Source organism: Malania oleifera, chromosome 1 (genome assembly GCF_029873635.1).
Source record: "Malania oleifera isolate guangnan ecotype guangnan chromosome 1, ASM2987363v1, whole genome shotgun sequence".
Taxonomy (NCBI): domain Eukaryota; kingdom Viridiplantae; phylum Streptophyta; class Magnoliopsida; order Santalales; family Ximeniaceae; genus Malania; species Malania oleifera.
In genome coordinates, this window is record NC_080417.1 from 31,326,253 (window position 1) to 31,398,341 (window position 72,089).

Sequence of the window (72,089 nt, forward strand, 5' to 3'; positions counted from 1 at the left end):
GAGAGTTGTCATTTTCAGGGTGCAGAACAAGCGTATTTAGGGGGGTTTCTTTTCAGTATCAGGTAAGGAAATAAACAAAAGTAGTTATTTTACATGCAAACTATTATTATTTATCAACAATTAATTTTCAAGAAATCATGTATTACGAATATTATTGAGAAAAAATTCATATTTGGGAAAATAATGTTGTTATACAGAAAATATGATTTTAGAATGAAATGAACGAATTTACTCAATTTTGTGTGGCATGAATATTATTTTTCATGAAAAGTATTATGATATGACAATTTTATGAGTAAAGCATGTTTTCAGGGATTATGAAATAACACAGTACATTATGATTTTGAAAATACATGATAATTTATTTATTTATTCAGAATGATATGTATGAAATATTTGGCGCAAGGTCGTATTTATGAAATGTTCGGCTCAAGGTCATATTTATGAAATGTTCGGTACAAGGCCGTATTTATGAAATATTCAGCACAAGACCGTATTTATGAAATTATAGATAATGCTATCAATCCATTTATGTTAAACGCTATATTATCATGTATTATACGTTATCATAACCCGGATGTTAGTTTAGTTCAAATTCAGGAGCACGGTACCGTAGCTATATAAATCAGATATCTATGTTCTGATTGGTGCTAACCACCCCACGAGGGGATAGGAGATGGATAGTCGATATGACTTTCAGTGTAGAATTGTAGACATCCAGTTGACAATCCGGACCAAGGTGTGGCAGGCCCATCGTACTTACAAAAATTTTTAACACGGCAGTGGTCAACCAACCATTATCGGGTCTCGCCTTCGGGCTGCACAACCCATCATAGGGGGTAATACATGACATCAGCTAGCTATTCATCCTAAGTATGTTTTTAGTATTATTAGCTATACCAGACAGTTATGATTAGTATGATTTATTAAAAATATGAAGGTATACGTTTATGCAGTTATTAAATGATTAATGTTTTCTGGTATGGAAAATGTACTGTATATTTATATTTTTAAATATTCATGTTGCCACACATCTGTATTTAGTTCATTTTCCCTTACTGAGAAGTGTCTCACTCCCAAACATTAAATGATTTTCAGGAAACCAAGAAAGATCGGCGGAGCGTGACCGCCGTTAAGTTGGTTGTACTACCCTACTAGGAGGGTAAGTTTGGGCTAGGATCAGGAGATTTTTTTTGTGGGATCCTAGTTGTATTTTTGATATTTTGAGGTTGTATATAAATATAGTATTACTATGGATTGTAGTTAGCTCTGGTATTTTATATTTTATGATTAAGAGAATGTGATCTACATTTATTGTTGCCTAGGTTTCTGCTGTGTATGACAGGTGTAACGACCCAAATAATAATATTATGTAAATAATAAAGAGGGAGAGAAATGGAAATAGTAACAGAAGGAGGTAGTTGATGACATCGCACTTTGGGAAAAATACCCCAATAAATTATCATGGCCTCGTCAACGAATATAGGGGATTCATCGACGAGGATACAATAGGACCTTGTCAATGAGGGCGAGCTTCATCGACGAGAAAATGCCAAGAGAAGAATTTGGGCTATTCTAAATTTCATCAAAAAAGGGTAAGGTTCGTCATCAAAATTACTTAAGGACTAGTCGATGAGATGACGTGGCTTGTCGACGAAGCCTGCAATATAAATAGCCCTAAACTCATTTTAATCATAGAAATTCAGCGCCGCTCTCTTCTCTCTCTCTCTCTCTCCTACGGCCTCTCCCTCTTCTCTCTCCGATTCTGGCCTCGTCAGTCTCTGGATCTACGATTTGAGGCCACTACGACGTTCCTGGCAGAGTTCTCTTCAAGTCTACTGGAGTGGATCGTTGGTGATTCGAAGTTGGAATTCATTCCAAATCTAGGGTAAGGTCTTTCATTCGGAATTTGACTTTCTAGTAGTTGTAGAAAATGTTGTAGACGTAGAAATAGTGATATTTTGTTTTGGCGAAAATTATTTGCAAGGTGTCGAGTAGGAAACCCTGCAGGTGTAGGACCAGTCTCAGTAGGGGATTTTAGTGGGAGTCAGGTAAAGGAAATATGTTATGCTAGGTGATTTTACTATGTTTTAGTATAAACCATACGCTTTTATCAGATGATTATTCACGATATAAATTTATATAATTTATCATTTATATATAATATGTTTAAAATTACTGGCTTGAGAATATGGGTATAGTAAAGAAACATGTTTTACAGTATTTTCAGGATATGTTTTACAGAATATACAGCCAATGGTTATGTTTTATAGTAATTATAGAATACCATGATTATACAGTTTTTAGTACCATGATTATACAGTTTTCAGTACCATGATTATATAGTTTTCAGTACCATGACTTACAGATTACAGTTCAGTTAAAAAATACAGATGATACAATTACAGTTTATTACAGTGTCATGGTTAATACAGTCATTAAAGAATCATGGTAAAATAGTTAGTTGTATATAGAAATATATTATATAGTATCATACCTTGTTGGACTATACAGCAGAGCATGGTACCGTAGCTACAGATATTCAGTTCAGAGTGCAACCACCTATTTAGATAATACGTGGTAGTAGGTTGATCGTATAGTGCCCTGATGTGGACAGGCTCCCCATCAGATAGGGGTTGAGGAGGGCAGATTAGACCAAGGGAATATAGTGGTTTACCCTGGTCAGCCAGTCAGGTTAGATCCCACCTACGGGTCGCACAACCCTATCAAGAGGGGTTAAATCATGACACACAATTATCCACAGGGAAGTTTTCAGTTATTATTATGTATATAAAGATTTGTAGAGACAGAGAATATACTTATGTACATTAGAAGTATTTTGACTAGTAACCTAAAACTACAGATATGTTAAGCAATATGGAATTGGTGGTAGTTTCTGTTATTTGTATATTATTCATAGATCTAGTTATACATGATTATATAGAAACAGATTTTCATAGTATTGTAACTCATTTGCCACGCACTAGCAATAGCATATTTCGTCTTAATAAGCGTTGGCTCATCCCAATTACTTTAACATTTTTCAGGTGATCCAAGTAAGCGAGCAGATTAGGCTCGCAGATAGAGGGGCCTCAGTATTGCCCTAATATTAGAGTGTGTATTTTGGGAGTATTTTTGTATAGCCGTAGCCAGTTGAAGATATTTCTGGGGAACAACTATATATGTATATTTTGTGAAACAATTTAGCACTCTGGTATTGTATATAATTATATATGGTTATGTTCATTTGATTTCCGCTTCTCGCTGCTTAGCTTGATGGTTGGGTTTAATCCAGTATGGTATCAGAGCATGTTAAATGTTATAGTTTAAAAAAAAAAAAAACCTCCCATTTAAATAGCGGGTCATTACAATTTGGTATCAAAGTCTAGGTTGTTAGGTTTTGTAGACTTTAGAGTGCAGCGGAAGCAATACCAGAGTATAGGAAAAGGACTTGAGGTCTGTTCAGTTGTCTGGATACGGGATTTCATGGTGGTTTCTATGTTTTTCCTAGGGTGACGATTTTAGGAAAACCATAGTAAACTATTGTCGAGTCGTGTGTCTAGGTGACAGAAATGGATATTGAGTTAAGGTCAGGGAAGGTAATTAATTTTGAATTGATATAGGATAGGTCAGTGTAGGAGATGAGGTACTTAAGTGTGACTCAGGAATCAGTGGCACAAATACTGGGGAGGATAGGCCAGGACCTTCCAGCATAGGTGGAGGAGATACAAATGTTGTACTACGTAGCGTCACTCAGCAGGTGATGGCTGAGATGGCTAGGAGCTTTGGGGAGCGTAGCTGTTCAATCGAGCAGTTTATACGGATGAAGCCCCCATCCTTTGTTGGAGGAGATGACCCAATTGTAGCTGAAAATTGGGTCCAAGATATCAAAGAGATATTAGCAGTGCTTCCATGTACGGATGAGCAGAAGGTAGTATTTGCAGCATTTAAGTTAACGAGGGAGGCGAAACATTGGTGGAGATCTGGCGAAACATTGTTCTTTGAGCGATATTTCCCTATGATCGTTCGAAGTGCGAAGGCAGCAGAGTTTATGCATCTGGTGCAAAGGCAGATGACTGTATCTCAGTACACGACTTGGTTTATCGAGTTGTCAGGTTTTGCTCCACATCTGGCACCTGATGAAAAGAAAAAGGCAAAGAAGTTTGAAGAGGGACTGAGGCAAAACCTGTTTAGGCAGGTGATTGGTTTCAAGGCTCAAACATTCACAGAGGTTGTAGATAGAGCTGCGATTATTAAGAGTGGTATTCAAAGGGGTTTAGCAGCTCAGAGTCAGAGGAAGAGGCCTACACCTCAGAGTTTTTAGGCTGGCTTTAGTAGGGCTCCATGGAGAGGAGGTCAAGATAGGAGAGATCAGCGGCTGATGACAGGACCCCGTGGGAATCATGGTATGCCGACTTACCCAGTATGTCAGACATGTGGGAGACGTCATTTAGGGGAGTTCTGGGTAGGCAGAGGGGTATGTTATCGCTATAGAAGACCCAGTCACGTGATACGCGAATGCCCAGGTCAGCCAAATCAGGTCCCAACTCCCAGGCCCTATCGAGGAGGACATCAGGCACCTCGTGAAGGTCAGCAGAGGAATGTAGCCCCGGCAAGGGTTTACTCACTAACACCGGGTGATGCAAAGGCTGTTACGGATGCAGTGACAGGTACATTTACTGTTTTATCGCATTCTGTTATTGTCTTATTTGATTCAGATGTCACTCATTCTTTTGTCTCTGCATCCTATGTTAAATTATCTGAAAGTGAGACCCAGTTATTAGATATAGAATTGTCGGTAGCTACACCATCAGAGTCAGTGTTGCGATGTAAAAAGGTGCTCAGGGGCTATCCTATAGAAATTTAGGGGAGAGTACTACCAGCAGATCTGATTGTGTTTGATATGTGTGGGTTCGATATAATACTGGATATGGATTGGTTGGCTGTTAATCACGCTAACATTGATTATTTTCAAAAGGAAGTAGTCTTCAGACCCCCTGGTAAGTAAGAATTCAGATTCGTTGGTTCACGGGTACGTGCTCCAACGCAATTAGTGTCAGTTGTGCAAGCGGGCAGATTACTCCTGGACGGAGGTCATGGGTTTATAGCGGTTGTGAAAGAAGTATCTAAAAATGAAGTGAAGCTTGACAATACCCCAGTGATATGAGAATTTCCAGATGTTTTTCCAAAGAAGCTACCAAGGCTGCCTCCTGTACAAGAGGTGGATTTTCCTATAGATTTACCTCCAGGGACCACGCCAATTTCTAAGGTTTCCTTATCGTATGGCTCCAGCTGAGTTGGGAGAATTGAAGAATCAGTTGCAAGACCTGTTGAACAGGGGATTTATATGACCTAGTGTATCACCATAGGGAGCTCTAGTGTTATTCGTAAAGAAAAAAGATGGGTCTATGAGGATGCGTATTTATTACAGAGAAATCAACAAAGTTACTATTAAGAATAAATATCCTCTACCCCATATAGACTATTTGTTTGATCAGCTCCAGGGTACACGGGTGTATTCCAAGATCGACCTCAGATCAGGGTATCATCAAGTAAGAGTGAAAGCAAAGGACGTCACGAAGACAACCTTCAGGACCAAGTACGGGCACTATGAATTCCTCGTTATGTCATTTGGTCTGACGAATGCCCCAACCGTGTTCACGGATTTGATGAACAGAATTTTCCACCAGTATCTTAATCAGTTTGTAGTAGTTTTCGTTAATGATATACTGGTGTACTCAAGAAGTTTTGAGGATCATGAGGTGCATTTGAGACAGGTGCTGCAAACACTCAGGGAGGAGAAGCTTTACGTCAAGTTTAGTAAGTGTGAGTTCTGGCTTAAGGAGGTTGCATATTTAGGCCATGTGATCTCAGGAGATGGTATAGCAGTGGATCCCAGCAAGATTGACGCGGTGGTAAATTGGGCCAGGCCGAGGAATGTGCAGGAAGTCAGGAGTTTCTTGGGGTTGGCAGGTTATTACCACCGATTTGTGGAGGGATTTTCAATTTTGTTAGGACCTCTCATGCAGTTGACTAGGAAAAATGCCAAATTTATGTGGGATGAAGAGTGCGAGCAGAGCTTCTAGGAATTAAAGCAGCGGCTCGTCACTGCACCAGTACTGACGATTCCATTGGGAGGTGATGGTTATGTTATTTACAGTGATGCATCTTTGAAAGGGTTTGGTTGTGTACTGATGCAGCATGGTAGGGTGGTCACGTATGCATCTAAACAATTGAAAGAGTATGAAAAGAACTATCCTACTTATGATCTGGAATTGGATGCGATTGTACATGCACTGAAGATCTGGAGACATTACTTATATGGCGAGAAATGTGAAATATTTTTGGATCACAGGAGCCTAAAGTACTTCTTTATGCAGAAAGATTTGAATATGCGTCAAAGGAGATGGTTAGAACTCATTAAGGATTACAACTGCACCATCAGTTACCACCCAGGTAAAGCAAATGTGGTAGCTGATGCTGTAGTTAGGAGTGAGCAAACGGTCGGTTCGGCCATATTCGGTTAATTAACCAAAAATTTCAGTTAAAGAATACTGTTAACCAAACCGACCAAACCGTTTGGCCTCACCGAATCGAACCCGAGCGAATTTCTTTTTTGGGTAATTCGGTTAACCGAATTTAACCGAGAAGTGAGGGAAGTGGGGAATCCGTGAGGCGTGAAGGTGTATCCGAGAAGTAAGGGAAGGAGGGAAGCTTCCTGAGAAGTGAGGGAAGGGGGGAAGCCGGGAAGGTGTATCCACTATCCAGATTCTGAACTGATGCGGAGGAGAGGTGGTTAGGGAGATGATTGGGCTTGGGCGAGCTTGATGCCGATGAGGAGGAGTCGGGGTGGTTCTCACTTCTCAGTGAACTGGTATGTGCACGAGAGAAGAGAAATGAGAATGAGAGGGTGCTTATGCGCTGGTGACAATGGACAGCGACAGCGATGGCGATAGCGGTGCAGAGTAGTGAGTTCGGATGAGCGAGAGAGAGGCAGTGACTCAGTGATGGCCTTCCGATTTCAAAGAGCAGTGACTGTGTAGTCTGTGTTGGTGATGATGGCCGGTGATGGTGACAGCGATGGACACAAACGAATAGACGATGGCATCGCGTGAAGATGGAGTCTAGTGGTGTGGACTGTGGAGGACCGAGCTCATGTGAGCGAGAGAGAGGCAGATTGGCAGTGACTCACTGCCAGTGAGGGAGGGCCTTCTGCGTTCTAGCTTCGGAGAGCAGTGAGAGTGTCTAAGTGTGAGACTGAGTCTGAGAGTCTGAGAGAATACCAGAATAATAATAACCAGATTTTAATTTACTAATTTATATTTAAAATTTAATTAATTATTAATTCGGTTAATCGGTTAACTGAATTAACATTCTCCATTCACCGAACTGAAACCCGATTCACCGAAATGTTGGAAAGCATAACCGAACTGACCGAACAGAAATTTTTTAACTGAACCGAACAGACCAATTTCGGTCAGTTAATTCGGTTTTCCCTGAATTATGCTCACCCCTAGTTGTAGTGACCCAAAGAATAATAGTATTTAATTAATAATGAGGGAGAGAAATGGAAACAGAAACAGAAGGAGGCAATAGGCTTCATCGACGAATATAGGGATTCGTCAACGAAGGTCTTCAGGACCTCGTCGACGAGGTCCCGTCTTGTCAACAAGAAAATACCGAGAGAAGGATTTGGGCTACTCTAAATTTCATCGACAAAGGGTAAGGTTCGTCGACGAATTTACTGAAGGACTCGTCGACAAATCTGGCCCTATAAATAGTGAAAAATCATATTTTTATTCAATTGCAGCGCTTCTCTCTCTCTCTCTCTCTCTCTCTCTCTCTCTCTCTCTCTCTCTCTCTCTCTCTCTCCTATAGTCTCTCCCATTTCTCTCTTCGATTTCGGCCCCGCCAATCGCCGGATCAATACTCTGAAGCCACCACGACGCTCCTGGCGAAATTCTCTGCAAGTCTACCAGAGCAGATCGTTGGTGAAACAAAGTTGGATTTCATCCCAAATTCAGGGTAAGGTCTTTTAGTCAATTTTTGGCCTTCTGACAGTTATAGGAAATGATGTAGGCAAAGAAATACTAATATTCTGTTCTGAAAAATGTCATTTTCAGGATGTTGTGTAGGAAGCCCTACGGGTGTTAGACCAGTATACCATAGGGGCTTTCCAGTAGTCAGGTAAGGGAAATATGTTATGCTAGGTAATTTTAAAATATTATACAGTTTATTAAATTATGAATATTATGTATTAAAGTATGGTGTGGCTTGAGAATATGAATATAGTATGAAGATATGTTTTACGAATTTCAGTATCATGATTTTACGAATTTCAGTATCATGAATTTTACGAATTTTAGTATCATGATTATACGAATTTTAGTACCATGATTATACGAATCTCAGTACCATGATTATACGAATTTCAGTACTATGATTATGTAGTTTTCAGTATTATGATTATACAGTTCTCAAAACTATGACGTATGGATTATAGTTACAGTTCATTCAATATCATGGTTATTACGGTTATTTCAGAATCATGGTAAAGTAGATAGTTGCATATATAGATGTATTATATAGTATCAGACCCTGTTGGACCATACAATTACAGAGTACGGTACCGTTGGTACAGATATTTATGTTATGAGTGCAACCACCTATTTAGATAATACGTGATAGTAGGTCGATCACCTAGGCCCTTGACGTGGACGGGCTGCTCCCCATTATATATGGGTTGAGGTGGACAGATCAGACCAATGGAGTATAATGATTTACCCTGGTCGGCCAGCCAGTGTAGATCCCACCTATGAGCCGCACAACCCTCTCATGAGGGGTTAAATCATGACACACAATTATCCACAAGGAAAGTTTTCAGTTACTATTACGTATATACAGATTTACAGAAACAGGGAATATACTTATGTACATTAGAAGTAATTTGAATAGTAATCTACAATATTGTTATGTTAAGCAACATGGAAAGAGTGGTGGATTTTATTACTTGTACTGTATTTACATACTCAGTTATACATGATTATATAGAAACAAATTTTCATAATATTGTAGCTCATTTGCCACACACTAGTAATAACATATTTCGCCTTATTGAGCGTTGGCTCATCCCAATGTGGAATCATTTTTCAGGTGATTCAGGCATGCGAGCAGACCAAGCTCGCAGATAGAGGGGCCACAGTTCTACCCTATCAGTAGATAGTGAGTATGTTTTGGAGTATTTTTGTATAGCCCCAGCCTAGTTGAGGGTATCTTGGGGAACAGTTGTACATGTATATTCTAGGAAACAATTTAGCACTCTAGTATTGTATATAATTATATGTGGTTATGTTTATTTGATTTCTGCTTCTCGCTGCTTAGGTTGATGATTGGGTTTAATACAATTTGGTATTAGAGCATGTTAAATGTCATAGTATAAAAAAAAATAAAAAAAAAAACCCAATTAAATAGTAGGTCTCTACAAATGCACTGAGCCGTAAATTAGAAAATACAGCACAGCTAATCGTAGTTATTCAGCACCCGATTCAGATGGACTTAGAAAGACTCGGTGTAGAATTAGTGGAGGATGATCCTCAGGGGCTTATTACCAGTCTGGTTGTACAACCCACATTATATGAAAATATTAAAGCTGCTTAGTGGGATGATCCAGAATTGGCAGAAGTGATTGCCAGAATACAGGATGGTTAGGGAGAAGAATTCAGCATTTCTGACGATGGGGCTCTGAGATTTCGCACCATTGTGTGTGCCTGCAGATGACAGTATCAGGAGGATGATTTTAGAGGAAGCACACAGATCTCTAGACACTGTCCATCCGAGCAGCACGAAAATGTATAGGGATCTACGGGGGTATTTCTGGTGAAGTGGCATGAAAAAGGAGATAGTAGAATTTGTGCAGCAGTGTTTGACGTGTCAGCAGGTTAAGGCTGAGCACTAGAGGCCGGCAGGGCAGTTGTAGCCACTTTTCATTCCTGAATGGAAGTGGGACCATGTATTCATGGATTTTGTTACGGGGCTATCACCGGCGCCGCATGGTCAGAATATCATCTGGGTAATTGTTGATAAGTTAACGACAACAGCACACTTTCTGCCCATTAAGATTAGATACCCTATGAACCGATTAGTAGAGATATATATATAGAAGATTATTCGACCCCATGGAATACTGGTATCTATAGTCTCGAACCGTGATCCATGTTTTACATCACAGTTCTAGAGGAGTTTACAGGAAGCATTGGAGACTCAGCTAGTGTTCAGCACCGTTTTCCATCCTTAGACAGACGATCAAACGGAGAGAACTATTCAGGACTTGACGATATGTTGCGAGCATGTGTATTGGATTTTGTGGGTAGCTGGACGTAGTATATGTCTTTGGTTGCCTACAACAGCAGCTATCAGGATAGCATTGACATGGCTCCTTATGAACTTTATGGTAGGAAGTGTCGTTCTCCTTTATACTGGAGTGAGCTGGGTGAGATGCGAGTTTTGGGACCAGAGATAGTTCAGCAGGCGCACGATAAAGTTTGACTCATTTGAGATAGAATCAGTGTAGCACAGAGTCGGTAGAAAAGTTAGCAAATACTCGCCGCTGGGAATTGGAATTTGAAGTGGGTGAGTATGCTTTCCTAAAAATAGCACCATTGAAGGGGATCATGAGGTTTGGGAAGAAGGATAAGTTGAGCCCTAGGTTCATTGGTCCATTTGAGATACTCGAGAAGATTAGGTCAGTAGCCTATCAGTTAGCCTTACCACCATCTTTGTTTCGAGTTCATGACATATTTCATGTTTCTATGTTAAGGAAATACATCCCCAATCCTTCCCATATCATCAGCTGTGCAAACTTGGAACTCAAGGGTGATCTAGCATAAGAGGAAGTTCCAGTTCAGATCTTAGACAGAAAATATCAGGAATTGCACAATAAGAAGATATCGTTAGTAAAAGTCCTGGGGAGAAATCATGCAGTTGAGGAAGTCTCGTGGGAGCTAAAAGATGAGATCAGACGAAAGTATCCCCACTTATTTTGAGAAGTTATAATGATGATGTATATATTAGGATAGTAATTTTCTTTTCTTCGATACAGTGTAACTATAATATAGAGTATAGGATAGGTAGTATTTTGGTTTTGGGAGAATTTTCTTTTATGGTTGTAATCGCCTAGAACTACCCATGTAACCATGATATTCCTCAGCTATAAGTGAGGCAGGTAATAAAATAAATAGATCATTTTCCTTTAAGGGATGATAAATTATATGAACAGTAAATTTCGAGGACGAATTTTATAAGGAGGGGAGAATGTAGCGACCCAAATAATAATATTATGTAAATAATAAAGAGTGAGAGAAATGGAAACAATAACAGAAGGAGGTAGTCGACGACATCACACTCTGGTAAAAATACCCCAATAAATTATCATGGTCTCGTCAACGAATACAGGGGATTCGTCGACGAGGATACAACAGGACCCTGTCGACAAGGGCGAGCTTCGTCGACGAGAAGATATAGAGAGAAGAATTTAGGCTACTCTGAATTTCGTCAACAAAGGGTAAGGTTCGTCGACGAAATTACTTAAGGACTCGTCAATGAGATGACGTGGCTCATCGATGAAGTCCACAATATAAATAGCCCTAAACTCATTTTAATCATAGAAAATCAGCGCCGCTCTCTTCTCTCTCTCTCCTATGGCCTCTCCCTCTTCTCTCTTCGATTCTAGCCCCGTCAGTCACTGGATCGACGATCTGAGGCCACCACGACGCTCCTGGCGGAGTTCTCTTCAAGTCTGCTAGAGCAGATCGTTGGTGATACGAAGTTGGAATTCATCTCAAATCCAGGGTAAGGTCTTTCATTCGGAATTTGGCTTTCTAACAGTTGTAGAAAATGCTGTAGACATAGAAATAGTGACATTTTGTTCTAGAAAAAATTATTTTCAGGGTGTTGAGTAGGAAACCCTGCAGGTGTAGGACCCATCTCGGTAGGGGATTTTAGCAGGAGTCGGGTAAAGGAAATATGCTATGTTAGGCAATTTTACTATGTTTCAGTATAAACCATTCGCTTTTATCATATGATTATTCACGATAGAAATTTATACAGTTTATCACTTATGTATAATATGTTTAAAATTACTGTATGGCTTGAGAATATGGGTATAGTAAAGAAACATGTTTTACAGTATTTTCAGGATATGTTTACTGAATATACAGCCAGTGGTTATGTTTTATAGTAATTACAGAATACCATGATTATACAATTTTTAATACCATGATTATAAAGTTTTTAGTACCATGATTATACAATTTTCAGTACCATGATTATACAGTTTATAGTACCATGATTATACAGTTTTCAATACCATAACTTACAGATTACAGTTCAGTTCAGAAATACAGATGATACAATTACAGTTTATTACAGTGTCACGATTAATACAGTTATTATAGAATCATGGTAAAACAGTTAGTTGTATATAGAAATATATTATATACTATCAAACCCTGTTGGACCATACAGTAGAGCACGGTATCGTAGCTATAGATATTCAGTTTAGAGTGCAACCACCTATTCAGATAATACGTGGTAGTAAGTCGATCGTATAGTGCCCTGACGTGGACAGGCTCCCCATCAGATATGGGTTGAGGAAGGCAGATCAGACCGAGGGAGTATAGTGGTGTACCCTGGTCAGCCAACCAAGTTAGATCCCGCCTACAGGTCGCACAACCCTGTCATGAGGGGTTAAATCATGACATATAGTTATCCACAGGGAAGTTTTCAGTTATTATTATATATATACAGATTTGCAGAGACAAAGAATATACTTATGTACATTAGAAGTATTTTGAATAGTAACCTAAAACTACAGATATGTTAAGCAATATGGAATTGGTTGTGGTTTATGTTATTTGTATATTATCCATAGATCTAATTATACATGATTATATAGAAACAAATTTTCATAGTATTGTAACTTATTTGCCACACACTAGCAATAGCATATTTTGTCTTATTGAGCGTTGGCTCATCCTAATTACTTTAACATTTTTCAGGTGATCCAGGCAGGCAAGCAGATTAGACTCGCAGATAGAGGGGCCTCAGATATTAGAGTGAGTATTTTGGGAGTATTTTTGTATAGCCCTAGTCAATTGAAGATATTTCTAGGGAACAGTTATATATGTATATTTTGTGAAACAATTTAACACTCTGGTATTGTATATAATTATATATGGTTATGTTCATTTGATTTCCGCTTCTTGCTGCTTAGGTTGATGGTTGGGTTTAATCTAGTATGGTATCAGAGTATGTTAAATGTTATAGAATATATTAAAAAAAAACCCCAGTTAAATAGCAGGTCATTACAACAAGTGTCCTCGCTACCATCTAGTTCGGGTTGACTATTTTATTTATCATGTTTTATTATATGATAATATAAGCAGGTCGTTATAATGAAGACTTTGAGTGCTTAGAATATTTTAGTTTAAGAAAGTCACATGTAAGTACTTCAGAATTAAATTTCAATATGGATGCGTTGAAGCTCTTAGGATTTAATCATTGACTTAGAGACGAAAGTTTGAAAACCCTGAAAAATATTTTTCAAAATCTCAGAGTAATATGGAAAGTATAAAAGTTAACAAGAGTTTTTGGAAACAAAAGAAAACAAGCATATGAGTCTTAACTGTTCAGGCAACTGACCTTGACTGGTTAAGCGACTGACCTTTTTATGCTGAATAAATTTGGGAAACAAAACAGGTTTAGTCGATTGACCCTGTAAGTTCAGGCCCCATTCTGACTTTGAAATTGTGCTGAATTTTAAAAGTTCAGGGGACTGACCCTAAAGTTCAGTCGACTAAACTTTGGGAAATTCAAATTTAAAAAGCAACGCAAAGTTTCCAAAAATAAGTTTTTCAAATCTCAACGTTATGAAAACTTTAGAAACACTCCAAGTCACTTGGGGAACACGAAAATCACTTTTTAAACTCTATATATATATAAATATATATATATATATATATATATATATATATATATATCCCCTAAACCTAATGATTTTCACAACAACTACTTACAATCAAGTATTCAAATTCTCTAATTCTCATACTCTTCAAAAGCTCTCTTGCTTACACATCCTTACAGAAGTAATACTGATTTTCTACTGATACAACCACTCGGTTGTTGTGCTATTACTAAATTTCCTTCAATCAAAAGAAGAACCCGATGATAAATTTTTTGAGCTTCAAATTCATTCTTTATTGATTTTTAATTTGAAGTATATTAGTGCTCAAACTTGTACTAATCAGCTCTATTGTGAGAGTGTCTTTGCACACAAGAATTTGTTCTTATTTTTGTTATTGTTTTTTGACTGTTCAAGTTGTTGAATCGTTGTACCGAGTATGGGGTATCACTTGGAAAGGAGGGCCCTATGCTATTTGAAAGAGTGTAAACAGTTTGCTCCCCCCAGCTAAAGGAGTGGTACAGGGCAATCCTTGGACGATGTACCTAAGGCGAGGATGTAGATGGGTACAGCCGAACCTCGTAAAAATCTCAGTGTCACTCTCTTCCCTATTCTCTTTAAATTTCAGCACATATATATTGCGTGGATGTTTATTTAAATTGTTGGAAATAACTTTGTAATTAGGAATTGCGGAAACCTTAAAAGGAAGTTCGTTGATTGAATCTTACGGAAACCTTCTAAAGGAGTACGCTTATTAAACAAGTCATTCATTAGCTACAACTCAAAATCAAAAGATTGAATCTTGGAAACTTGCTGAGATAGTTATAGCAATTCACATTGTGAAGCATTATCTTGATTGATTGAATCGTTCTATTGGTTTTTGGTTTAAATTGTGTTTTGGCTGAATTTGAGATTGAAAATCAAACCATACATGTGTGTTTGCTGAATTCAAAAATTAGTTGAGAAAGAATTTATAAAAAGAGCTTAAAAGAAATTTTTAAATCCCAATTCACCCCCCCTTGGGAGTACACCTTACTTTTCAATTGATATCAGAGCGGGGTTATAGACCTCCTATCTTTTGCGGAATTAACTATACCTTTGGAACAAAGAATGAGAATTTACTTACAAACTATGGATTGGAAAGCATGGAAAATTGTCATACAAGGTTACCTTATCCCCACTAAAATCGTAGATGATAAAGAAATGCCTAAAGAGGAAAAAGAGATGACCGATAATGACCATAAGATGTTGCAAGTAAAGTCAAGTGCTATGAATGCATAATATTGTGCACTTGATGTAAATGAATTCAATATGGTCATGACATGTAAATCAACTAAAGAAATATGGAAAAAATTAGAGGTAACTTATGAAGGAACAATTGATGTTAGAGATAGTAGAATTGACATGCTCACAAGCGAGTATGAGACTTTTAGGATGAACCCGGATGAAACTATTACTAATATGTACACTAGGTTCACCTATATAATAAATTCCCTCAATGCTTTATGGAAAAACTACTCAACCTATGAGATGATTCGAAAAATTCTTAGAGGATTTCCTCCAATATAAGAACCTAAGGCCACTGCTATAATAGAAGGAAAAAACTTGAAAAATACTTCCTTAGACGAATTAATTGGATCTCTTCTCACTTATAAGATGACTATGAATGGAAGAAATACTGAAAATAAAAAACAAAAGAAATCAATAGCCCTTAAAACTACAAAAGAAAACTCTAGTGAAAAAGAAGATGAAAATGAATTAGACAATGATGAAATAGTATTACTCACTAGAAGACTTGGAAAGTTATTTAAGCAAAATAAGAAATTTGCCAGAAAATTTAGGGACTCAAAATCTGAAAAAGGAGAAACAAGCAAGAAAGAAACTAAGAATGAACCTCCTACTTGTTATAATTGCAAAAAGGTTGGACATATTAAACCTAATTGCCCATAGCTCAAGAAAGACAAAAAGAAGAAAAATGAGGCTATGAAAGCTACTGCATGGGATGACACAAGGTCAAGTGAATTGTAGAACAAATCAAGTGAACAAGAAGTAGTGAACATCTGCTTCATGGCAAAAAATGCTAAGGTAAATTACTATTCTAGCTCATCTAAAGAATCAAGTGATGAATCATGTAGTGACTCATGTGAAAGTATGTCATCATATAAAGAAATTCAGGCTGAATTGTTTGCATTATATAATAGGTTTATAAAAGTAACAAAAAGAAACACGGCTTTAAAAGAACAAAATGAAACACTCAAAAATCAACTAGAAACTTCAAAATTAGTTGAAAAAGAAAAGGAATCATACATTGATGAACTCATGAAGAAAATCAACAAGATGTCTCAAGAGTTGATCAAGTTGATTGGAACCCAAAGAATGTCATTAGACAAAGAAGGAATTGGATATAATGGAATTGAGAACAAAAGGAAAAAGAATCTATATAAGGGATACTTTGTAAAGGAATCAAAGTATTATGCAAGCACATCTTCCATAAATATCTATGAACTACGTGTTTCTTGTGTAAGAAAAAGAAACATGTAAAATTTGAATGCTCATTTAAACGAAAAAATATTAAAGTCAAGAAAGTATGGAAAGTCAAAGAAAATAAATCTGAAATAAAAAGACAAAAAGATTTAGGTACCTAAAAATAACACATTGAACCCTTCTTATAGGTTTGCTTTAGGACAACCCCATCAAAAGACAAATGGTACTCAGACAGTGGGTATTCAAGGCACATAAGCGGAGATATATCCATATTTACCACACTAAAGCAAAACAATGGTGGATACGTCACGTTCGGTGATATGCTAAAGGTAAAATCATTGGAATTGGAAAAATAGGTAAAGAACCTTCTTTGATATTTGATGATGTTTTGTTGGTAGATGGATTGAAACATAATCTCTTAACTATATGCCAGTTAAGTGATAAAAGATTTGACATAATTTTCAAACAAAAAAAAATGCATTGTTGAAAATATAGAAAAACATAATGTTCTATTCACTGCTAAAAGAATTGATAATGTGTATTGTATAAATTTTGAAGATCCAAAATCTCAAGATATCACATGCTTAGCAGCCGTGAATGAAGCAAGTTGGCTATGACATAGAAGACTACGACATGCTAATATAGACTTACTATCAAAATTAGTTAAAAAGAACTTAGTTAGAAGACTACCAAGCACTAAGTTTGTAAAGGATAAAATATATATGTGATGCTTGTCAACTAGGAAAGCAAACTAAGTCCCACTTTAAGAAGAAGAAACATATTTCCACTAGCAGGACCTTAGAGCTTATCCACTTAGATTTATTTGGCCCTACTAGAACACAAAGTTTAGGAGGAAAGCAATATGCTTTCGTTATCGTTGAAGACTACTCCAAGTTTACTTGGGTACTATTCTTAGCCTCCAAAGATGAAGCTTGCAATATGTTGATAAATTTGTATAAAAGACTTCAAAATGAAAAAAATATGGTGTTTTAAACATTAGGAGTGATCAAGAAAGAGAATTCAATAATAAAGATGTTGATAAATTTTGCAATGAACATAGAATTAAACACAATTTTTCAGCACTTAGAACTCCACAACAAAAAGGAGTTGTTGAAAGAAAGAATAGATCCCTTCAAGAAATGGTTACGACCATGTTCAATGAACAAAAATTACCTAAGTACTTTTAGGTTGAAGCGGTTAATACCGCATGTTATGTAATGAATAGAGTTTCCATAAGATCAACCTTAAATAAAACCCGCTATGAACTATGGAAAGGAAGAAGGCCTAACATAGCTTACTTTCATGTATTTGGATGCAAGTGCTTTGTACTAAATGAGAAAGATAACTTAGGGAAATTTGATGCAAAATCAGATGAAGAAATCTCTTTAGGGTATGCATTGAATAGCAAAGCATTTAGAATCTATAATAAAAGAAAACTCACAATTATAGAGTCAATTCATGTAACCTGTGATGAAGTAAATCCATATACACAAGAAATTGATATTAAAGAAGTTAAAACTGATATTACACAAAAACTAGAAGACTTAGAAATCATAGAAGTGAAAGAAGAGAAAAATGAAGTAACTGCAAATAATGATTCTACTGAAAATTTTGAGTTACCTAAAGAATGGAAATTTGTAAGAAATCGTCCATAAAATCAAATCATGGGAGAACCATCACGAGGAGTATCAACTAGATCCTCATTGAAAAGCCTATGTAGTCATTATGCATTTCTATCCCAAGAAGAACCTTAAAGCAATGAAGAAGCGTTAAGTGATGATTCATAGATAATAGCAATGCAAGAATAATTAAATCAGTTTGAAAGAAATAGAGTATGAAAATTAGTTCCTTGACCCGATGCTTATTCAATAATTGGAACTAGATTGGTATTTAGGAATAAAAAGGATGAAAATGGTATTGTAGTAAAAAATAAGGTAAGACTCGTAGCTTAAGGATATAATCAAGAAGAAGGAATAGACTACGATGAGACTTTTGTTCCCATAGAAAGAATGGAAATCATAAGAATGTTATTAGCCTATGCATCTCACAAATAATTTAAACTTTATCAAATGAACGTGAAAAGTGCATTTTTAAATGACTTCATAAATAAAAAAGTTTATGTGGCTCAACCTCCTCGTTTTGAGGATATAAATAACCCTGATTATGTATTTAGATTAACAAAAACATTATATGGGTTAAAACAAGCTCCTAGAACTTGGTATGAGAGGTTAAGTGGATTCCTAGTAGAAAAATGGTTTTTCAAGAGGAAAAACAAACAACGCCTTATTTATAAAATCTAAGAATAAACATATGCTTCTTATACAAATTTATGTTGATGATATCACATTTGGTGTTACAAAAGATGATTTATATAGGAAATTTGCAAAATGTACGCAAAAAGAATTTGAAATGAGTGTGATGAGAGAGTTAAATTACTTTCTAGGATTACAAATCAAGCAAGCTAAAAATGGTACATTTATAAATCAATCAAAATATATAAAGGACATGCTTAAGAAATTTGACATGGAAGGTAGCAAGCTCATAGGAACACTAATGTGTACTTCCATAAGTCTTGATAAGGATGAAAAAGGAAAACCAATTGACATGAAATACTATCGAGGTATGATAGGTAGTCTACTATACTTGACAGCTAGTAGACCAAATATAATGTTTAGTGTATGCATGTGCACCTGGTTTCAATTAGCTCCTAAGGAATCTCATCAGATTGCGGTAAAAAGAATCTTAAGATATTTGATAGGCACTATTGACTAAGGACTATGGTATCCTAAGGACACTGGATTTTAGATGATTAGTTATTCAGATGCAGACTATGCGAGATCTAAAATTGATAGAAAAAGCACAAGTGAAACTTGTCATTTTTTAGGACGATATCTTGTGTATTGATTCTCCAAGAAACAAAATTCCATAGCCTTATCTATTGCTAAAGCTGAGTATGTAGTAGCAAGTAGTTGTTGTGCTTAAACACTCTATATGATGCAACAATTAAGACTTTAATTCAGAGTACTCAACTATGCCTATAAAGTGTGATAATACAAGTGCTATAAATATTTCGAAAAATACTATATCACACTTAAGGACCAAACATATTGACATAAGGCATCATTTTCTAAGAGATCATGCGCAAAAATAGGATACTATACTTGAATTTGTGAATACAAGTGTAACGACCTGCTTAATTAATTGGGTTTTTTTTTTTTTTAATACTGTAACAATTAACATATTCTGATATCACATCATTAACCTAAGCAGCGAGAAGCAAAAATCATATAAACATATCCACATATGTTTATGTACAATACCAGAGTGCTAGTATGTAATCTCAAAATATACTTATATCACTATTCCCAAAATAACCTCAACTGGTGAGGGCTATACAAAAATGCTCCCAAAAATGATACTCACTCTCTAACAGAGCACTATTGAAGCCCCTTTATCGGCGAGCCTGATCTACTCGCCTACCTGGATCACCTGAAAAATATTTCAACACTAGGATGAGCCAACGCTCAGTAAGACGAAATATGTTATTACTAGTGTGTGGAAAATGAGCTACTATATATCATGAAATATGTTTTCATATAAACATGATTAACTGAATACGAAAGTACCGTATAAATAATAAAATACACCACTCATTTTCCCTATTGCTTAACATAACAGTATTATGGTTATAATTCAAAGTACTTCTAGTGTACATAAGTATGATCCCTGTTTCTGTAAATCCGTACGTATGTAATAGTAACTGAAACTGTTCCCTGTGGCTATCTGTGTGTCATGACTTGCCCCCTCATGATAAGGTTGTGCAACCCGTAGGTTGGATTTATCCTGGCTGGCCAACTAAGAATAAATCATTGAACTCCGTTAGTCGATCTACCCACCTCAACCCATATCTGGATGGGGAGCCTAACCTCTTCAAGGGCCTAGGTGATCGACCTTACCACGTATTATCTGAATAGGTGGTTGCACTCATAAAGTAACATAGTATTTGTAGCAACGGTACCGAGCTCTGGAACTGCACGTCCAACAGGGTCTGATATCATATAATATATTTCTATATATATATATATATATATATATATATATATCTGATTTACCATGATTCTCAAATAATCCTAATAACTATAATACTGCATAAACTGTACTGTAATTCATATGTCGTAATACTGAGAACTGAATATTCATAACACTGAAACTACATAATCATAATACCGATATTCGTGTAATCATGGTACTAAGATCCGTATAATCATGGTACTAAAATTCATAAAATCATGGTTCTGAAATTTGCATAATCATAATACCGAAGTTTGTAAAATCATGAAACTAAATTCGTAAAACATATCCCCGTACCATATACTTATTCACAAGCCACACCATACTAAATACATAATTTTCATAATTAAATAAATCGTATCACATTTTAAGAAATGTCTTGCATAACATATTTCTCTTACCTTAACTTTGAAAAGCCCCTATAATAAATTGGGCTAACACCCGCAAGACTTCCTACACAACACACTAAAACCAACATATGCCAGAATATAATATCAGTATTTCTCCGCCTACATTATTTTCTATAACTGTTATAAGGCCAAAAAAGGACTAAAAGATTTTACCCTAAATTTGGGATGAAATCCAACTCTGTTTTCCCGATGATCCACTCCGGTAGATTTGCAGAGAACTCCGCCAAGAGTATCGTGGTAGTTTCGGATCTTTGATCCAGTGACTGGTGGGGCCAGAATCAAAGAAAGAAGGGAGAGGGAGACGTAGATAGAGAGAGGAAAGGAGAGAGGTGCGGTGAAAATGATAAAAATCTCGGATTTCCACTATTTATAGGTCAGGTTCGTCGACGAAACACGTCACCTCGTCGACAAGTTCTTCATTAAATTCGTCGACGAGACCCTATATTCGTCGACGAAATTCAGAGTAGCCCGTACCATCTCTTGGTATTTTCTTGTCGACGAAACCCTGTGTTCGTCGACAAAATCCTTTATACCTTCGTCGACGAAACCCTGTGTCCATCGACGAAGCCCTGGAAATTTCTAAAATTTTTATTTCCCTCAAAATGCAATGTCGACGACAAACGCTCCGCGTTCATCAACAAAGTCTACGGCCTCCTTCTATTCCTGTTTCTATTTCTCTCTCTCTTATTATTTAAATACTATTATTTTTCGGGTCACTACAACAAGTGACCAATGGGTGGATATTTTTACCAAACCTCTATCGGAAGATAGATTTGTATCAATTAGAAGAGAACTTGGTTTATTACATAATAGAGAAGTTGCTTAGAAAAGAAAAACTGGATGTGTTGTCAAGAAAATTGAAAAATAGGTAAGTTCAGGCGACTAAACTTTTGAGTTCAGTCGATTGACATGCTACTGTCTGAGAATAATTAAAATACGCTAAATATTCAGGCAACTAAACTCAACTTCAGTCGACTGAACTGGCGAGTTTTTCAAATACTGGCAATGTGCAAACCCTAACTTTCTAGTTCCTCAGTCAACTAAACCTATCTCTTCACTCACCCGAACTCACCTTTCTTCGATCTCAAGCGTTTCTACATCCAAAAATCACCGATTAAATCAAGGATTTCATCTTCTCATCTAAATTTTTTTAGGGTTTTCACCATTTATCCTAAAATCAAAAGCCAATAACTAAGCAAGCAGCAAATTGAGGATCTTCTTCGGGGAAGGAAAATGACAACATTGAAAGATGGTTCATTGCTTCTCACGCCATGCGACGGTATAAACTTTGCCTTTGTTCCACAGATCCGATCTTTGGTAAAATTCTAGATACTACGTTCTTTGAATTTGACTTTCCTAACATCCTACCAATCTTTAGGAAACTAGGATGGCATAATTTTGTCACATATATCAAGCCAAAAGACTTTATCCAAATTAGGTGAAAATTTTCTACGCAAATTTAGCCCAAAACGATTTTGTAATCACTTCTAAGATTAAAGGAAAATCCATTATCCTAGCTCCACAAACCTTGGCCCCCATTCTCCATGTCCAACAAGGAGAATTTGAATGTCCTAATTTTTAGCAAAATTGGATTATGGAGCAAGGATTCACTCGTGAGGAATTCTTTCCTTTGATTATGAATAAAGCTCCTGTTTATTTTGGAAATCCACCACTATACAAGCAACTGAACCTCCAGGCACAGATTCTCCAGAAGATAATCACGTATAATATATTGCCTCAAGCTGGTTCTCATGATCACATGTCCTACTTGGATTGCTTTGTCATGTGGTGTTTGTTGAAAGGAAAGAAGCTTGACTTATCAAGCTTAGTACTTAAGTGGATGCTCTCGAGATTGGAAACTTGCCGAGTAACCCTACCTTATGGTGGAATACTGAACCTCCTCTTTGCTCACCTTGATATAACCTCACCCACTAATTTGTTTATCAAATGTACCCATTATGATCTTTTCACTTCTACAACACTGAAACAAATGGGGTATGAAAAATACGAGTAAGGTTGGTTTAATAGAGGTGGTAGATGTCCAATGCAAGCTCCTACACCAACTCCACCTCAGGAACAAAAATCAGAACCTCGACTAGATGCACCATCATGGTTTACTACATGTCACCAGCAGTTCATGGACTTTAGTACTGAAATACGTGCTAATTACAACAATATTCAAGAGAACTATGCCTCTTTAGACTAGAAACTTGGCCGAATTGAGCAACATATGACTGGTACTCCTTCTTCACATGGAAAAGCTCCTATGGAAGTGACGTCTGATGAAAATGAGGAAGGAGATGAACAAGAAGGAGAAGATACTGAGTCTGATGATGATGATGCTAGAGATACTTAGATCTATTTTCATTTAAACATTGACTTTGTACTAAAAATAGCTATGTGTACTACTTTGTGTATTTTGTTTTCATGCTTGATGATTTTATTGCTTATCTTTTTGAAGCATGTTATATTTATGTTTTGTTTTGAACTTGTTGTTTATGCCATGATAAATGGTATTCTCTATTCTTGTGTGCTCAATTCTATACTTTGTCTTAGTGTGCATGTGTTTTATGCATTATCTCTTTTTGATTGATGTCAAAAGGGAGAGAACTCTTAAGCAAAATTGAGACAACTGCAAAAATGAGACACAGCTAATATAACGCTGAGAACACTGACAGTTTTGATACTTGAAATTGATACTTGAAAATTAACTTTTGATTGGACGGATGAAATATATCTTGTTGATACTTTTTGAAAAATGAACTTACATGAAATCTGAAACTAAATTTGATTCTATTTGATATACCATCATATGAAGAATTAATTTACTTTCCAAATATTGTTAAGAGTATGCTTATTGTAAGGGGAAGTCTTGTCAAGGTTCACTCATTTTTCCTCCTTATTTTTCATCATCAAAAGAGGGAGATTGTTGCCCTAACAAGGCTTATGAATCTTATTTTAATGGTAACAAATAAAGGAAACTTAACATGTTTTTGTTAAATGATGATGTTTCAGGAAATCAAGCATATGAATTCAAAATCAAAGTGCTCACAAGCCTTATTGAAAGCAAAAGTTTATACTTAAAGGAAAATAAAATGAAAGCTTAAAAGATATTGAAGCTTGGATTCAAAGATAGATAAATTTGATGAAGCTCAAAGTATATTGAAGCTTGAAGTCAAAATGGACTCAAGGAAAAACAAACATGAAGATTTAGGGTGCTTAGAATATTTTAAGTTTAAAAAAGTCTCATGTAAGTACTTCGGAATTAAATTTCAATATGGATGCATTGAAGTTCTTTGGATTTAATCATTGATTTAGAGACCAAAGTTTGAAAAACCCAGAAAATATTTTTCAAAGCCTCAAAGTAATATGGAAAGTATAAAAATTAACAAGAGTTTTTGGAAACAAAAGAAAACAAGCATATGAGTTTTAACTATTCAGATGATTGACCTTGACTGGTCAGGCGACACCTTTTTATGCTGAATAAATTTGGGAAACAAAACAGGTTCAGTCAACTGACCCTGTAAGTTCAGGTAACTGACTTCATTCTCACTTTGAAATTGTGCTAAATTTTAAAAGTTTAGGCGACTAACCCTAAAGTTCAATCGACTGACCCTTAGGGAAATTCAAATTTAAAAAGCAACAGAAAGTTTCCAAAAATAAGTTTTTCAAATATAAACATTATGAAAACTTGGGAAACACTCCAAGTCACTTGAAGAACACGAAAATCACTTTTTAAACTCTATATATATCCCCTAAACCTAATGATTTTCACAACAACTACTTTCAATCAAGTATTCAAAGTCTCTAATTCTCATACTCTTCAAAAGCTCTCTTACTCACACATCCTTGCTGAAGTAATATTAATTTTCTGCTGATACAACCACTCGATTCTTGTGCTCTTACTGAATTTCCTTCAATCAAAAGAAGAATCCAATGATAAATTTCTTGAGTTTCAAATTCATTCTTTATTAATTTTTAATTTGAAGTATATTAGTGTTCTAACTTGTACTAATCAGCTCTATTGTGAGTGTCTTTGTACACAAGAATTTGTTTTTGTTTTTTTTTATTGTTTTTTGACGGTCTAGGTTGTTGAATCGTTGTACCTAGCGTGGGGTATCGCTTGGAGAGGGGGACTTTATCCTATTTGAAGGAGTGTAAATGGTTTGCTCAGCCCGGTTAAAGGAGTGGTATAGTGCAATCCTTGGGCCGTGTACCTAAGGCGAGAACATAGGCAGGTATAGTCGAACCTCGTAAAAATCTCCGTGTCACTCTCTTCCCTATTCTCTTTAAATTTCAGCACATATATATTGCGTGGATGTTTATTTAAATTGCTGAAAATAACTTTGTAATTGGGAATTGCGGAACCTCAAAAAGGGAGTACGTTAATTGATTCTTGTGGAAACCTTCTAAGGGAGTATGTTTATTAAACAAGTCGTTCATTAGCTACAGCTCAACATTGAAAGATTGAATCTTGAAAACTTGCTAAAATGGTTATACCAATTCACATTGTGAAGCATTATCTTGATTGATTGAATCGCGTTATATTGGTTTTTGGTTTATATTGTGTTTTGGTTGAATTTGAGATTGAAAATCAAATTATAGATGCGTGTTTGCTGAATTCAAAAATTAGTTGAAAAAAAAATTATAAAAAGAGTTTAAAAGAAATTTTTAAATCCCAATTCACTTCACTCTTGGGAGTATGCTTTACTTCTCATATGTTTCTTTTTTTTTTTTTTTTTGAAAAAACAAATTTAATTATAAATCTAACCTAATGTACTCACATACCAAATTATTCCAAATTGCATTTTTTTTTTTAAATGACTTAAAATATTTGTTTATGAAATCAACAATTTCTAATGAGGTTAAATTTCAAATTTATGGAATATTATTTCTTTTTATTATAAATAATTTATATAAATATAGGTGACTCGATTTTAATAAAAATAACGTTATTCTTATGTGAATCTAATTTCTTTTTATTTTTATTTTTTAAGAATTAGAGAAGTTGATGTGTCATTATTACTTAACGTAACGTTATATGGGAACGTGTAAGGGCTGGACTGATTAAACGAATGGCAGGACGCATCCAGAATTTCTTCCGGGAAGGTTCAAGAGGTGCCGAAGAGGCCTACGTGCCGACACGTTGCATTCTATTAGAGAGACGCGTGGCACTGAGTTGCCTACGTGTCATGGAAGGAGTGCAAGAGGGGCAGATGGGGCGATGAGATCCGTAGCCGTAGGAGGAAGACCAGACCACGTGCGTGCAGGTTTGGTTATGTTGAAGCCGTTTCTGTCGCTGACTCCACCCTCTCTCTCTCTCTCTCTCTCTCTATTTATAGGGAAAAACTATTTAACGCCGATCGAGTGAGTGAATGAAAAATAAACGATAGAAGATGCTTCGTGTAGTAGGAGGGGTCAAGGCAGTCGGAGCAGCTCGTGTTCGTACTCTCTCGCCAATCGTAGCCGCCGCAGACGTTGGTAGCAACCGTCATCCTTGTGGCTTCACGTACTCGCCTGTGCACTCGAAGACTGATCAGCCGGCCGCCGATGGCATGGACAACCCTCAGAAGCAGCAGCAGACTCTGAAAAAGGGGTTCGATCGTTTTCTTTCCTTCTTTTTATTTTTCTGAAAAAAAATTGATGAAATTCTTCTTAGTCATATTGGGAAATGAAAATAGGGACGTGATGACGAATTCGTTTGGGGAGGGGTATTCGACGAGGTCAGACGAAGAGGGGTTTGGCGGAACCTACGGAGAGAACCAGTCTCTTCCCAATCCTTCCCGCCAGAACGACGTCCCTGAAAACCATCCTGGTCTCTCTCTCTCTCTCTCTCTCTCTTTCTCTGCTTTTTCTTTGGCTGGAGTTCAGACATGGACATAAATTTGTGTTAATTGAGATAAAATTATATTTTCTATGTTTGAAATTTGTATTTTTCATTTATATTAATTTGAATGAAATTACAAAATTACACCGTTTTTGTTTAATTTTTGTAGTGATTGTTTAAATTTAAGAATTAAAATTTATATTCTAAACGCATACTTGCAGAGTACGACAGGAGCCAGGGAAGCGAAGTAAAAGAGAAGGAGAAAGGGCGCCATCAAACCAACGCCAACGGCTGAATTAGGATTACCATCATCACTTCTTCACGCTTTGAACCATCCTTAATCTCTGCTAGGGATGTTTGGTTCTCTTTCTTCTTCTTCTTCTTCTTCTTCTTCTTCTTCTTGAGTATGTTCAGAGAGTGGATTGGGAGATAATTAATGACGATTTGCGCTAGCTGTAGTAGCTGAACTATAAAAGAAAATGTAATTGTTATGTCTAAATTATTAATTATTATATGCTGCTATTATTGTAATATATAGGCGCAATGGGTTTGATTTTTCATTCCATTATTGGAATATTTATGTACTCTTTATGATTTGTTTGGTTAAGTGAAATAGTTGTTTATTTGATTTGGCAGATTACTTATGGATTAGAATAAGAAGAAATACCCTTTGAATTTTAAAAATTAAAGGAATAATTGTTTGTTATTATTTTTTATATATTGAAAAATATTTTATTTAACATATAATAAGAAAAAAATAGATATTTTTTTATGAAGTTCAAAAATAATTATTTTTTATTTTTGTTTATTTTTTATTATAAATTTCATAAAATGCTTTATACTAACTTTTTATAATAATAACGTAATTTTTATATAAATAATTATAATTAATTTATTAAAAGAAATATATTTTGAAAAGTAAATATTCTGTAAATTAAATGTAATTTTAGTAGTTGTTTTCAAAGTTTGATTTACATTAATTGTAATTTTTGACAATAATAATAATAAATACAAATTTTAAATCATACTTAACACTCTTGATAATGAATAATTTTAAATACCTTCTAACATATGATTTAAATAATGTGCAGCATGTAAAATTCAATACGACTTCTCCATTTTCTTCAAATACTTTTTTTCAACAATTACATATTCTCTGTATTATTTGTTACCTGCGTAATAAAGTAAACATTGGATTTGAAAAATTACATATCACTAAGATCATTTACAAGAAAATTGATAAGAATTTTTTAGTACTCATCAATCCAAAAAGTATTTATATTCATTTTAAGTTTATTTTTTTACGTTTTAATCTGACATCTTTATTTTTATAACCTTGAGGATCTCGGTCCTTATCTTATGCATAGAAGGAGGCTTTAAAACTTGATTCATGATTGGCCAATCCATCCATCATAACAAGTCAATAAATATTATTTGTCTTATAGAAGAGCATTATTTTTTTGGGTACGTCCCGGGTGTCCACTACCGTCAACGACGTCCGTTTTACGGTCCGTCGCACCGGCCTGTGACTAATCCCACGCCCTGTAGTATGGCCCCACACACCACAGAGGGGTAAATTCAGGCGTCCAGCCGCAGGAATCGAACCCGGGGTGGGAAGATCCCTGACCTCGTGAAAGGCAACCCCTGGAGTCCGCCCTGCCAACTAAGCTCAGCCCTGGGGGCTATAGAAGAGCATTATTGAATGCACAATGGTCGACTTTTCTATACTTTTCATTTCTCTTTTTTTTTCTTAGATTTTAGAGTATCTCGTTTGGAGCATTAGGATGTGAATTTATCTCACATTGGACCTTTAGTGTGAGGATTTAAGTCACTTTTTTGTTATTCCAAATCTCTGTTAATTATATAATAAAACTTATAAGTTTGAAAAAATCTTGAATTCTTAAATTTGTTTAAGTTTTTATTTTGTTCTTTTGAGGTTATTAGTTATGTTTTTGTTATTGTGAGGTGCCTTCTATGGTTTTTTTTTTTTTTTTTGTTCTTTCTTTTCATAAGGTTTTTTTGTACAAAGTGTTTGTTTATATTCATTCGTTGTGGATTAAGAGTACAACATCAAAAAAAAAAACCAATATAGAAAAGAAAATTTTGATCTTCATTCTCGGTTGCTTGCACTAAATCTTCTTCTCCTACATTCACTTGTATGCGCAAGATATTTCAAAGTCAGTTTTATAAGTCAAAACATTTTAAGTTAAGATTTAGACCTAAGTTGAGCTATGTTGTGATATGGGCCCATTATGGGCCTACTACTTCTATTTTTATCAAAGTTAGGTCAATTTTGTGATTTAAGACTCACTAGGGGCTTTATTTGAAATAACAGCACATTATGGGCTGATTTTTGATCACTAAGGCGCATTATAGGCCTTTCTTTTTGAATGAAAACCTAATTTAGGCTAAGGGCAGCCAAAGGCTCAATTGTGGATCTTCAATTAAGTGACAACGAATTTCTTATGCTATCATTTCCCATGGCCAGTCGTGGCATTTCCTTTCCCATTAACCAAGTTCCCATATGATCGATTCTCATGGATAGCCATATCTTATATTTCCTAGAAGCTAATCCCATGCCAGCTTGCTTATAAATAGGGGTTGGAGATTAAATTTAGGGGACTTCCTTTGGAGAGGCCGAAATCATTCAAAGAGTGAAGTGGTAAGAGAGGTAAAATGAAAAAGAACTAGGACCACAAAGAATAGAGATATCTTTTTGGGGAAGAGAACTTGTAGTATTCATAAGAATGCAAAGAGTTTATTGGCAAGCAAAGGCAATAAAGAAAATGGGAAGAAGGACCTAAGAGTACCCTAATTTTCTCTTATTTTGACAAATGCATAAGTTTGTTCTGATTGTGTGATTGGGGTGAATGTTGTAGAAAAAATTATTAGGCGTAGAAATCCGAACCCGAAAAAATAAGGAAATAAATAAAGAAAAGGAAAAAGGGAAAATATTCAAGGCAAGCAGCAATTCATCGACGAATCCCTTGATTTTGTCAACGAATGCCCTTCTATGGTTCATTGACGAAATTCAGGCGTCGTCAACAAAGAAATGCCGAGAGGAATTTTAGGCTTAGGGTTCATCGACAAACCCCTTCTTTCGTCGACGAATACCCTTCTACAATTCGTCGATGAAGACTCTATTTCGTTGACGAATCTGGCTAAGTCAATGGCCTATAAATACATTTTTAGTTACTTCTAGATTAAGAAAGTTAAAAATCTCTCTCTCTCTCTCTCTCTCTCTCTCTCTCTCTCTCTCTCTCTCTCTCTCTCTCTCTCTATCACGCCTCGAACCAGGAAACGGGACCCAAGTTTGTGATTTAGTAACCTAAATTGTCCCTGCATCATACAACATCCATGATACCACACAATATAATATAAGGGTCCGACCCCCTAGGGTTCACGTATACCCTATCCATCATTACACACATAGTATATACACAGCGGAAAATCCAACCTAATACATCCATAAAACCATACCAAAGTCTATACAACATCAAGATCTAGTCCCATAATACAAACATAATCCCCAGGTATACACATAACCCAAAACGACAACCTGACCATAGTACAGTACTTACACAAGTACTTAGACAGCTAACCAACAATCACGCTCCTGAAAAGCTAGGATGCTAGTGTCGGCTACCCAAAGGACTTGAAAAAAAATTATATGATAGGGGTGAGACACGTCTCAGTAAGGGAGAAACATGTTATATCAGTGTGTGGCACATGAGTGTTATTTCAATAGTAAAACATAAACATTTCACAATTCTATTATTTTCACAAACACTTCCAGTATACATCTCACAAAACACCACAGTCTAGTGTCGTCACACTCTTCTGCCTAAGCCGATCGCACGACACGACGCCCCCAATAACCTGGCGCAGCCTAAGCCCCACAGTGTTCAATCGGCGCAAACATGGTACAAACTCATTGTGACAACCTGAATAATAACAGGGTTTAAATAATAAAGAGGAAGGAAAATGGAAACAATAACAGAAGGAGGAAGTCGCGTTCGTCGACGACATTATACTTTGGAAGGAATCACCGAGGGGAAATCATTAGGGTTTCATCGACGAATACAGGGGATTCGTCGATGAAGGTTTAAGAGAATTCGTCGATGAAGACTAAATTTCGTCGATGAAGAAATACCGAGAGAGGTTTTAAGCCGACTGAATTTCATTGACGATGACTGAATTTCGTCGACGAAGTTATTAAAGGATTAGTCGACGAAATGATTGGCTCGTCGATGAATCTAGTTGTCTAAATATCAAAATTCCGATTTTTAACTTCATAATTAAGCTAACTCTCCTCTCTCTCTCTCTCCCCCCTTCGGCCCTCTCTCTCTCTTTCATTGATTTTGGGCCGGATTTACGCCGGTTCAACAATCTGAAGCCACCACGATGCTCCTGGGGAAGTTCTCTCCAAATTTGCTGGAGCGGATCATTGGTGAAAGCAAGTTGGAAATCATCCCTAAGTTGAGATAAGATTTTTTAAGTCAAATTTGATCTTATGGTAGTTATAAGAAATGATGTACACGAGAAAATACTGAAATTTAATATTGGGAGTTTTCAGTTTCAGGGTATTGATCAGGAAATCCTACGGGGGTTAGACCAGGATATTTTAGGGGACTTTCTCAGTAGTCAGGTAAGGGAATAAACTAAAACAGTTACTTTTCACGCAAATTATTATTATTCATGAGTAACTTGATTTCCTGAAAGTATTTACGATATTTGAATATTATGGAATAAATGTACGTTTGAGAAAAATATTGCTAATGTGATAAAATGTATGTATATGTATGAGATGTGAGAAACTATGATTTCAGAATACGATGTATGGTTTATACAGCAAAAGTGTGGCATGAATATTATTTTACATGGAAGAATATTATGTTACGACAATGATACGAATGAAATATGTTTTGAGAAATGATGAAAGAATACAGTACATTATGATGTTGAAAATACATGATAGATTGATTATTTTTAGAATGATATGTACTTATGTATGATTTCGACACAAGGCCGTATTTACGAGATGATCAGCACGAGGCCGTATGTATGAAATGTTTGGCGCAAGACCATTTTTATGAAAATTATTAAAGATGCTATATTATCATGTACTATATGTTATCAGAACCCGGATGTTTGTTTAGTTCAATTTAGGAGTTCGGTACCATAGCTTATAGATCAGATGTTTATAATCAGATTAGTGCTAACCACCCCACGATGGAATGGGAGATAGATAGTCGATGTGGCTTTTAGTAGAGTGTGGACGTCCACCTGGCAGTCCGGACCAGGGTGTGGCGAGCCCATCGTACTTACAGACATACTTGACTTGGTAGTGGTCGGCCAGTCATTGTCGAGTCCCGCCTTCAGGCTGCACAACCCATCATGGGGGGTAATACATGACATTAACTAGCTATTCATCCTGGGTATTTTTTTAGTATTATCAGTATAACAAATGTTTATGTGCAATATGATTTATCAGCAATTATGAAAGCATATGATTATTTAGTATGTTATGATAAATGTCTAGAGATATATGAAATGTACTGTATATGTATAATTACATTAAATATTCATGTTACCACACAGCTGTATTTAGTTTATTTTCCCTTACTGAGAAGTGTCTCACCCCTCGAACATTAAATGATTTTCAGGAAATCTAGAGAGACCGGCGGGTCAAGGCTGCCGTTGAGTGATTAGAGTTTCCCTACTAGAAGGGTAAGTGTTGAACTAGGATCAAGAGGTTTTTGTTGAATGATCCTAGTGTTATGTTGACTTTTTTTTTTTTAGGTTGTATATAGAAACAGTGTTTTGATGATATTGTAAACTCTGGTATTATGTTTTATGGATGGATGATTTAGATTTTATGTTTACTGCTACTTAGGATTCCGCTGTGATTGACAAGTGTCCCCGTTACCCACGGGTTTGGGTTGACTTTTTCGTTTATTATATTACATTTTATGTTGAGGAATTTGAGGTCGTTACACTCATACCCTTTGGTGACCAACCGGAATCATAGGTGGTATTGCTCACCCTCGGTCTCAAGCCAAAAATCGTCACTTACGGTATTATCCCGACACGCCTTATATCTCAGCCTTCGGTTGTTAACCAGCATGCTTCAATTGTCCTAGGCCTTTGGTTTTATCCCGATTCAGCATTTTTCACAAAACTTGGAACATTTTGGAACTCACGTTCCTATATCTCATTTCAATTACACACAGCCTACAGTAGTTAATCGACACACTTTTTCACAAAATACATCATTCACAGCCTATGGTAGTTAATCGGCACGCTTTTCCACAAAACATATCATTCAATATATATCAGCTCATTCCACACTTATTTGAGTAAACAAACAATCCTATATCAGGTATTCCAAAAATTAAATTTAAAATAATCAAAGGTGTAGACGCTCTATTTTTGCCCTAGTCAAATAGAACAAGGGGTTCCCTTTTATTATTTTATTATTATTAGTATTTTTATTATCGTTATTTTATTATTACTTTCTTATAATTATTTTTATTATTTATTATTATTATTATTATTAATTTACTATAATTATTCTGGATTATTATTACTATTATTTTTATTTATTTATTTATTACCTTATTATTATAATAATAATTATTATTATTATATTATTATTATTGTTATTATTATTATTAGCACTAGTATCTTATTTTGGTTATTATTATTTTTATTATCTTCATTTTTATTAGTAATGTTATCATTATAATTATTATTAATTATTACTTTTAATATTAGTATTATTACTTTATTTTTTATTAGTATAATTATTATTATTATTATTATTAGTATCTTTATTATTTTTATCTTTACTATAATTATTATTATTTACTATTAGTAGTAGTAGTAGTATTATTTTTTATTATTATTACCTTATTGATGTTATCATTATTATTATCCTTATATTATTACTATAATAATTATTATTATTATTATTTCTATTTTCATTAGTACCATAAGAATAAAAGCAAAAAAAAAAAGGACAAGAAAAAGAAAATCAAAAAGGAAAGGTTTTTAGGGTTCTCAAATTTTTTTTTATATAAGGGTGATACACAGAGGCCAAGAAAAGGGGTGGGGGGGGGGGGAGGGGGAGGCAGCGCACAGCTAAAAAAAAAAATCTTTTTCTCCTTCTCCTTCTTCTTCTTCTTCTGCTTCCCAAGCACCAGAACTCCAACCCACATTCTTCTCTCCCACGTTCTCCCATCTCTCTTGTCTCTCCCTATCTTGCGCCACCAGCCCCCACGATACTCAAGCCTCCATATAGCCACGGCCAACCCAGCCCCAGCCATCCTCACGGCCAGCCTCTCCCATACATCCGTCATCACACCACAGCACCTCCTTCTCCGGCGTTTTCTTGGCAGACTGCAACCAAACGTCTCCGCCCTCCTCTGCCACTATCGTCGCCGCCCAAGCCTACGGCAGCACCCCAGCAGACCCGAAGACCTCTTACTCCAGATTCCCAGCCGAGGCCCCCCTCTGCTACAACTCTGGTGACGACCCAATCTACAACAGCACAGACCCGAGCCACTGCCATAACAACCCATGAATCAGAGCAGCCTCCCTTCCTCCAGCCGCTGCAACAAAACGTGAGCCACCAGCAGGCCAACCCGAGGCCTCTCCACAGACTCCACGCTTTGCTCCAGCTCCTTCATCTGCTGCAATCCGAGGACCATCCCTGCAGCAGGCTACCTCACGGCCACGCAAAAAAAAAAAACTGCAGCTTTTCTACTTGAGTCCCTGAACCGCCAACCTCCCGGCTAGCCTCTGCTCCAACCATCGTCTCCGGCAGATCCCCACAGTCCAGCCACATCTGCTCCGTTCTCCGGCAGCCCCCTCGGTGAGTGTTCAGCATGCGAACCAACACACACTGCACACACACATGCACGTGTGGTTTTTTTTTTTTTTTTTTTAGGTTTTTTTTTATTTGTTTTTATTTTTTTATATATATTATATTATTGTTTTTTATTCGCTCTAATATCTAATGTTGGGGTTGTTTTTGTTTGTTTGTTTTTTTTTGTTTTTTGTGTATATGTAGGTTTGTAGGTTTCTATGGTTTTTATTGGTTATTTTAATATTTAGTATTCATTTTGGTGGTAGGTTTTGGTTGTATTATTTATATACATTAATTTTATTTATTGTGGAATTTTTATAGTTGGAATTTGTTTGGGTATTTAAAGTTTAATTTTGTTTTATTCATTGAACTGTTAATATTATCATTGCATGTTTAATATGTAGTTAGAACAACTGTTGTAATTATTTACTTAAGGCTGTCTTTGCTTGATATCCATATGTTTAGGGCTATTTAGGGTTTTTGTCATAATTAATGTTCACATATAGGGTTAGTGTTTATTTCATGTGTAGCATATTTTTTTTTTTTTTAGGGTTCTACACCAATCTTTAATTCGATAATTTTCCGTTTAGTGGTTATATTGAATATTCATATATTAGTATTAGCTTTAGATTATTTCCATAACTTCACTGTTTGCTTACCTTTGTACAATGACCCACTGATTTTAGGATTGCTTGGTTTCCATAATCTGATTATAAGTTTGTTTCCTTAGCTTTAACAATTTTGTTTCTATATATACTGTTTAGATCTTTGATTGTGTGTTCACCTTTACTATTGTTAGTGTTACCATTTAAAGGCATTACTAGTATTATAACCATTAGTGTATATATATTTATGTATATATATATAAATGTAGGTAGAAGCATTATCAATGTTAGTGCTATCCAATAAAAGTATTATTATTACCCTTATTGTATATATTTATGTATGTAAAAAAGGTATATTTGTGATTATTTGGTAACATTATTATTATTGGTACTGTTATCTATTGTTATTATTTATTGTATTTATTACTATTAATATTATCGTTATTGCTATTATCATTATTCATTATTATTATTACTATCATTATCGTGGTGTTTATTATCTTTAATGCTATTATTATTGCTTATATTATTATTATTATTATTATTATTATTATTATTATTATTATTATTATTTTCTTTATCATTGCTATTTTTTTTTTGTCACTATTGTATATTATCTTTAGTGTGTTTATTATTATTAATGTTATTTATCATTATCATTATTATTACTATCATTATTCTATTGTGAATTATCCGTATGTTTAATCATGTTATTTTTAATATGTAATAACTTGTTATCATTTTGTTATTTTCGTTATTAATTATTTTTTATTTTTTTTTCTCTTTATCCCTATGATTTTAATGTTAGGGTATTAGCCTTCGGGCTTCACGTACCTTAAATTCTGAGGGAATATATATGTATATATTATATTTATTTATTTATTTATTTTTCATGTGTATTTATAAATTCATAAAAAGGAGTAATTTAAAGACTTATTAGATTAACTTAGGGATAATTTCAAATTAATTAGGTACCGTTCGTAAGAACGGACGCGTATGGGGTGCTTGTACCTTCCCCTCGCGTAACTAAACTCCCGAGCCTAACTCTAGTAACGCAGACTCATTCTACCCCTAACGGGGTAGTAATCATGTGTTCTAACCACACTAAAAGGTTAGTGGCAACTCCAACATTCTCTATTTTTCCTTGAAAATTTAAAATTCATTTTTATTTCGCCGCCCGGGGCACACGCGCTCCAGGACGTCGCGACAAAAGGTACGGTCATCACTATATTACAGTTTAACCAAATATATAGTTTTCCAACAGAAACGGAGATGTTACTCGAAACCCCCAATTTTTCCAAAATTGTATCCCGAAAATCTCGTAATTTCACCTGATAGATTTTCCCAAATAAGTAGCCAAAACATCCGTAGAATTGTAAAGCATAGTTTTACTGATTCAGATTATAAAAATAATTAATATAAACCAAAACCCCTTACCTTTCCCTGAAAATCGAAACACGAACTATACGACTCCTAAATAGCAAACTAAGTTCCCAAAACCTAAAAACCGAAAACCAATACTTCAATATAATTCCAACCACTACAGATCTACCAAACTGAATCCGAATTCAGACCCTTACTTCAATTTTGGATAAAAACCCGAAAATCCTCGAAATGAAATTCTGATCCACTATAACCGTAGAGATTCTCCTTCTGATCCACGTGGTAACTTCGGATCATCGATTCGGGTAACAGATAGCTTGAATCTTAGAGAGAGAGAGAGAGAAAGTTGGTTCGAGTTCTAGAGAGAGAGAGGGAGAGAGAGAGAGTTTTGGTTTCTTAGCAATGGAGCAAGTGTTTTAAATATTTATAAACCTTTGACCCGGCCAGACTCTTCAATGAGATGGTGTCCTCGTTGATGAGCATAAGAAGAGAGTTCGTCGATGACGGAGTGGCCTTGTCAACGAGCTTTAGATTTCAGAATTCCCAAAATCTCTTGGCATCCTCTCGTCGACGAACCTCTAAATTTCATCGCCGAACTGGAGAAGGGACTTCGTCAATGAGAGAAGGAGCCTCGTCGATGAGCCCTGCTAATTTTCCCTTTTAAAATTTCATTCCCTTTTCTTATTTATTTAATTCAAAATTCTCGGGTCGAGTTCTTACAACCTCCCGTCCTTACAAAAATTTCATCCTCAAAATTTGCAATCACTCTCTAGCTAACTCGTCAAAAACCCAAACGCACACCCAACTCTAGGAAGATCCGGCGGCCACCCACATAGCAACCCCGTCCCAAATTTTTTACATACCCTTACTTATGGCAAAAGAATACCGTGGTTAGATACATAGGGTCTCAGGAGTTCACATTTATCACAAACCCTCACAGAGGCTAACCACACATTAATACTCTAAACAAATACATCAAATACTCTAAACCGTACCTATAAACATTACCCTCAGAACAAATGTGGATAATTACGGCGTATTTTCATCTCTAATTTCCAAGAAGCCTCCTTAACCGCGTGATTCCACCACAGCACTTTCACAAACGGTATCTACTTGGTACGCAGCTTTTGAACTTTCTGGTCCATAATCTGAATAGGTATCTCCTCATACGCCAAAGCACCCCCAAACTCTAAAGATTCATAATTAATCACATGCGACGGATCCGGCACGTACCTTCTCAACATGGATACGTGGAATACATCGTGGATTCGAGAGAGCCCTTGGGGTAGTGCAATTTTGTAGGCTACCGGACCCACTCGTTCAAGTACCTCGAATGGTCCAATATACCTCGAGCTTAGCTTACCCCTCTTCCCAAATCTCATCACTCCTTTCATCAGTGTGATTCTCAGGAATATCTTACCCCCGCCTTAAATTCCAACTCACGACGGCAAACATCCACGTAACTCTTCTGCCGACTCTGAGCTGATTTAATTCTATCCCTGATCAATATGACCTTCTCTGAAGCCTGTTGTACTAGTTCAGGAACCAATATCTGCCGTTCACCGACCTCATCCCAATACAAAGGAGACCGATATCTTCGATCATACAATGTCTCGAATGATGTCATACCAATACTAGCTTGGAAGCTATTGTTATAGGCTAACTCCACTAACATTAGGAACCGCTTCCAACTACTGCCGAAGTCTAACACATATGCTCGTAACATATCCTCCAAGATACGTACTGTCCTCTCTGACTGTACATCAATCTGGGGGTGGAACGCTGTAATGAAAGTAAGTTTCTTCCCCAGTGCTTCCTGTAAGTTCTTCCATAATCGATAAGTGAATCTCGGGTCTCGATCTAAAACAATGGGCATCGGTACCCTGTGCATTCGGACTATCTCCTACACGTATAGATCTGCTAGACTACTCAAGGAGTAGCTAACCTTCATCTGTACAAAATGATCATATTTAGTCAACTTGTCCACGATCACCCAAATTGCATTCTGCCCATGAACTTCTGATGGTAACCTGGTGACAAAGTCCATGGAGATATGCTCCCATTTCCACTCCAGAATGCTCAATGGCTGCAACAGCTCTATCGGTATCTGATGTTCAGCCTTTGCCTGCTGACACGTTAGACATTACTCCATAAATCGAGCAATCTCCCTTTTCATGTCACTCAACCAAAAAATTCGCGTAAATCCCGATACATCTTCGTGCTACCCTAATGTACCATATACAAAGAACGATGCGCCTATTCCAGAATTGTCCTTCTTATCCCCTCATTGTTTGAAGCACACTGTTTGTTTCCAAACCTCAATACACCTCCCTCGGAGATGTTAAAATCTGTAGCCAGCCCCTGCTACACCTTCTCTACTACCTCGACTAACTCCTCATCATTAGTCTGCGCGGCTTTAATTCTCTCTAATAATGTCGATTGGATCACCAAGCTAACAATGAAAGCCTGATGATTACCATCCACCAACTCTACACCAAGACTCTCCAGATCCCATCTGATATGATGCTGACCTACTACTGCGTGCTCTGACTTCCGACTCAAGGCATCAACTACCACATTGGCTTTCCCTAGATGATAGCTAATGGTGCAATCGTAGTCCTTGATAAGTTTCAACCACCTTTTCTGCCTCATGTTCAACTCCTTCTGCGTGAAAAAGTATTTGAGGCTCTTGTGGTCCGTGAAGATCTTACACTGTTCACCGTATAAGTAGTGTCTCTAGATCTTTAACATATAAACTATTGTTGCTAACTTCAGATCATACATGGGGTAATTCTTCTCGTACTCCTTGAGTTTCCGAGAAGCATAAGCAATTACTTTCCCTTATTGCATCAGCACATATGCCAAACCCTTTAGAAACGCATCACTGTAAATCATAAAACCACCGTCCCCAGATGGGATGGTTAAAACCAAAGCAGTGGCCAGTCGGTGTTTTAACTCCTGAAAACTCTACTCATACTCGTCAGTCCAATAAAATCTCACTTCCTCCCTTATCAACCGTGTCAGAGGGCCAGATAACTTAGAGAACCCCTCCACAAACCGTCGGTAATACCCAACCAATCATAGGAAATTCCAAACATCCTGCACACTCTTTGGTTTCACCCAGTCAACTAGTACTTCTATCTTACCTGGATCAACTGAGATACCATCTCCCGACACAACATGGCCAAGAAATGTGATATGCTTTAACCAGAACTCACATTTCTTCAACTTGGCATACAACTTCTTTTCCCGTAGAACCTGAAGCACCAACCTCAGATGATTTTCATGCTCTTCCGAACTCTTAGAATATACTAGAATATCGTCAATGAATACTACTACAAACTGATCTAGATGTTCATGGAAAACTTTGTTCATTAGGTCTATAAATATCGTCGAGGCATTAGTCAACCCAAATGACATGACTAGAAACTCGTAGTGACCATACTTGGTTCGGAAAGTGGTCTTCGCAACATCCTCAGTCCTAACTTTCACGTGATGATACCCTGACCATAGATCGATCTTCAAAAAGACCTGCGTTTCCTACAGCTGGTCAAACAGATCATTTATACGAGGTAACGGGTATTTAATTGGCATAGGCTATCACACCACTCTCGTAGTACAGTGTGGCGCACATGGTCACATATATAAATTCTAACAACGGTACCGTACTCTTGACATAATGGTCCACCAAGGTTCTTAAAGCATATCGTGTAATTTAAGTAATAAAACCATATTTCATAATCATTTCATATAAAACCTGACATATAACTTTCGGCCCTTAGCCATCATATCATACCTGGCTCACAGCCGTTAAACATATACCTGACCTTCACGGCAATAAACATCATCCTATATTTTTACAAACAGGTCCAGTATATTTCACAAACAGTTCAGTATCTCACAAATATTCATCATTTCGGTTATAACATAAAAAATACATACTATTCACCTGTCACACAATCTCCCGTACTTTAAACATAACCCGTAGGCAACCATAAAAACATAGTATTTATGGTTTAAAAACATAAAACCGGCTTTCCCACCATTCATTTGTACTTAAAGTAGGATATCATATATCATAGGTTTGAAAAATGACATTTTGAACGGTCGTTCTTTGAAACCTCAACTGAAAACATAAATACACTTACTCCATAAACATTTCGTACAGTTCAAAATCATTAAAAAATTGACTTAACTAGATCCCCTTACCTATTTCATGAAAAACAACCTGACACACTCGAAAATCGAACCCTAACTTTTTTCCGAGTTCGAGAATCCGCTCTACTAGACTTGTAGATATTCACTCCCTTATTCTCGTGGTAACTTCCGATTGTTAAAATGGGCAACGATCGACGAAAGATTGAAGTGAGAGAGAAAGAGTGGGCGTGGGTTCAAGAGAGAGAGAAAGATATATATAAAATACATAACTTAATTCTTAAGTAACTAAAATATCTCCGTCAAGATATTTATATATAAATATTTAAAAATATCTCGTCCAAGATATTTATTATTATTATATTTATTTATTTATTATTTTATTTTATTTTATTTGTTCGAGTTACTACATTGGTATGAACAATCAACAAGTATTGGATCTAAATATTTGAAGAAATTAAAGTAAGAATATTTTAGATTTTTTATTTTTGTCATCTCAATTATATATATCGCACTTTGTGTTTCTATTTTCGTTTATGGGTTCTCGCTTACATTTTTTAAAAAAAAAAATTAAAATTAAAAATTAAAAATAACAAAAGTATTTTCTAAAATTAAATGAATCCTTAGTATTTTTACAATTTAAAATAATAAAAAATAAAAAATAAAAGGGCAAAAGACACGTTTCTTGAAGTTTGACAAAAAAAATAAAAACTTTATATGAAATTTCAAAAATTCCTTAAATTTGTAAAAAATAACACAAATCTCACATGATTTACCAAAAAGATACAAAACTCCTCATAAAAAATTTATTAAAAAACTAAATAAATTCTAGTAGAGGTTTCAAACATTTTTAAAATTTTTAAAAATATTCCTGGAATTCCTGAAAACTAAAAAAAACACTTTTTTGGTGAAATCTAAGCAAAGTTTTCCTTTCCCTAAAATAAAACTCTGCCTTGTACAATTAATTTATTCGCAATGAAGATTGGTTATTCACCAAAACAAACAGAAGGGGGTTGTCCCCCCTACGCAAGTGGCGTGTTTAATGGTGCCACCCAGATAAGAACTCCACGTCAAAATCGTACACGCGTCCACAAATTATTGGTGGAGAAAAAGTCCAGCCAGCGCACAAATGGTTGTCTTTTTCTACGCCGCCCGCATAAACACGCAACCCCTTGAATCACAGTTACCCGCATCGTTGTGTATCAACCGTTGATATTGCTCCCCGTATTCAATCTCAATCGTCCATTTACTATGACGCCCCTATAAGTTTAGGGTTTCCCTCCTTCCTATTCCCTCCATCATTCCATTGAGTCCTTTGCCTATCGTTTTTGCAGATCTACTCTTTGTTTCTTCCTTCTATGCATTTTCGGCTCTGGATCTTGCTGGATCGCTGAGCAATCTACGTTTTGGTATTCTTTTTGCAACGTGTAGTTGTTGGATCTTAATCTTTTTCAGGTTCGTAATCTTTCCTCTTTCCTTCAGAATTGTCACAAGGTCTGGATCTGAGAGTTGACTCTTGTATTCTTCCTACCATGAAGATCTGCTACGGTTAGTCGAGTTTTTCGATTTAGTTTTCGCACAGGATCAGGCTGATTCGCTGAACTGCTGTTTGATATGCAGTTTCTGGCTTAAATATGCTTCAAATCTTTTTAGCACCCTAAGGTAAATTTATTGTTGATGTTCCTTGTGATCCTTTTTTATTTTCTGAAAGATCTAACAGCGAACACCAAATTTGCTATTTTTTTTAGCTTGATTATCTCTGCCTCATCTTTTCTGCAAGAACCTGATGTTAGCGCGGACTTCTGGTTTAGATCTGTTCAATATACTAAATTAATAATTCAGATTTTTTAAGTCAGCATACTGCTTAAAGGCGTCAACTTTACGCGTTTCTGGTTTAGATCTGTTCAATATACAGTTGATCATTGCTGATTAGTTCCTGTTTTTGATATTTTTTTACCCCGTGTTCGGCATGGAGTCTTTTACGATCTAAATCCAGCCTCTTTGTAGTTAAATTTGCTCAATAAACACTCATAATTTGTATAGTTCCTAATATCCAGCCGATATATTGTATGTTTTTTTTTCTTTGTTGCAGGCGAGTTTCAATAAGTCACCAATGGCACCCATGGTGGTTCTAGACTGCGATAGTTGTTCGTTTTCAGATTGTGGCTCGGTCGTCGAACTCCCCACTCGTCGGATATTACATCTACTATTGCATCGAACGAAGAATAGTGGCTGATCATTCAAGATTGTGGTTTGTTAACTGTATCGGAGGATGATCAAAATCTGCTAGTTAGATGCAGCTCACTGTTGTGGATGTGTTGTACTAACAAAGCAAAAGATGCAGATGACAGGTTTATAGATGTGTAGGACATCGGGACTCTGGGCCCAAAGGGGGCTTTGTTTCGATTGTTCTTTGTCACCAGACCTTTGCCATGACAGGTGCGCTTGTATGGCAGGTCACCAAAGCCTAATAAAAAGTTCATATTTTTTTGCTCGAGGAGGGATCGCACGGGGATTTGCCCGGGTTCCCTCCTCGTGTGCCGTGTCCTGCTTTTTGTTTTTTTTTATTTCCATATTTACTAGTTCCTGAACTGCCAAAGCCAATCAAATCCGAACCAGCGTCATCGTTTTATGAGCTCCATGCGATTATGGTCTCTCCCCAGCGAGGTTCATCTTCCATTAAAGGTACACACTACCTAAAGCCTTTGTTTATTTGAAGTCGTTAATATTTTACAGCAAAAAAAAAAAAAAATACAACGGAGAAGAAAATCAACAGTACAATTTAAAATTTAAGTAGTTTTTATAGCAATTATGATTTTTGATTATATCTTTTTAAAGCATCTATGTTATTTTTCTTTACCAAAATATACACTTTTATCAACGTAAAGTAAAATGAGAATTGCAGTAATTTTTTAACAGCACGCTATGAGCGCAACCATCTTTTTAAAATTTAGTAAACAAGCTTTCGACTTAACTGTCTTCAATCTCTATTATATTTCCCCAACATGATCAATTGTCATTTCAAATTTGAAGATCTGAGGAGGAATGTTTTATGAAATTATTATACCTAGAATTATGCTTTCCCCACGCAATATATTAAAATTTTAGAATGTTTGACTAGAATTTTTATTCTACATTTGAAGCAATGATATGAGAAGTGGGGGCGACAACTTCAATGATATTACCTTCTTGCTAGACATGTAGTAGAATTAATTCTTTATAACCCTAGAAAAGGCTTTCTACAACCATGTTATGGAAATGAAGTGTTAATTATGTTTTACTCTACTTGGGCATTAATTTTCAAGTCCTAGAAAAGGCTTTCTACAACTATCACTTAAAATTCTTTTTGAAGTCCTATGAATATCCAACACCCTCTTATGGCAGAAGAATAAAATTCACTACTAAAAGATAATGATTCATTAATTTGATATTCAATATACATTCCCACCATTGAAGACGAACCACTGCAGTTTCAATGTGTTCTGTGGTTTGGGTAAACGTCATGCTTGTTTCTTGTTCTATTTTAACGCAATGTCGTCTACCATTTGCACTTGCATACCAATTTGTTCATTGTTACCATCTTCAAGGCGTAATTATTTGTTTTAGTTATTCTAAATTTGTTCGGGCAAGTTGTATCTGTTTTATTGTTTTGAAAGGTCCCCCATTAGTAATTTGAAGGGGGTTCTGCCAACATGTAATGGACATTTCTGGTGCGGATGGTCCTCAGGTGATTTCAGTGTGTACACTAGGTCATCAGTAGGTTTGTATTATGCATGTATTGTTATTGTATTCTGTTGAATTGCAAAATTGTTAAGGCAAAGCATTTTGTGCTGGTTGCTGTGTTGGCTGGTATACGAGGATGGTGGCTGCTGGTGCGGAAGAATGCCTGCTGAGAACCTAGTACACAAGGGATGATTGCACAATTTTTTACCAGCCTGACATAGTGAGTTTGATTGCGATTGGTTTGGATTGCTTGGAAATTTGAATTTGTGGCTGATCGGGTACAATGTTTTGTTATGCAAGTTTCTCATGCACTGCTGGCTGTGATAGCTTTGGAAATTTGGATGCTGTGGTGATTTGTTCAAGAAAGGATCATCTATTTTTCACATTTATATTGGATGCTGATTTTCTTGCTTCCCTGGGCGTCCTGTTGTATTCCATCCAAAATGTACAAATGAATCTTTAGAGCTGCTCCGTAGATGCTAGAAGAATTTCGACTGTTTGATGAACAATCAATTATAATGATTTTATGAAGAAGCCTTAAAAGTGATTTATGAAGTTGGTTGGTCTTCAACAGAAGCGGGAGCCGAAACCCTACAGTCTGCTTTATAATCTTGGAGGTGAATTTTATTGTTTGGAGTTTGATGTGGATTGATTTTCTTGCCAGTTCAGTATTACAGATTACAGATATATATACCTTGTCCTGAGGGTGGGATTATAAGCATCGTTTGCTCCAGTTTCAATTGAATAATGTTAACTTCAGTTAATGTTTTTATTGCCCCTGATGGATGCAGATGATGCCTAATATAATATAATGATTTTATTTTCTTGGGAGCTTTTTCTATGATTTGGGATCTGTGAAGTTATTGATGTTTTGTCATATCTGTTATTTAGGAATGATATTAATCCAGTTGGACTTTGTATTCTGCGTAGTTTGAATGCTGCATTCAATTTCCCTAATTAGTTTGCTGGTTCTGTTTAGGGTCAAGACAGACTTATGAGGTAGCTGTGGAATTTTACACCCATTCTTTTACAACTAATGGCTGCAGAATTTATTTGGCAGAAAATTATCCTATATTAGTATTTACATGATGAAAATCTATTCCAAGTACGCATGAGAAGCATTAGCAGGCAAGCATAAAATCAGGTTGTTTTTATTCTGATTATTATATTTATTCCTTGCCCTGATTATTATGTTTTTCCCCTCCCATTTGAGTTGGAATGTTAAAATTAAAATGTGAATAATATTTTAGTACAAGTAATCTTTTGAGGAGCTGTGAATGCCTGAGCTTTATTATCATGTTTATTCTGTTAAATTCAAGGAATTTTGTTTCTTTATTTGCTGATTAGTAGCCCCACTGGTTGATGACTTGACATTTTGAGTTGGTAAATGTTCGCTCATAATTTTGAGCGGGTTATCTGTCTCGCAATGAGATTGCCCTCATAGATTTTTCTGTCTTAGCTGCAAGTAGCTGGACACCGGCAAGAGTCTGTCCTGTATGAACTTCCGAACCTAGGTTCAGTCAAATTTAATTAATTAATTGAATTAATTAAAATTTTTGGTTAATGATTTTTATTAATCAAACCAACCGGAAAAGGGGATGTTAACCAAACATGGTCTGATCGAAATTATCTTTTCGGGCAATTGGGTTAATTAAATTTATTTAAATTAATTATTAAAAATAGAAAGAAATTATAAATTTTTTATCACTACTACTCCTTAGAAAGCTCCTCACGAGCAAGCAAGTCGTGCAGTTGGCTTTGAGGGGAAGACATCAGGAGCGCCATTAAATTGTTCGGACTTTCCCAGATGTTGCAAGCAAATTGAAAGCCCCCCCTTCCTCTTGCGGAAGACATTGATGTGCCGGAAACTGGGCTCCTGATGGGTTTTTGGGAAATGAATTTTGGGGCAGAAGAAGGCAAGAAGCTTTTAGAACAGAAGGAGGATTCACCATGGTCGCCATTTGTGTGCAGTTGAGGCCCAAGACCACAGCAGAAGTGATTAATTTGTTGTGTATGATACAAATGTGGGGGATCGTAAGAGAAGGCAAGAAAAGAGATGCTGATAATTCTCGTGGGATCATGGCGCTCTGAGGTCTGATAATGCCAGAAGAATTTTCATACAGCAAAATGAGTCAGTCGTTGCACTTTTGCAGGCCAGCCTTTGGACAACAGTTTCTGGAGACAGAATATTGTTGGAGGCACGAAGATACGATTAATAAAACCCTAGCACTGGCCTTTGCCTTGCCCCCATCACGCCTATATTTATTATTAGTTTATATTTAAATTTTAATTTATTATTATTTTAGACAAATTGGTTAATTGAATTAAAATTTCTCTCAATTGAATTGATAACTGATAAATTGAAATTTGGTACATCTGTAACAGAACCGAATCAAACCGATTTATATTTTAACCGATCCGAGCTGCCCAAAATTGGTCGTTAATTTGGGTTTTTCTAAATTATATAACCCCAACTCAAGTCCATCTTAGGTTTAAAATTTCTATTTGAAGTTATGAAGCTGCTAATTGTAATTTAGCAGTATGATTCAGTTCCAAATGAAGTCCATTCTTGACATTTAGCTTGCATACATTAAAAGGTTTATGTAATAATTGTTCTAATGTTCTCTTACTCCACTAAGTTTCCAGGGTTGATTGTTTTATAATTTAAATGTGGGCAAAAATTTTACCTACAATTCTGGCGGAGGGTTGAATTTGGATTTTGTGAATTGGCAAAAGCTTGAATGTGGATTTAATAACGAGGGCTTGGGAAATGGGAGCACATTATCAGAAGGTCCGTAAGCTCAAATTGGAAAGAGCGCTCAGGCCAGACCCCTATGGTTCTGAGAGGTTGGTGGTTCAATTCCTCCCGGACCTCTTCCTTCCCAATCTCTCGTCGGATAAGAATGTTAAAAAAAATTACTCTTCACTAAGACAAGAATTTGATATGTTTGTGTTGTAATTTTTTGTATTTACACATTCACAATGAATATGTTTTTGTATTGTGATTTTATTCAAATTTACACATTTACAATAATGTGGATTACACATCCCTTTTCCTCTGGACTTCCCACATTGTGCTTAAATGTATTCTGATCTTCCTTGAAAAAAAAAAAAACAAAAAAGAGTTTTATGATCATATGACTTGCTTAGAACATTGGTAATGTACCAGCATCATTTTTTATTATATACTATTTCATTATTTCCAATTTTATAGTTTGAATGTGTATTTTCTTATTTTTAATATATGCTTTATGAGATTGGAAAGGGGGAGAAGTGAGAATTTTAAGTATTTAAAAATTTTCTTTTTCTTATAAAATCTTTTTTTCACCTTCCCTTCATTTATTTTTTGTGAAAAATGAATGGACTGACTTTTCAATTTTCCTACTTTGCCTTATCCATCCATCTATCTATATATATATATAGATATGTATTTATTCATATTTTGGGATTATTATAGTCTTTTTACTTTAGAACTTATCGGATGGTCCAGTGAATTTTATTTAAAAATTCTTAGAAGCAAGTTTCCATGAAACCTTTATTAAATATTTTTAATATCAAATAAAACTAAAAAAAGAAAAAAACTTGACCCTCCTTGAAGAAACATCATTTGTAATTTGAAAGGCTAATCTCTTCTTAGGGTTATGTCTTCTTCTTCTCCCCTCTTCCATTTTCCTTTTGCATTTCTTTACTTGTAATTTGAAAATTCTTTAGTTTCCCATTCCTATACCAATTATTTTCCCATTCCTATACCAATTATTTTCATAAGTTATATATTGGTATGACCAATCAACTAGTATTCTATCTAAATATTTGAAGAAATTGAAGTAAGAATATTTTAAATATTTTATTTCTCTCATCTCAATTATTAAATATATATCTTACTTTGTGCTCTTGTTTTCATTTATGGGTTATTGTTTAGGTTTCTTTTTTTAAAAAAATTAAATTAAAAATTAAAAATAATAAAAGCATTTTCTAAAATTAAGTGAATCCTTAGTATTTTTTATTTTTTTTTTAAAAAAGAGGAATTATTTCCTAAAAACTTAAAGAATAAAAAACACTTATATCCTTGACAAAAAGTTAGAGATGTCTTTGAAATTTCAAAAACCTTTTCTAAGGACTTTTTTTTTTTCGTCCATATATTTTTTAAATAAATTTTAGTAGAAATTTCAACAATTTTTAAAATTTTTAAAAATATTCTTAGAATTTCTAAAATTTCAAAAAAGAAAAAACAATTATTATTATATTTTCTTTTATTTGTGAAATCTAGGCAAAAGTTTTCTTTTCCCCAAAATAAAACTCTACCTTGTACAATTCTTCGAGTTTTTTTTCAATTTTAATTTTGTTTTTTAATAGGAGGAAAAAAAAATTCCGGCTCGATGGTCCGGCGAGATTTAAACGGCTAGAGCTTAATGAAATCCTCCAACCCCAACAGCCTGTCCCCATCGTAGTGTGCCGACCTCACCGCCGAACCATCCAACGAGATTTGCAAGGGAGTTACCAGGGGGGGGGGCGGCAATTGACGGCGGCTGTAAGCTATGGAGATGGGAGGTGATCCGAACGTGTCGCCGAAGGCACGGCGGAGGACGCGGACGGTGCACGATGGCTTCAGCCCGTCGGACGGCAATGGTGGGATGAGTTCGAAGTATTCTTTTGTTGATTTGTGGAGAACAGATTACGACGGTGAGGATTTGAAGAAACGATCTGGGAGGCTCTAGATTAAGGGAAACAACTGCGGCCGCACGGAGAACCCCGTGAACGGAGCCGTTGGCCTACTATGGAGAGGCAACTGGCACATCTGCCAGGCCGCCGTCGAAATCGTCCTCACCGGCGGTACCCTCCGCCCCATCCCCGGACTCGCCGCCGGCCTGACGCTTCTCGAGTGTGTCCACGATTCCTCCGATGCCATCCCCAGTGACGCGTGGAAGAGAGATCGAATTAGTGGGGAAAGAAATTTTCTTTTTGTAACATAGTAGGAGAAAAGCCGGTCAACCCAGCGCCGGGATTTTCTCCGGTGAATTTTTGTTTACTTTCTCCGGTTAGGGGCTTGAAAGCCTTGGCGTGTGCAGAGACTGCAAAAGTAACAGCAATCGTTGAGTTGCTAACACTAGTAGTGGTGGGAGACAATTAAAGCTATCTGACACTACTGCCAGTGTCATCATTCAAGTCGGCATGCAACTACACCTTCTTATTTGATTCATGAGAAACAAATCAATAAGCAACCATATATTATTCAATTTATTCTCCAGTACACAGCCGCCTCTCTCTCTCTCTCTCTCTCTCTCTCTCTCTCTCTTCCTTTCTCACTAGCTCGTCACTCTCTTTTCGAATTCTTTACATAATTATTTAGATAAAAAAAAAAGAAAAAATTCAAATATGTAATGGATTGGAAGGAAGAGCGAGCGCCTCATGCGAAGAAGGCAATGGGTTTGGACGTGGTGGTGTGGTGGGATCGGAACGAGAGTGCATGGAAGGTGTTCGATATATTAAGTTTTACTGTTTTTCTATTTTTATTTTCAATTATATTTGTTTGTATTTAGGTATAATAAATTACTGTTTTGTTTGTAGGTATTAGCCTATATAAACCTTGTATCTTCATAGTTTGTAAATAGAATTGAAATTCATTTTTTGATATGGTATCAGAGCAGTGTCGAGGCGGGAGTGTGCGTGCAATTTGAAATCGAATCACCAGGAGTTTCTTGTTTGTGTCTGACGAATTAATCAGACGAAGGTTGAATCTCCTCCTTCATTTCTTTTCGTTCTCGATTCTCCCTCTTTTTCAATCATGGCAAAAATTTCTCCTGGAACTCTCTCGGCAAATTCCGTTGCAAATGTTGAATCTGATCCATGCAGTCCTTATTTTCTCACCAATGTCGATCATCTTGAAGTTCTATTGGTGAGCGAGAAACTGAACAACAATAACTATCATTCATGGTCTCGATCAATGTTTCTATCTTTAAAGGCACGAAATAAGTTTGGTTTCATTGATGGATCTCTTTTTGTTCAAGCCAAGGATGATCCTCTGTTTTCTTCTTTGAGCAAATGTGACACTGTTGTTTTGTCTTGACTTCACATTTCTTTGTCCTCAAAGATTGCTCAGTGTGTTATATATGTTGACTCCTCGAGAGCGATATGACTTCAGCTGAAAGAGCGTTTCTCGCAAGGCAATGAACCTCGAATTTTTGACTTGCAATCTGCTATTTTTGTCCTGCGCCAAACTCAAAGTGATGTAAGCACGTATTTTACATATTTAAAGGTGTTGTGGGATGAATTTCTATCTGTTTGTTATTGTTGTGGATGCACATGTAATTCATCTAATGTTCTTACTCAATATCATCATCAATCTTACCTTATAACATTTCTTATGGGACTTAATGATATTTTTTATAATATGAGAGGTCATGTTTTGATGATGAATCCCTTGCCTTCTATTAATAAGGCTTTTTCCCTTGTTATATAAGAAGAGAGACAACGAGGCAAATAGAAATGGTCCTGTTTTTGTTGAATCAGTTGCCTTAGCAGCACAATTTGAGACTTCTTTTTAAAGGAAATGCTTATTCCAAATTACTTTGTAGTCATCGTGGTCTTGCTAGACATATTGTTGATAAATGTTACAAGTTGCATGAATATCCTCCTAACTATAAGTTCAAGGGCAAAACCAAGGCTCGATCTGCTTCTATAAATTCAGTTCAACAGGCTTCTGTGGTTGATAATAATTCATCCACCCATATGTCTCTTACTACATATTAGTATCAACAATTGCTGGTTCTCCTCAAGCCACAGTCATCCTCCACTTCTATTTCTTCAGCCAATATGGCTTTACTATCAAATTTTTTAGGTCATATCACTTCATTTTGTCTTGCTACACGTTCTTTAACTCCATATACTTGGATAATTGACAGTGGTGCTTCAAATCACATGATTTATTCTCTAAGTTTATATACTAATCCTGTAACAACTTGAATAATAATAATATTTAAATAATAAAGAGGAAGGAAAATGGAAACAGTAACAGAATGAGGAAGTCGACTTCATCGATGAGGGCTTAAGAAAATTCATCGACGAAGACTGAATTTTGTCGACAAAGAAATACCGAGAGAGTTTTGAGCCGACTGAATTTCATCGATGAGGACTGAATTTCGTCGACAAAATTATTGAAGGATTCATCGATGAATGACATGGCTCGTCTACGAATCCAATTCTATAAATAGAAAAATTCGGATTTTTAACTTCATTATTAAGCAACATTCGCCCACTCTCTCTACCCTTCGGTCCTCTCTCTCTCATCGATTTTGGGCCAGAATTACGGCAGTTCAACATTCCGAAGTCACCACGATGCTCCTGAGGAAGTTCTCTCCAAATCTGCCGGAGCGAATCGCTGGTGAAAGCAAGTTGGAAATCATCCCTGAGTTCAGGTAAGACTTTTTAAGCCAAATTTGGTCTTACGACAGTTATAGGAAATGATGTACACATAAAAATACTGAAATTTAATACTGAAAGTTTTCAGTTTCAGGGTATTGATCAGGAAACCCTACGGGTGTGAGATTAGAGTTTATAGGGGCTTTTCTCAATAGTCAGGTAAGGGAATAAACTAAAACAGGTACTTTTCACACAAATTACTATTATTTATGAGTAAATTGATTTCCGAAAAATATGTATGATATTAGTATATTATGGAATTAATGCACTTTTGGGAAAAATACTGTTATTATGTTGGAACAAGTATATACGTATGAGATGTCAGAAATCATGATTTCCAAATGCAATGAATAGTTTTAATGCAACAAATATGTGGCATGAATATTATTTTACGTGGAGAGATATTTTGATATGATAATGATGTAAATGTAGTATGATTTGAGAAGTTATGAAGGTATACAGTACATTATGATTCTTATAAATGCATGATAAAATGATATTTTCATAATGACGTATTTATGTATAATATCGGCGTGAGGCCGTAATTATGATATGTTCGGCACGAGGCCGTAATTATGATATGTTCAGCACGAGGCTGTAACTATGATATGTTCGGCACGAGGTCGTAATTATGAAAGATGTTATACAACCATGTACTATATGTTATCAAAACTCGGATGTTAGTTTAGTTCAATTCAGGAGTTCGGTACCATAGCTATATAGATCAGATATCTATGTTCAGATTAATGCTAACCACCCCACGAGGGGGTGGGAGATGGATAATCGATGTGACTTTCAGTAGAGTGTGGACGTCCACCTCGCAGTCCGGACCAGGGTGTGGCGGGCCCATCGTACTTACACACATATTTGATTCGGCAGTGGTCGGTCAACCATTGTTGCGTCCCGTCTTCGGGCTGCACAACCCGTCATGGGAGGTAATACATGACATTAGCTAGCTATTCATTTTGGGTATGTTTTCAGTATTATCAGTATAACAGATGTTTTATGTACGATACGACTTACTAAATATGAAAACATGTGATTATTTAGTATGATATGATGAACGTTTACAAAAATATGAAATGTATGTATATGTATAATTGCATTAAATGTTCATGTTGTCACACTGCTGTATTTAGTTTATTTTCCCTTATTGAGATGTGTCTCACCCCCAACATTAATTAATTTTTCAGGAGATCCTGAGTGACCAGCGGGTCGTGGCCGCCGTTGAGTTAAGGATATTACCCCGTTATGAGGGTAAGATTTTTGTACTAGGGTCAAAATCATTTTGTGTTTGACCCTAGAGTTATTTTGATGTTTATGAGAATGTATAAAAATACAATATTATGATGTTGTAGTAAACTCTGGTATTATACTTGATGAATGGATGATTTCAATTTTTGTTTGCTACTGCTTAGGTTTCCGCTATGATTGATAGGTGTCCTCGTTACCCACAAGTTCGGATTGACCATTTTATCATTATATTACATTTTATGTTAAGAAATTTAGGGTCGTTACAAATCCACGAACAGCAATGTCTTATTCAATCAAATTACCGAATGGTACCTGTGCTAATGTCACACATATTGGTGACATTATTCTCAGTCCTACTCTCCTCCTAAAAAATGTGCTTTGTGTCCCTACTTTTTCATTCAATTTGATTTCAGTTAGTAAGATTGCTTCTACCTTAAATTGCCGCTTAATTGTTTAAGCTGACAAATGTTTTCTACAGGACTTGCAACTTGGAAGATGATTGGGATGGGTGAATTGCATGATAGCTTGTACATATTGAATACTTCCAATTCCTCTCCTAAATTGCACAATGACTCTTCTATTACTTGTGTTTTTATTCATCAAAATGTAGCCTTGTGGCATTTTACATTAGGACATCCTTGTTTTTCCAAATTACAGCTTTTGAATAAACATATTCCTCATTTGTCTTATGAATTTGTTACATGCATTACCTGTCCTATTGCTAAACAAAAACGATTGCCCTTTCCTGTTAGCAATAATAAATCTACTGTTCCTTTTCATTTGGTTCATGTATAACCATGAACTACCTATGCAGCGGGAAGCAAAATACATATAACCACGTCAATAAATTCAATACCAAAGTGTCAAAATTTCCAAAATATGCATACATAGTCATTCCCCAAAATGCCCTCATATGGACTTAGGGACAACTCAAAAATGACTTCCCAAAAACACTCACCCTATAGATAGGGCAGTATTGTAGTCCCGTCTATCTGCGAGCCTGATCTGTTCGTCTAACTGGATCACCTGAAAAATGTTAAATCACTAGGATGAGACAACGCGCAGTAAGATGAAATATGCTATTGCTAGTGTGTGGCAGATGAGTTTACATAATTTTTAAATCTGATTTAAAAGTATTGCAAATAACTGAGTCTGAATTTTCTATTCATAATACTTCTAATATTCATATGTATGACTACGGTTTCTATAAATCTGGATGTATGTATAATAAATGAGAAAATTTCCCTAGATGGATAACTAAAAGTCATGATTTAACCCCTCATGACAGAGTTGTGCAGCCCGCATGCAGGACCTATCACTAGCTAGTCAACCATAATAAGTCAACTGAACTCCAAAAGTCAGATCGGCCTCCTCAACCCTAACTGACAGGGGGAGTCTGTCCAAAACATAGGCACGATCGACTGTTGAAAATCCACATATTATCTGAGTTATGTGGTTGCACTTTGAATTGAAAATAGCTACGATGTCGTGCTTTGCTGATTGAATCTGGTCCATCAGGATACTATATATATATAATTGATATTTCTATATTACTATTTTATCATGATTTTGAAATAACCATAACACTATAAAACTAATATGAATAATCTGAATAACTGACTGAATATTTAATATCTGTATATCTGAATATCTGTCTGAATATCTGGGTGTTATGGTTATGAAATCATGGTATTCTAAAAATGCTGAAAATATATGTTTCTGTACGTATATTGTAAATCATGGTATCTTGGAAATATTATAAATCATGTTTCTGAATATTCTGTTAAATTTCTATCTATATGTATACTGAAATTTCATCATTTTATAGAACATCTATATTCCATGATATTCTCTGCTAATATACTGTAAAACATGGTATTTGTAAATTATATTAATACTGTGCTAATCTATTACGAGCTCATGCCACACAATTAAATAATTAGATTCAAATGCTTGGAAATCTGCATTTTCTGTTATACTAATATTTTACGATCTGAATAATAATTTGGTAAAACATATGATTTTTACTGATAACCATAGTAAAATTCTTTAGCATAACATATTTCCCTTGCTCGACTATCTGAGCACTAACTGCTATTTACAATCCCATATGTGCGACATTCATAATTTCAACATCCTGAGATAATACACGTATAATTTCCCAATCAACCAACTGAATTCACCTAAGTAATTATCACATGCATATTCTCCCCAAATCCATAGGTGCATAATTTTTAGACTATAAACCATGTATCATTTTACCCGAGTTCCTGAAATATCACCCACTGAGGTCCTCAACCCTTGCCTACAGGGTCCAAAAACACCCTATCCCTAAAAATATAATACCCTAATTTTACTTCACAAAATCCAGTATATTCTCATATAATACAAAATCTAGACTCAAATGAACTTGGTAATACTGACAATATCCAAATAATTGATTTATCCTGGTTTTGGGATGATTTCCAAACTTCTCAAATCAACATTTTGCTCCGGTTATGTTGTAGAGAACCTCCCTGGGATCACCGTGACAACTTCTGATGGTCGAATTGGGGAGTGGCGAAGCCGGATTTGTAGAGAGAAGTCAGAGGAACCATGTAAAGACCCGGCGAATTATATGAATTAAATAATAATGGGAGGAGAGGAAGGAAATTGAAAAAGGAGTCATAGTAGGTCCTCGTCGCTTTGTGTTCGTCGACGAAGTGGCTTATTGGGATCATTGATGGGGACACGTGTCTCGTCAACGAGGAATCACTGAGAGGCTATTTTCAGCTCTGAATTTCACCGACGAGGAAATTAGTGAGTGTTTGGTTGCTTTGCATGCTAGGTTCATAGTTTAGGTTTCACGTCATTTCAATTTCACCACAAATTTTATCATATGCTCGTTGACGAATAATTACTGAGCGTAGGAAATTTTCGGACTTTTGGCATCGTCGACGAGAGCCTTGCATCGTCGATGAAGGGTCTTCTTGGTCTCGTCAACAAAGCCCTATGTTCGTCGACAAGGGGTGCCCTGGGCTGCGGCAATTTTATGATATTTTGAATTTTTGAACGTTGGGTGGTTGGGCAAACGAGGGGAAACCTCTGAGGAACCTTTATATATGTCATTTGGGCATATTTTGAGAGTGAGGATGATCATTATTGAAGTGTATTGCGCACATTTTGATTTCCTTAGTGAAATTTGTGTGTCATTGCTTCCGTGGATGTAGGTTTTGTCAAACCACGTAAATCTTTGTGTTGATCTTATTCTGATTGTGTGTGCTATTTACATTTACTTGTTGTTATTTATTCCACTGTGCATCTTCATTATACGATCCATTTCATAACACAATCCAAAACCTTTATCCTTCAAACCTCATTATAACCCAGACGCCATGGAACATGAGAAAGGGAAAAAAATGCAAAAGCATGAATGAAATGAAACCTAACCTTAGAGGTTTTCGGATGCAGCTTCCAACAAAAAAATCGAAACCACACTATACTAATTTATGAATTTAAAATAACAAATCTTCAAATGCTTGGTTAATCTTGAATCACAACTCAATGAAACCAATTTTATTTTATAGTAAGAGAAATGCGCACCCCATTTTTTCCTTTTTATGGCTTTCCTCGCCTGACCGTTTAAACGGTCACCTACTCAAGTCCACTCCCGAATGATCACCTGCGCTTGTACACCTACTACTGCTATCCTCCTCTTTACTCTCTACAAACACCTCCCTCCTTCTCCGCTCTCTCTGTTCGCGAGTGAAATGAAGAGAAAATGACTAATTTAAGCAAATCTAGCAGGATGATCCTGCGATATTTGCCTGAAAAATGAAACGGCATGTGACGTGTGACAAAACAAGCTGTGAGATTTGAATGGTTAGGAAAGTCAGGTTTTGATGTGCGGTAAATTTTATAGGACTAAATTGCGAGTTACGTAGGCACTGGGCAAAGAAAATTTTTCTTAAACAAGTATTATTTTATATTTTATTATAAAATAATAATAAAATTTAATGGTGGCAAGATAGAACTCCACGTCTAAAGCATACACGCGTCCACGAGTTATTGATGGAGAAAAAGTCTGGCCAGCGCACAAATGGTTGTCTTTTTCTACGCCACCGCATAAACACGCAACCCCTTGAATCATTGTTATCCGCATCGTTGTGTATCAGCCGTTGATCTTACTCCCCGTATTCAATCTCAATCGTCCATTTTTTATGACGCCCCTATAAGTTTAGGGTTTCCCTCTTTCCCTTCAGCCGGACGTTTTCCGATTGTTTTCTTCAGATCTTCTCTTCGTTTCTTCTTTTTATACCTCTTAGGCTCTGGATCTTGCTGGATCGCCGAGCGATCTACGTTTTGGTAGTCTTTTTGCAACATGTAGTTGGATCTTAATCTTTTGTAGGTTCGTAATCTTTCCTCTTTCCTTCAGAATTGTCACAAGGTCTGGATCTGAGAGTTTTGACTCTTGTATTCTTCCAACTATGAAGATCTGTCGAGGTTTTCGATTTTGTATTCGCACAGGATCAAGCTGTTTCGCGGAACTGCTGTTTGATATGCAGTTTCTGGGTTAAATTTGCTTCAGATCTTTTTATCACCCTTAAGGTATATTTATTGATGATGTTCCTAATGATCCTTTTTTATTTTCTGAAAGATCTAACCGCAAGCACCAAATTTGCTATTATTTGTTTGCTTGATTATCTTTTTCTCATCTTTTCTGCGAGCATCTGATTTTAGCGGAGGCTTCATGTTTTAATAAAATTTTTATGATGTTTTATTCTGAAGCTGTTATTCTTGTTCTTTAGTGGACTGCGTCTGTCGTGCACAGCAGATCTTCTCTTAATTTGTAATTCAAACTTTTAATTCGGCATACTGTTTAAAGTCGACACTTTACGCGTTTCTAGTTTAGATCTGTTCAAATTATTTTCTGCTTTTGATGATTTTTTAATTCCGTATTCGGCATGGAGTCTTTTATGATTTAAAGCTAGCCTCTTTATAGTTAAATTTGCTCAATAAGCACTCATGCTTTGGATAGTTCATGATATCCAGTCGATTTATAGTGTGTTTTCTTTATCTTGTTGCGGATGAGTTTCCATACGTCACCAATGGCTCCCATGGTGGTTTCTGTTTTTGATGATTTTTTTATTCCGTATTCGACATTGAGTCTTTTATGATTTAAAGCCAGCCTCTTTATAGTTAAATTTGCTCAATAAGCACTCATAATTTGGATAATTCATAATATCCAAGTCGTTTTATAATGTGTTTTCTTTATCTTTTTGCAGATGAGTTTCAATACGTCACCAATGGCTCCCGTGGTGGTTCTAGACTGCGATAATCGTTCGTTTTCAGATCGTGGCTCCGTTGTCGAACTCTCCACTTGTCGTATAATACATCTACGTTTGCATCGAACGAAGTATAGTGGCTGATCATTCAAGATCGTGGTTGGTTAACTGTATCGGAGGATGATCAAAATCTGCTAGTTTGATGCAGTTCACTATTGTGAATGTGTTGTACCAACAAAGCTAAAGATGCAGATGACAGGTTATTTATAAATGTGTAGGACATCGGGACTCTGAGCGCTTAGGGGGCTTTGTTTCGATTGTTCTTTGTCACCAGACCTTTGCCATGACAGGTGCGCTTGCATGGCAGGTCACCAAAGCCTAATAAAAAGTTCATTTTTTTTGCCGGAGGGGGGATCGCACGGGGATTTGCCCGGGTTCTCTCCTCTTGTGTGCGGTCTCCTGCTTTTCTTTTTGTTTTTGCTATTTCCATATTTACTAGTTCCTGAATTGCCAAAGCCAATCAAATCCGAACAGCGTCATCGTTTTAAGAACTCCATGCCATTATGGTTCTCACACCAGCGAGGTTCAATCTTCTATGAAAGGTACACACTGCCTTAAGCATTGTTTATTTGAAGTCGTTAATATTTCACAGCAAAAAAAAAATCAACACTATAATTTTAATTTGTAAGTAATGTTTTTCAGAATTATGATTATTGATTATATGTTTTTAAACCATTTATGTTATTTTCTCAACCGAAAGATACTCTTTATGAACATAAAATAAAATGAGAATTGCAGTTATCTTTAACTGCACACTGTGAGCGCAACCATCTGGTTAAAATTTAGAAAACAAGCTTTTCAACCTGCTGTCTTCAATCTCTTACTACCCCGACATTATCAATTGTCATTTCTAGTTTGAAGATCTGAAGAGCAATGTTTTATGAAATTATTATGCCTAGAATCATGCTTTCCCCCATACAATAAATGTAGATTTTAAAATTTCAACTAGATTTCTTGTTCTGCGTTTGAAGCAATGATATGAAAAGTGGGGCAACAACTTCTATGAAAATAACTTGTTGCTAGACATGTAGAAGAATAAATTCTTTATAGCCCTAGAAAAAGGATTCTACATGTTATAGAATTAAATATTATTGCCCTAGCTAAAGCATTTTGCATCCATGTTATCGAAATGAAGTGTTTATTATGTTCTACTATGATTAAGCATGAATTTTCAGTTTACACCACTATAAGTCGCTCTTTTCTTTTGAAGTCCTATGAATAGTCAATACCCTCTTATGGCAGAAGAGTAAAATTTACTACTGAATGATAATGATCATTAATTTGATATTCAATATACATTCCCACCATTGTAGATAAATCCACTAGCAATTTCAATTTGTTCCGTAGCTTGGGAAGCATCATGATTGTTTCTTATTTTATGTTTGATGCGATATGGTCTACCATTGGCACTTTTGTTCATTGTTACTGCCTCCCAGGCGTAATTATTTGTTTCAGTTATTCTAAATTTGTTGGAGCGAGTTGTATCTGTTTTATTTGTTTTTAAGGACACCATTAGTAATGCGAAGGTGATTCTGCCAACATGTAATGGACATGTGTACATTAGGTCATCAGTAGTTTGTATTATGCATGTATTGTCATTGTACTCTGTTGAATTGCAAAATTGTTATTCGAGACCAAGCATTTTGTGCTAGATGTGGTGTTGGCTGGTATAAAAGCATGGTGGCTGTGGCTGCTGGTGCGCAAGAATGTTTGCTGAGGACCAGTACACAAGGTTGATTGCACAATGGTTTACTTGACAACGTGAGTTTGATTGGGAGTAAGTTTGGATTGCTTGGAAATTTGAGTATGTGGCTGACCAGGTACAATGTTTTGTTATGCAAGTTTCCCATGCACGGGTTGGCTGGTAATAGCTTTGGAAGCTCGGATGCTGTGTTGAATATGTTCAAGAAAGGATCATCTATTTTTCACGTTCATATTGGATGCTTGAGTTGCTTGCTTCTTGGACTTTGTGTTGTATTCCATCCCATTTGTACAAATGAATCTGTAGAATGCTGCTTCTGTAGATGCTAGATGAATTTCAACAGGTCGATGGACAAGCAAATTCATGAGTTGGCCTTCAACAAAAGCGTGAAAGAGGCCCCGCTGTCTCTTGCCATCTCTGTAATCTTGGAGGTGAATTTTATTGTTTGGAGTTTTTAGTACTAAATCAATCCAGTATTATAGATTATCTATATATATACCTTGTCATGGGAGATGAGTTTATAGGTTTGCTCCAGTTGCAATTGAATAATAACTTCAGTTAATGTTTATTGCCCTGATGGACGCCAGATGATGCCTAATATAACGATACCTGATGATTAGTTTTCTTGTTTTGCATGTTTATTTATTTATTTATATTTCTTAGGGGCTTTTTCAAATATCTGCCGATTATTTTCTTGATTTGTGTTTTTTTCTAGTTCTATCATCATTCAGTTGAGATATTATTGTTCTTTTGTTTGGGAGCTTTTTACTATGATTTGGGATGTGTGTAGTTTGCATAATAATATTATTTAAAATATAAAGCTTTTGCATGATTCTAGTAGAATAATAGTTTTCCTAGTTTACATGCTGCATTCTTTTTCTCTATTTAGTTTTTTTTTATGTCATATGTAGGGTCAAAATAGGCTTGTGAGGTAGCGGTGGAATTTTTGTACTCTTTTTTTAAGAACAAATGTTACTGTATATATTTGAGATAGTTATTGCTGGGCTGCGGAACTTCTTGCTTTAATCTAAATGTATAATTCTTTTTTTTGGCCCCATTTTTAAGGTGGAAGGTTAAAAAAAAAATGCGAAGCGTTCTGGTCTTCATTTGCAATGAGAATAATATTTAAGTACATCTTTTACTGAGTGATGTGGTTATTGATGTTTTGATAAGCTTGTTATTATGTTTATACTGTTAAATTCACCCAATAACATGGTCAGCCCTCTCGAGCCATGTGCTTAATCATTAGCCATTATGATTTGGTAAATGTTCGCTCGAAACTATGAGGGGGTTATCTGTTTGGCAATTAGAGATTCCTCTTCTAGTTTTTGGTGGTATAGCTGCAAGTACACAGGCGAGAGTCTGTTCTGTATGAACACACGAGTTAATTCTTGGGGTAACGATTACCCTGCATGGCCTTAAAATAATATTATAGGGTTGTTTATGGAAACAATATCTTAGGGTTGTTTAGGGCTAGGCGGGTTACAGTTCTAAATTTCTCTTTGAAGCTAAGAAACTGCTGATTGTAATTTAGCAGTGTAATTTTCAGTAGCAATATGGTAGTAGTTGGAGAATCTCCTGCTATATGGATAAACGAAAAATTAGGATTAACGATAAAAAACTAATATATGATGTTTTGTCACTTGTAGTTTATGTACATTAAAAATTGACTTTAATGCAAGAATTGTTTTAATGTTTTCATACCCAAAAGGGGTTGATTGTTTTATAGTTTACATTACATGTGGGCAAAAATTTTCCCAAGAGCAGGCAAGATTTAGAAATCCATCATCCATGTTTTTAAGTGATGTGGTTGTAATTTTATAAATTAACTGCGGTTTTGCCTAAATTTTAGTAGAGGTTTGAATTTGGGATTTTGAGAATTGGAAAAAGCTTGAATGTGGATATCGTATTTATATTTTAATAATTAAGGGTATGGGAAATTGGGTTGGGGAAGCTGCATTACTAGGTCCGAAAGCTCGAATTGGAAAGAGCGCTCAGGCCCTGCCCTCTGGTTCTGAGACGTTGGTGGTTCAATTCCGCCCGGACCTCTTCCTTCCCATTCTCATGGTACTCTGTAGCCTATATTTTTGTAGAGGTTATAATCTGTTTATTTCAATAACCTAACTTTTTATTTTATTTTTTTAAAAAAGAGTTTTTTATATGTAGGTAGGTCCAAACAATCTTTCCGAAGGTGGTACTTTTTCTTATTGGAGGGATCAAATGAGATTGATTCTTAGTGATGGCATTGTATTGTTGGGTATTTATTTGTCTTTTGATTTTAAAATTTACTTAAATTTAAAGAGTATATAACATGATTAGGTATGAGTTAATTATATATTTTTAGGCATACGATAAGAAAACTTATTAGAGAACTTAGAAGTTCTCTAGAAATCCTCTTTTGAGTATTATTATATAATACTTTGTTATTTCCAATTTTACAGTATTGCCTTCTGTTATTGTTATTTAAAGGTTTGAATGTGTATTTGTAATTTAATATGTGCTTATTAGGGCTATATTTGCAACTCATATGGGGAAATCTACTTTTCACATAAGAGAAAAAAATATAATAAAAATGATTTTTTTTAGAGAAATTAGAGAAAGAAAATGGATTAACTGTTATAGATTATATTATACCACCTAATGCGATGATTAGTGGTTTTAATGTTTTATTTTATTTTGATTGGGGGAAATCGTGGATGGCAAGTTTATTTTTCATTCATTGTTCATTATAATGGTCTCACATTGAATATATGCTATGGAGATCTTGGGCTTAAAAGAGGGTTCTGGATCCAATTAAGTGAAATTTTTTTTACAGGACAAATTCTTGAAATCAGTGAGCCAAAACTTACATCCATCCATGATTACGAGAAACTATATTTTCTCCATGTTGAACATGTCTTATTTATTCTAGTGTTAACTTCTTCTCCCTCCCAAATTTTTTACCTTTCTATCGAAGGGCACAGTTTCTAAATGTACATGACTTTATAATGTGATATAAAAACATAATCTATAATGTGTAAAATTATCAGGTAGTCTTATTTTATATGCAACGAAGTGTCAAGTGGATTATTGTTTGGTTGTGTTAGCGTTATTGAATGGTAACATGCTTATAATGCATGATTTTTTTCTTAAAATTTCAATTTTGGCACTCTTAGATTAAATTGCATTATGCATTACATCTCTTGATTTTTTCAATATCCCAAATTCTTTCATACTTCATTTATTATGTTCAAATAATTATAACTTATCCTTTGTTGGAGATGTGGCTCATATTTGAGCGGAACTCATGCGCTAGTTGTAGGATCAAACCGTCGACGGTATGAGAGACGATTTGCTCTCGGTATCAAACCGTCGACAGTTTCAGAGAAATTGTCGACATTTTCAGTCTACGGCAGGAACAGTCTCGACATCAAATTGTGTTGACGGTTTCGTTCGACGCAAGTCACGAATTTTTGAATTGGTAATTAATAGATTGAGAGATTTTGGAGATTTTTCCTCTAGAGATTGCCACATAAGTGTTTTAGTTATAGTATATGGGTTTTGTATTTAATCAATATTTGTAACCCTAGTTTGATACGCTTGATGTAAGCTTCACATGAGATCGTAAAAATCCAACTGCTCGCTCTCGTGGACGTAGGCAAATTGCCGAACTACGTAATTTCTTTAGTCGTATTTGATTTATTGCTTTCTTTTATTCATTGTGTTGATTGTTAATTTTTGTATATTCATCATTGAGTGTTTGCATTATTTGTTCCAGATTGATTCCAGTTTGCGAGGTCTTCCGTTACGCACTCGCATGAACAATTGGTATTAGAATGCCAATTCCAACAATCCTTCATCAATAAAATAAAAGCAAAATCCATATTAATGGTGTGGGTGTTTGCTATTAACTTTTTTTTCATATACGAGAAAAGTGTAACATGGATGAGGTATCATTTAATTATTGCTCGCATGGTTGAAGTTGATAATCCGATGCACGTAACTTTTTAATGTGTTTGTAGCATCTTTGTTTTCAAAGTTATTAAATCTTTTACCTCTTTTCATCTTTCGTTTCATTATTGTCAAATACTATTACTTAATTCTTCGACGTTTCTAACTCTTCATTTTTTATTTCAATCATATTTGATACTTTCCAAAATACATTTATAAATAATTTTCACTTCATTTTAAAAAAAATATTTTTCTTATTCTTTTTTGTACACTCTCTTAAATAAATCCTTCATTTAGAAATACAATAAAAAAAAAAGTTCACTACTTATTTATAATGTTTGTTGAGTGTTCTACCACTTATACTTCGTGTAAGTGTATATTGAAATCTATATTCTTTTTAACACTCCTAGTAGGCATGATTTTTTAAATATAGTTTTTTTTTTTTCTATTCACAATTACTTTTTAATTTTATTTAAGATGTTATTACGCCGTATTTGGGAAAATGAATTTCAGACCATGGATTTGAATAAATTTCAATACAATTTTTATATTATGTCTTATCCAAATTTAATATAAATTCAAAGTCTCTCCAAACATAGTATAAGTTTATATATTTGAAAAATTTCTTATTTACTTAGTATTTATTGAATTCTGAAAATATTTTATAACGATCAATGTGTAAGAACTTTCGATTACATTTATTTCATTGAAATGCTTATCAATTGTCATATGTTTATGTCAAATATGATATATTAGCTTAGTTATGTGAAATAAGAAATATTAATTGGCGCAAGTAAAACATATGAACTTATATTTCATTTTGATGAAATGCATGTATTCATTAAATGATTGAATATTTTTTTATTAATTTAATGTATAGTTTTTTCATTCATAGCTTCTATAGATTTCAAATTCCCATGTACCATGGTGTTACTATCTCATGTGAATAAGTTCGGTATGTTTTAAGTGCTTATATTGTTAAATCTAGCCAAGCACATGGTATCAAGTGATCTTATAGCTCTCAAGAACGAAAAAATAGTAAACTAGTTTCAAATTATTCATCACGAGATCTTAATCTAATTTTTAAGTTTAAAAAAGAGAGAAAAGATGGTTTTGTTTCTTTGAAATTGGAATGGAACAGGCGTACGCTAGAGTTAAATGGATTTTGTTAGAGAAAGTTATTGCCATATTTGGATTTTCTTCTAAATGAATTTATTGGATTATAGAGTGCATCTCTATATTGTTTAGTGTTAACTATTCTGTCACGATCAATATTGGCTCTCCTTTTGTTAAATTTGATGTTTGTTGATGATCGTATTATGCTAGCTTGGCCAGTAATAAGACTATATACTAATTAATTTTATAGAAACACTTTGATTGAGTATTGAATAATAAATATGCTGCCTTAAGGTGGTAAAGTTGTTCTTCCTAACTAATAGGGTTACTCTTGCTAGCATGCAATATTTTCAAGTCGAGTTGAGTTTGAGTATCCAACTTTTTTAACTTGACTCGACTCGACTCGACTCGAATACACCCCTCTTTGAGATAACATGGCTCTATTCATGCCTTTCATTCTTCTAAACCCCAAACCCTCATTTCCATTTGCTTTGGCATACATTGTCTCCACTTGTAGATGAAATGGGGGTCTATATAGTATCATTTCTATTCTCGATTATATGGGTCTGTCTAATATAATTCTTATTTTTTATTTTGTACAATGAAAAAATGTTGATTTTTTTTTTAGTTTTTACTTTCAATTTTTAATTTTTTTAGAAAATTAAAAATCATATTTTTATGATTTTCAGTTGTTTTGACATTTTATAGTTATAATACTTTAATATCCACAATTTAACTTTAATGGCTTAAATCAATTATTTCTACATAATTTTTAATTGAAAATAAATTATTATATGAATTTAAAATATAATTAAAGTAAAAATTCATAAAAATTTAAAAAAAAAAAAAGTCATTAAAAATATTTTTACTATTTTTCAATTTTCATGCATAATAAAATTATTCAAGGGAATTCTAGAATATAATATTTAAGTAAATATTTAAAATAAATTTTTTTATCATAACATTTTAAAATTTTATTTGTAATTTTCTTATTTTAATAATATTTTTAATCCTTATTTGACTTAAGGACGAAAATGAGCATTTCTTCCATCAACTCTTTAATTTGTTATTAACAAAGCAAGTTACCGGTTTTGGTTTTTAATTTGTATTTCTAGTTTTGTTTTCATATTTTTCCAAAGAATTCAAACACGACAAAAATTGGGCCTTTAGTTATTGTTTTTAGTCATCTATGGGAGTAAAGTATAATTTAGTGAAACTTTAAGGTCTAATTAATTTACTCATTAAATAAATAATTTGGTCTCATGACTTCGCCATCATGGGACCCATTTGTTGATATCCCGAAGCCCAAGTGAAAAAAAAAAATTAATATTTTATAAACTTTAATAGTTTCAATATAATTTATAAATTTTTAATAAAATGGACACCTTGCTATAATTATATTTATCAATTAAAATAATTTGAACTCAACATAATTTCTTATAAATTTATAAATTTATCACTCTCCTCTCCATCACTTTTTTTGTCCAAATTAAAATTAATTAAATAATATTGTAATTGTTTGAAAAATTATCCTCTCTAATCTCATATTATTTAAAAAAAAAAATTAAATAGCAAAATAAGGATAAGCTCAATGTTTTTAGTCAAGCATAATTCTTTTAAGACGTAGTTTACTGCATATTAAACATACGGACGAAATGAAATTAAGTTAAGTGGAATAAACTTATCATTTCATTTCTCCATGATCTCCATTCAAATTTAATTTAATTTCATTCCAGTCCACTAACCAAACATGGTATTAATCTTTTGACGTGATTTTATACTAAAACATAAATTTTAATTATTAAAAAAAGTTAATATGAATAAAACACATAATAAAGCATGTTGAACTTTAAAATAGGCGAAATTGTTCCTTATCATTTCTATTCTAAAAATAAAGTGTGCAACACATAAATATAAATTTAACAATAAAAGGATTATTAAAACAACAAATAATAATCATTATTGTAATTTAAATACAATAAGCATACATAAAAATTCATAGAACTAGAATTAGTGTTTCAATAATTTTTTATTCATAAGAAAAAACTAGCATAAATTATATTAATAAATTAATATAAGTATTACAATTGCTCTAAACAGACTTGTCTTACTAATCTCTAGGGGCCGTTACGTTTATCATGTTGTCATCCGAGCTTGTCTCATGCACGATACATTAGTGAGTCAAAAAATATATTTGATTATCAAAAAAAATATTTGAATTTTCTTTTATGTACCAAGACATCTAATTCACAAAAATTATAACCAAAGAAAGATAGAATGTACTAGATTTTGCTACTAAGGGAAATCCAATTTGCAAATACAATTGGTGATTAATATTGTAATGTTAAAATATTGATACTTGGTTGAGAGTGGAACTAACTATGTTGGCATTTTTTCCGATATGGTGTTGCTATTGTTCTCTAAATGATTGTGAGCAGACCAACCACTTGAAGCGCAACTTAGGATTATGAGGATAGATATTAAATTTATATTTTAAAAAATCATGAAATCATCAGCAGAGCACGGATTAGAGTTGCGGGTAGGGCTACAAATGAGCCGAACCACTCATGAGCTACTTGGTGCTCAACTCGATATGACTCACTTGAACTCATTATTAAGTTAAACAAGCCAAGCTCGAGTTCAAATTTTGAGCTCGTCAACTAAACGAGCCAAGCTCGAGTTGTTTCATACTCGGCTTGTCAGGCTCACAAACTGACTCATTTAATAACTCGTGAGTTTGCTCATTTAATAGCTCACGAGTTGTTTTGTTTACTAGATCGTTAGTAACTTGTGAACTAACTAAACATTAGGCTCGTAAACTAGTTTGACATTAGGCTCATGAACAAATTCAATATTAATTACATTAACTATTTGATTTTAAATTTTTTTCCTTAAAATATATTTTTCTCAAATTATATTTAGTAATAATCAATTAATTTAATTAGCATGGTGTGGCTTGGTTTTTTTATTAGTTTGAGCGAGTTTCAATTGAGTCAAGTTAGAGCTCAAGTTTAAGCTCGGATCGTTTATATGTGAAATGGGTTTTAATCTAGTTGATCTCAAGTTAAGCTCGAGTTATATATATATATGCTAACAAGTTGAGTTTAAATAAATAAAAAAATTAAATTTGAGTCAAACTTGAGCTTACTTACAAATAAATGAGCCAAATTCGAGCTTGCCACAGCTCGACTTGGCTCGCTTACTGTGGTGTATTTCGTTTTATTTTTGGTTGTTTTTATGTTTTTATCTCTTTTGTTAATTATGTTTAATTTTATTTGTCCTAATTTGGTTGGTTGGTTTTAACTTGTAATTGCGGTATTCTTCCACCAAAAGTGAGGGTTTATTAATAAATAAATGGAAGTGCCGCCCTCTTTTAGGAAAAAAAAATTGAAATTTTATGTGTTTAGTTTTTAAGAAGAAGCTTTACAATGAAAGCTAAGTTCTTAGAGTCATAACATTAATTTTAGAATTTAAGTCGAACAAGTTTAATAACTGGTTTCAATCAAACTTGGTTCAACTAGTTGGTTAAAATTTGGAGTTCTTTCCGTGATTTTAAAATTAAGATGACGTCTTCCACAAATTAAATTTGAGACAAACCACTATTGACTCATAACTTTGATTGAGCTCGACTCCTACATGAAAAAATATATATGTGGTTAGGAAATTTAAAAGTGGATTATAACTAACCAAAGACCATGCTTTGTTTACTAACTAAATAAATAATAAATATGCACAAACACTAATGCACTTTGAATGACTGAACTCAAGCACAAATTTTATTGAATCAAAGTGTCAAACTCTCTTCTTTTTCTTACTTCTAGCATTTGTTTGAATCAATTAATAATAGTAGCAATTTAAAAAAGATAGAACAATTCAAACAATTCAAATTTTATCTAAATTGTTATAAGTGCTTTTTTTTTTAAATCATAATTAAGTAATAGATGATTGTGACCATCATCTTCTAATTTTAGATTATTGTGTCACTATTATAATACACAAATGCACAAAATATCATGCAAACATTACTAATTTAACCTATTTGTTTGACAAATGTTTACACAAACACCTTTAACTATGTAATAAGTAGGGAAATTGGTACATAGGATGGGAGTACGATATGTGATTGTTATAGGTCTTTCTTATCTTATTGCACAGTGGATGCTTTGTGAAATAGGATGTTAAATTGTAGAATGCATAAAAAATCATAGAGGGAGGGAGAAATGAGAGGTGAATTGACGAAAAGAGATAAGAAGAAGATAAAGGGAAATAAACTTAAGATAAGAGAGAGAGAGAGAGAGAGAGAGAGAGAAATAAGAGGTGAACTGGCGAAGAAAGATAAGAAGAAGATAGAGGGAAAAAAACTAAAAACAAGAGACATGTATTAGCAATAGACTATTTGATATTATGAGTTGAAGGTCCTTAAAAACTAATGTTATAGGCATTTCTTGGATGCACACAAACATACATAGTCCTAAATTGTCCAATGCTTAATAGACTCCTTATTGCAAATAAACTCTCTTTTTTACCATTCTCACTTATTACAGTTGACTTTATTCACATTTCTTTCTAAAACTAGACATTTGCTTGTGAGTCCTCAAAGAGTCTTGTTAAGCAAAATAGATCTTAGCAAGGAGTCTCATCAAACGAAATAGATCTTAGCAAGGACTAATGATTGAACCTTTTGTTGCTTGTCATGATTTCTCCTATGTTCTTACAAATTGAATCATGTACTATCTTTTTCTTCATGATAATGGCCAAGCTAAAAATTCCTCATCCTATTTATCCTTGTTTTTCATGTTTTTTTTTGGTTAAGTTGGGGGTCCTTGTTTGTCGCTTTGATTGTTCTTGTGACCTCCAAATGTTGATTGGACGATGATGACCTCCCCCCCAACCCCCGCCCCGTTTTTTTTTTCTTAGATATATGTTTTATCTTTTGCATGATTTGTGCTTCTCGCTTAGACGACCTTGTCTTGCTTAGGTGACCTTGTGCATCTATAGTGTGACAAATTCATTGGTATATACCCTTCTCTCGTAAGATCAATTATAACTTTCCAAATGGCAAATGGTCAATTATTGTGCCCTTTGAATCATATTCCAAGGAGGTGCAAAAGGATTATACAAACACATATTGATTCAATTCAAGTAATCTGATGATTTTATTGAGTTAGCCTCCCTTTGGGAGCACTTAGAAGAAATGCTTATAACTTTTATTACTTAAAACAAACACTTTTATAAGGAAAAAAAAAAAAAAACATTTGACTTTGTATTATAACAACTGCTTCTTACAAAAAAATGATTTTCTAAAATCACTTTTTAAGAACTTTTTAAGTGAATTTTGAAAAGTAATAGAATATAACTTTTTAGTCATTTATAAGTGACATTATTCATAAGAGTGAGCTTTTGTAATTTTAAAAAATATATTAATTATTGATGAAACATAATTCAAATTTAGAATGAAGTAGAACCATCTATTAGTATAAATTTAAATTAAATAAAAATAAATTTAAAATATTAATTTAATTATTAATAATATTTTTCAAAAAATTAATATGATAATCGTTTGTTATAAATACACATTAATAAGATTATTGTTAATTAAAAATAATAATAAATATTTTTAAAAATTATTAGAAAAATTATTGTAGAAAATATTAATATTTTTAATTTAAAATATATTAAAAATAATCATATGTTATTTTATTATGCATATAATATTTTAATTATCAATGAAATATAACAATATAAATTCATATAACACCAATAATAAAAACGAGTGTTTTTTTTTAAGGAGGGCGGCACCTCCATTTATTTATTAATATACCCTCACTTTTGGTAGAAGAATATCGTGGTTACAAGACAAGCATTGGGAGATTACATATAGAAAAAAATTAAAGATCTACCAAAAACAGCATCAACATCCAACCAAAATAGGATTATAAATTCAAACAAATTTAAACAAAAACCTACTAATCAATAAAACACCCCACTCATCAAACCAAACAAAAGAAAAAAAACAAACCTATATCAGTACTAAAAGGAAATCAACTAAACATATCTAATATAAGTCGTACCCATCTTATCCAGTTTATACAAATCATTGATAACTCTAGGAAGTTGACTACTATTTGTAAACAAACCATTCCTCCTTATAGCACATTGTCGAGTCAAAGCATCTGCCACTTTATTCTCTTCTCTATACAAATGATTTATAGAAAAGTCTACTCCCTCTAATAAACCAATAAACTACTCCCAAAATCTCACAAATACCACGAGGAACACTTATCGGATTTTATCCAATTTACTATAATATTCGAATTACGTTTAATATCAATACTGGTATGATCCAAATATTTGCAAATCTTTATTCCTTCTATCATTACTTTCAATTCAGTTTCATTATATAAATTCACAACTTTTTCTGAAAAATATTTTTCCATAAGTGCTTCCAAATAATCTCTTAGTCAAATTTTACACAATTCTCTCCCGATAAAAAGTCTATAAAAATAAAATATCAAAGTCAAAAATAAAAATTATATATATCAAGATCATATGCCATTCGTTGATCTCATTAGTTGACCAATCAAGAATTAATTAAATAGTTTAGTAATTAATTATATAAAACTATTCTTACTAAACTAATTAATTAATTCTTGATTGGTCAACTAATGAGATCAACGAATGGCATATGATCTTGATTCATCTCACCATTAATATATATATATATATATAAGCTTCCACGCAAGCCACGTGGCCGTTAAGCAATAGAGAAGAAGAAAAAATCTCGACGCACGACGCATGTGATGCATATATTTGTATATTTATTTTATGATGGGAAAGGCAGAAGCCAGAGCCATCGCTGTTT

At 34.8% G+C, this 72,089-nt stretch overlaps 1 protein-coding gene and 2 long non-coding RNA genes across 5 annotated transcripts; all 3 read left to right on the plus strand.

The window, feature by feature from the left end:
• The first annotated feature begins 26,186 nt into the window (after nucleotides 1-26,186).
• LOC131148487 (uncharacterized) lies at nucleotides 26,187-27,314 on the plus strand. The gene is made up of 3 exons (XM_058098240.1): nucleotides 26,187-26,518; nucleotides 26,604-26,737; nucleotides 26,971-27,314. Exons 1-3 carry the CDS (start codon nucleotides 26,319-26,321, stop codon nucleotides 27,042-27,044), a joined length of 408 nt encoding a protein of 135 aa, XP_057954223.1. The 5' UTR covers nucleotides 26,187-26,318; the 3' UTR covers nucleotides 27,045-27,314.
• Nucleotides 27,315-41,936: 14,622 nt separating this feature from the next.
• On the plus strand, nucleotides 41,937-45,755 carry LOC131148551 (uncharacterized). Of its 2 annotated transcripts, XR_009135010.1 has the most exons (4): nucleotides 41,937-42,424; nucleotides 42,855-44,705; nucleotides 44,786-45,102; nucleotides 45,465-45,755. It is a non-coding gene; the product is annotated as an uncharacterized LOC131148551 (long non-coding RNA). The 2 variants fall into 2 exon arrangements; XR_009135007.1 differs by lacking the exon at nucleotides 45,465-45,755 and having other exon boundaries at nucleotides 44,786-45,316.
• Nucleotides 45,756-57,235: 11,480 nt separating this feature from the next.
• LOC131148610 (uncharacterized) lies at nucleotides 57,236-60,673 on the plus strand. 2 transcript variants are annotated; one of them, XR_009135042.1, is made up of 3 exons: nucleotides 57,236-57,742; nucleotides 58,420-60,240; nucleotides 60,322-60,673. It is a non-coding gene; the product is annotated as an uncharacterized LOC131148610 (long non-coding RNA). The 2 variants fall into 2 exon arrangements; XR_009135024.1 differs by having other exon boundaries at nucleotides 57,275-57,742; nucleotides 58,420-60,673.
• The last annotated feature ends 11,416 nt before the right edge of the window (nucleotides 60,674-72,089 follow it).

What these genes read in the sequence shown, in the direction of transcription:
- LOC131148487 (XM_058098240.1), top strand. Translation starts at nt 26,319, where the DNA reads ATGCTTCGTGTAGTAGGAGGGGTCAAGGCAGTCGGAGCAGCTCGTGTT. An exon ending in CAGCAGACTCTGAAAAAGGG is followed by an intron (nt 26,519 to 26,603) that starts GTTCGATCGTTT and finishes AAATGAAAATAG; the next exon opens with GGACGTGATGACGAATTCGT. An exon ending in CGTCCCTGAAAACCATCCTG is followed by an intron (nt 26,738 to 26,970) that starts GTCTCTCTCTCT and finishes GCATACTTGCAG; the next exon opens with AGTACGACAGGAGCCAGGGA.